The 60,948-nt window shown below is 42.7% G+C and overlaps 1 protein-coding gene across 1 annotated transcript; it reads right to left on the bottom strand.

The window, feature by feature from the left end:
- Positions 1–1,211: 1,211 nt before the first annotated feature.
- On the bottom strand, positions 1,212–33,993 carry LOC120850425 (monocarboxylate transporter 13-like). The gene is made up of 4 exons (XM_040222903.2): positions 33,753–33,993; positions 10,733–10,876; positions 8,705–9,550; positions 1,212–1,378 (listed from the first exon to the last, which is right to left on the bottom strand). The coding sequence occupies exons 1-4, from the start codon at positions 33,991–33,993 to the stop codon at positions 1,212–1,214; spliced, it is 1,398 nt and encodes a 465-aa protein (XP_040078837.2).
- Positions 33,994–60,948: the final 26,955 nt, after the last annotated feature.

Raw genomic sequence — 60,948 nt, 5'->3', positions numbered from 1 at the left:
AGGTGGTATTCATGGGTACCTCAAGGAAGTGGTTGCATAATGCCAGTCTTTTGTAGCTCGTTTTTCAATCGAATCTTTGAGTTCAGTGACGCGAAAACGACTGTATAAGGATGTTTGTGATGCTGTTTTTTTCTGTTCCTTTGTACAGAGCTTTGTTCTGTGCAGGGCCAGGACAGGACGTCTTGAAAAGCGTGAAGATAATGTTAGTGTCGCCCTGTGTGAAGACTTTTTTATTTAAACTACACACCGGTACCTTACCGGTTAAAACATGAATGAAGAAGAAGGGACTGTTCGTACCCTTGGTTGTAACACTGTTTCCTTTGTCAAAAACCGGAGACGATCGAACATGTCTTTCTGGAGTGCTGGGATGGCGTCTCTATGCGAAATGTCCTCCAGCGGACCTTGAAAAAATATTTTTTCCGCTAGACACGCATGAGACCAGGTACCTGCCCGTAAAGACCGAAGGTGACGCCCCGGTAAATTGCCTTATGTTACTGGGCCTGCACAGTATCTGGAGGTGTAAAATGGCTGTGCGACATGTAGAAAATGATACGCGTGAGGCTCGGGATTATTTCTGAAAAAGTATTATCTCACTCGTTAAAATCTATAAGGCCCAGCAGAGCGTGCCTGAATGACTTCCGTGTCTCTAAAGATTGATTTTAACAGATTTTATCTCCATCGTACTGGCCGAAGGCAGGCCTGCATCTTGTCATTGTCTTTCCTTTTTTGTGTGTTTTGATATGTTCGTGCGTTTTTTGACTTCCCTAAACTTGGCAATAAAAAAAAAAAAAAAGATAAAAGTAGAGGAATGGTTACCACGCTTCACTCTCGCGCGGAGGCCCAAGGTCCATTTCCGGAAGCGGATTTATTCTTTCAATTTACATTCTTGTAAGCTCGAGATCTTTGTTGTGTGATTGAGTTACGAATGTTCTATGCGCCGAAAGTTTTACGGCGAATGTTTCAGAAACCCACGCATATACATATGGGGCTCCGCGTGGAGAGCCGGAGTCAGTCTCGCCCCAGCGCTTGATCATGCTGTTTCGCCAACATCGACGCCTGCGACGCTAACCCTTTTTTTGGTTTTAGACAGGTTCGCCCCATTAAAGGTTTAAGTTCTCCAGTTATTTGCCGCCTCATCATTTGTCATCCGTGAGAATATTCTCAACTTTCAGTCACGTACCTAAGAAGAAAGGGATTTTGTCTTTTGATTTTTATTTCCACCAGTTCTTTTCCTGCGTATTCTCGCTGAGCGTCCAAATAGCCGAGTGTCTTCTTTCAATGCAGACGACGGCGAGGAAGAGAACGGAGACGAGCAGATGTATTCCACCGTAAAGTCTGTACAAACCGTCGTAACTTCCCCGGGCATCTCGAAAGAACCCTAAATAACAGCAACAAAAATAAAACACAACATTTGAAGCAAATATGTCCGAGCAATCACTTTCAATCTTAGTAACAGGCAGCTGACAATGACGATGTTTGTTTTGCATTCTGGCAGCAATTTCAGTGCGGCGTTGGACCTTTTAAGGCTAATTCCCGAGTTATTTATTAATTTTCTTCAGGATTATGAACCCCGTGGACTGCTATAGCCTTGTCACGTAACACGGTGTTTTAGTCGGGTCAGCATAAAAACGGGTCAAGTGTGAAAATATTCGGGGCCAAATGTGCAGCTACCCATAACGGGGATGCTCTGAAAGACAGTAGCGACATTCATGGTTAGGTCAGTGCTGGGTAAAAGTGCAATGTAAATGAGAGGTTTCTTACATCAAGTAGAGTGATAACTATAATGGTGCAATATACTTGAATTAAAGTACTATGAGTAAAACGCACTTTCAAAGTAAGAGCAAGTACGTTTTTACAAACTTTCATTATACCCTTTCATTTCCCTATACAGTGTTTTCTAACTGGTATCCATTGTCCCAGGAGTAATTGAGGGTTGTATTGGATATTTCTTGAAAATAATGCGAATAAAGTCAAGTGGCCACTGAAGATTCCAAGTCCAATATTTGACCTAGAATGTTCGGGAAAGAGCTATGGTGAGACTAACTAGGCAAGGTCATTTTTCCTCCTTATCTCTTACACTCGGGGTAAGAATAAATACGAAACTTCTAGATGCACGGCGAAACGTTCCTTCTCGGGTATGCACGCGGCAATAACGCCACGTGCGAATAGCTGAGTCAGCGGCCTGCTCGACTCCCATGACGCTGGCTGGGGTCTGATCCCCGCCTGCGCTTGTCCTTTTTATCTTCCTTTTGTAAGCGCGTGGGAATCTAGAAGTTTCCGAGCTACAACAAACAACACGATTCACAAGACATTTGGAATGTTCAGTGCGAATAGCTGAGTCAGCAGCCTGCCGACTCAGCTATTCGCTCGTGGCAATATTTCCAACTTGCAACTTACTTGTCGATTGTCTCCTGATGCAATTCAATTACTTTTCAGAGTATTTGTACTCGGCTCAAGAATTGTTCGTAATACAAGTAGCTTAAATACTACTCTAAATACATATTAAAATTAGTATTCAGTGTCTTAAATACTTTGTTGAGTAGTTGGCACAACACTGATTTCACTGAGCGCAAAAAGGCGCTACTCAGATCAACACACTCGTCCCCGTGCTTTTCTCAGCGCCTTACACAACACATGCTGGAGCATAAACTCCATTTCATGCTTAAGGTGCAACCCCACCGTTCATGACGTGTTGGTGTTTTTTTGACGGCTAATAACTTTTTTTCTATGTAGCTTACAATTATAAAGTTAATGTCAAATTAAAGAACTGTTTCTCAACGATCCTTTAATGTCTCGATATTACGATTATTTCTAGTTGTTAGTTAATTATTAATATTTTAATAGGCCACAGTCCCTAATATTGAAAAAAAATATTTCTCGAGTTATGACGTCCTATCGTACGCGATATTTTACGTGAGCGTTCGGTTGGATGTAATAAATTAAAAAAGTAAACAACGAACTGTAAAGATAATGTATATTTTGAAATAAAAAATAAACTTTAAAATGGTATTATTTTATGGCGCTATAAAAACGGAATCACGTCAACTAATCATAATAACGAGGCATTAAATTGTGAAGCATCCTTCAATACTACATTTTTCAGAACTTCCATATTGATATTTACACGTTAATAATGTTATAAGACCTCAAACTTTTCCCATTCAGTTACGGCAAACTGTAGTTTCTTAATATAAAGCAGAGATGGCGACACGTGTTCAAGAACAGCTCGATGTGCATTTTCCGTCGTGTACCGCTTGGAACACCACGTGAAAGACAGAAAAAGCGCCAGATGTCAGGGTGTCAGATGCCTGGACCTCGCAATGAGCGAGCCAGGGATGTCAGAACAACAAGCGCGAGGCTGCGGGTGCACAACAGCTACTTTTGCGCGCGTTCTACTGTGCATCGGTACACATGCCCGACGCGATTCAAATGAAATGGGCGCCATGACAAAGGGATTCCGCCATTTGGGATTCCACGATGTATGCAAAAGAAATTTAAATGTTTTTATCGATTGCAAAAATCATTTTTGCAATCAAACCATGCTTGCCGGAATGGTGTGGCTATAGTTTGTTTCATAAACCACCTCGGTGGCTCTTAAGTGACAATTAGTGCCACTAAATAAGCTACGCTTCAGAGTAACGACACTTGGCCATAATGTGGCTTAAAATCATGGTTGCTAATTATCTGAAGCTTTATTTGAAATCCCAAGAAACGCTTTTCTAGCCTCCACAAATCTTTAATCAGTTCGCGACAGAGCAAAGCAATATTACATGAGTTTCGTAACGCCTAATATAATGCTGAGGAAGTCGTATATTTTGAATCATGACGATCGGCAGTTGCGTCTGCTCTGCACAAGCACCAAAATGACGGCGCCCACAACAATGTCGGGGAACAGAGTGCCGATACTCTAAGCGCAGCTGATTTAGTGGCTCTAGTGGCAATGATATTAAAACAAAACATTAAATCGTCTCAGTGTCTCTGAGCCAACGCGCTGGCCCATGACTCCATATTTGCCGGGTTTAAATGTCGGCCGAGGTACCCACAATCCGACGGAGGCCAATCTGAGATTTCGGTTGCACGTCAAAAGATTTCCAGTTAGTCAAAATAAACCCGCAATTTTTTTATTGGGGCGTGTTAAGTGATTTTTGTTGGATTGGCTTGTGAAACCTTCAGGTCTGAATATTTGCTTTGCTTTACCTTAGTTCGGAGTACAGCCAACGATACGGGCTGATGAAGCCACTGAAGCAGCGCCAAGGGCCCGAGGTCAAGCTGTTCGTCCTCTTTCTGTGCCTATGAGGTCGGGCTAAACTAGAGCCACTGAATAAGCTACGCTTCATACACATCTTGGTGCTTAAAATGATGGTTGTCAGTTATCTGAAGCTTTATATAAAATCACAGGAAACACTTTTCCGTCCTCAACAAATGATTAAACAGTTCGCGACAAAGCAAAGCAATATTACATGAGCTTCCTAACACCGAAACTAATGCTGAGAAAGTCGCACTTTTGTATCATGACGATTGGCAGTTGCGTTTGTCATTTGGTTTAGCTCGCAGGCTGAACCAAGTGCGGTGGGGGATCGTTGGCCGAGTGTGTTGAGGCGCCGCAGATCAGAGCACGTGGAGAAATGCTCGAGCGCGAGCTCCGTTCAAAGCACGGAGCTCACGCTGCAGAACCTGGGGACTTAAGGTACGTTTATACTCCAACGTAACGTCGACGGGCGCGGCGTAGCGCAGCGCGCGCAGATACTGATTGGTCGCAGATATCGAGTTCCTGGTTGCCGGCCAATGAAAGGCGCGCGCTCTGCGCTTCGCTGCGTTCACTGCGCTCAACGCCGGAGTATAAACAGCCCTTAAATCTCCTCGATGTGTTTGCGTTGGTCTTTCAAGTACAGTGTTCTTTCAAGTAACGTCAATTGTGCCAATGCGCGAGGCCCGTGTTTCGAACGGCCTTTAGAGGCAAATGGCGGCGCAGCACTAAAATGAATGGCCCTTGAAAGCGAATGGCGGCGGAGCACCCGCTCGTGGCACGTGTCTTGCGCGTTTCGACAACAATGGTTGGCGGTACTTGTAAAAAACGCCTTTATCAAGGGGCTTTAGCAGAGACCCTGGGTTCAGTCGCCCATCTGCATCCTACCGTCGTGCGATCGTGTACCACATATGCTGCATAATGCACGTTAAAGACCCCGAGCTAACAGTTGTACTGCATTTTTTATAACATTCAACGAGTAACAGTGTCGCCCTACGAAAGTGCTGCTCTCTAAAAAACTAACGACTAATTTTGAATCCGGCGTTACATTGCATTTTAATGTGTGTTTGCCTGTTCGCGTTCTTTTTCTTTTTTTTTTTTGTCCACATATTTGATTATGCGGTTCTTATGATGAAACAGACTATAGCTGTCGGACTTCTATAGAAAAATATTATATAACTAAGAAAATGGCATGTGAAGGCAAAATACGAAACAACGACACATAGGCGCGCTTAATAAAAATAATTGAAATAATAGAATTGATTATAATTGGGTTTTCAAATCGGTCTGAGCGCACAAAAAGCTATAAAAGCGAGCTCGATGCTTTGGATGGTGCGCTTCTTTACTGGTAGAGTAGTTCACGCCAGCATGTTCGCTCTTGTATGTTCCGCTTCGCTCGCATGATAAAACGAAATACTTTACTGGTAATGTATTTAGTGAAACAAAACTACATTCTGCATATATGCAATGCCCTCAGTTTTTACGTGATTACTGTAAATATGTTAAACTTCACATGTGGCCGTTTGCGTAAATAAACAGTGTTGTTTGTCAAGAACAATTGCGATTGTATGAAATCACCTGGGAAAAACTTGTTCTAGGCACGCGACCGTTGGCATTCAGTGAATACTCACAATCGGCGCCGAGATTATTGGTAGCTGTTAGTAGGTGGAGTTTTTCTATTAACCCAGAGTTAGAATGTTTCCCCCTTTCTGTTGCAAGCATTCAGGAGACAGCTTACACGAAATATGAGGGTCATAAAGTATGCTAAAGTTAAGGCTTGGGCGAGTTGCTATATACTTCAAAGAATTACGGCCTGAGCATTATATCTGTACAAGGTTTAGCTTTAGATGCGCCTTTAACTTGCGATACGCTCAACGCAAGTGTAACATGTAGCGCTGTTTCAGTCTTAATCAGCGCACCACGTGCGTGCTTACACTATATTTTATACAACGTCGAACTATACCCGTTTGCATCTATTTCATTTTTGCACACCATTATTTTTGCGCATAAATCACCAAATTAAGACTGGTATATTGCTTATAAACTCTGTGCAAAAGCTATCCACAGACACAGAATCTTTGCCTGGGCAGTCATTGCAATTATCAATGAACTCGTATTAAAATTAATTCTTATCAATTATTGCTGCTGTTTAATTTTTAAACTTGTCCTTTTTTTATTATGACTCCCGCACCAGTCCTAAGGTGGGTTTACCAAACTCAATATCTAAAACTGAGTATCATTTTTTGTGTTTTCCAGTCTCGTGGTTTTCTTCAAAATGAATACCCAGCTACCTAAATGAGACACCTGACCGCCGAAAAAATAGTTCATTTGTTTTGATTTTTTATGTATTTAACTTCTCGAGCTAGAAGTTTGGAAACCCAAGTTTATCACGTCATCACGTTTTCCTGGAAATCCGCAAAGAGCCAAACGCACGCAAGAGAGTAGGCCCGGGCCGTCATATAAATTGCATCACATTGATATGTAATTGGCCTTCAAAATCACAGTGGAATGCTAACGACGCACTGGCAATTTTATATTTTTCAACGCATCGGTTGTTTTGTTGTGCATGTGTTTCGCCATTTGGATAAGGATGATTTTCGCATTTTGTTCTGACCATATTTAATTGGGAGGTGAGCTGGGAGCGTAGGCAACTGCGCCTCCTTGCACGAGAACTGGTGCAGCCGTGCGCGTTCCAAAGAAAGCTCGTGCAGAGAAAAACAAGCGAAGGACCAGGGATGTCAAATTCAAGATATAAAAAAATACCCCACTGTATCGAAGCGCCACCACCCACGATTTCTCTTATTGTTGTACAGGCCTGAAGGCAATCCCACCGCCATCTCTTGGTTCAGAATCACACTAACGAGGGGTGGGGTTGCACCTTAATACACAACGCTGTCAAAGCTACTGGCGCGAGCGCGCGGCTTTATCTGTGGGTTTGTTTGCGCGAGAACGTGTGCAAATGATCAACGAGATCAAGCCCCATGCTGGCGCCAGCAGCTTTGTCAGTGTTTCATATTAAAGGGGTCAAGAAACGAATTTTCTACTTTCGCTAAATACTACTTAGAATCACCCGCTAACGTCAATAACCGAATATATTTTCCATAGTTTTTCTTTCAAGTCCATGGCAGTTGTTAAAAAGATACGAGAACTATGAGCATCGTCCATCCCCTCTACTCGGAGCCAGAACAAGCGGCCACGTGGCCTGGTGCCTATCATATGCTTCCAACGTTAATCATAGCCACGTGCTGGGGTTGGCAAAGTAGAAGACGCGCGCTGAGCTTCAAGCTTCTCAAGCTTCTGAATCAGTGTCGGTCGGTGCGAGTATACTTGGGCCAGATTAGGACCAGTTCGTACCTAGAAATTAATGAACATCCTAATCCCATATAATTTCATGACCCCTACGAAGCGGAATATAGTTGCTGCCTTCTCAGAACGAGAAAGAAGGCGTGTTCTGTGAAAGCTTGTTCCTGCGGGAACAACAAACACAACTTGGAAGACGGGACCTGCCCTGTCATCAGAAAGTACGAGAAAAACAAATTCGCTAAAGAACAATTACATCAGAGAATGTACTTCTAGTGAAGTAGAAGTTTTCCAAACGAGCTCGATGGAGTACTTTGAGTACAATGTATCTCAGGCAATTTCCAAGACTGTTCTAGGTATACTTGTTTGAATATTGTGAAGAACACCAAATTGTGTTCAAATATGACAAGAGGAGCGTCCGAACATTAACCGGCATCCTTCTAAAAGGTGACTTTAGAAGACACCTCATTTACTTCACGTAAGCTATCTGCGATCATGCTTGTGAGCATTTTCCGTATTTTTTTCATTTAATTAGCATTCTTATAAATGTCAGCGACCAAACTCTTATATTCTGGTCGCCGACAAGCTGAACTCACGAGTTGCGGCCCTTGGTAACTCTAAATAATATACGGCATATGAGAAATTGAGTACCAGCCGATTATACTCTATGTCGCCAATTACTCCGGCTTGAGCAGTAGACCATAAAACAAGAAAATATTAAAGGATCTTCAAATCAACTCATACCGCACGTAACAAAACACAGAAAAGACACACGTGGAAATGGCTTATTAGTATAAAGCCTCAGAAGCTTTCGAGCTGAACGTACGTCTTATGAAACTGTTTTTTTTGTGAACGGTCCTGATTTCAGAGGTGCGACCATTGCTTTTCGCATTTCCAAGCAAAACCATAAGTGTAGTATATAAGCAGTTGAACAAAACATTCGAACGAATATCACCCCTAGGAGTTCAAACAGTGTTTTGCAAGATAGCTATATTCTAACTTTCGAAGCACCACGATTAAACTTATCAAGCTGACCTAGCTAGTACATGTATGCGAGCCCTAAACACAAAGGACGAGCAAGACAAAATTATGAGGGAAAAAATGCAGTCAATATACGTCACTTATGCGGATCTAGTAGAACAGTGCAGATAGACTTACCTATTATTGATGGGTTGCAAAAAATAAGAGGCAACAAGATAAAGCCCGAGAATGTGTAGCACGTTGAGAGCCACTGGACACCGATGTAGTCAGCTATGAGGACGCTCCTCATAGGCTGCAGGCACCCGGAGGCGAGGTATACGAACGAACACACGATAATGATGTGAACGTGAATTGTTGCATACGGCATCAGCATCATAGAACATCCCCATACAAAGAAGTTAACCGTTACTAAGGTACTGCGTCGTATGCATCCTGCGTCCGCCATAAGGGGAAGGAACAGACGCCCAACGAACTCGCTGCAGGATCCGTAGATGACAAGGGACTCTGCATCCTCGATTGACAGGCCTTTGTCTACCGCGTAGTCGACCAGGGTAGAAAGATATGCAGCTCCGGTAAAGTCTGTCACAACTGCCATCGTAAGAACGACGTAAAGCATAGGATTGAGTAATAACTTGAGCGTGGGATAACGTTCCTTGACCTCTGGTGTGTCACTGGTCGTTGATCCTTTTTCAGGTTTATTACGGTCAACCGATATTGTATGTATTACGGTTGAAAGCTCTTTTTTCGTATTTCCCGTAGCTTCTTGGCTCGTATTCAAGCGTATCCAGGATGGCTCTTTGAGCAGAAGACAAAGTGCAGACACGTGCATAGTGATGCCTCCGTATATGAGAAGTGTACCCCGGAAGCCGTACTCTTGCTGTAAGTAAGCAAACAACTTGGGAAAAATCAGTCCAGCGCACGATGCTCCAGCATACTTAATTCCCTGTGTTAAGCATCTGTACTTGTCAAAGTATAATGAAAGGAGGATGCTAAGCGCTATTGCAATGATGCCGATTCCGAGACCTGTAACAAAAGAGAAAATAAATATCCTGAAATCATTAAATCATACATAACTTTTTACTCCACATATTTTAGGTGGTGCTGCATGTAACACCAGCTAAGGAAAAACTTCGTGCAGTGCCAAAAGAGGCACTCGTAAAAACACAAATTGTTTACAAAAAAAAGAAAAAAAAAGTGGACGTTTGAGTTTAGAAAGTGTCAGGTCCGTCCGTCTTTGAGGTATGGCAACCGTACTGATTTACGCTCTAGAAATGTTTTCAGTTCAGTGTCTCCGCCATCCTGGGCTTATAACGGGCGTCACGCAGTTTTGATACACGAAACCGCATGCCGGTACGATGCTCCTCCAGGGGCCTGGGTTTCTCCCCGAAATCTTCCATTTTGCTGAAACCTCCTCTTTCCCCTCCCCCTCAAACAGCATTTTGTCACGGGCGCCTCCCCCCCCCCCCCCCCCCCCCCCTCCTACCCCGAAACGGAATCCTGGCTACGTGCCTGGGAGAGATAATGTATTGGTTCAAAGTTATATATATATATGATTAGTTTTCACAAATAAAAGCCAGTTGCGGGTGCGCTCTTGTTTGTCAACTTCCTCGTCCTTGTGTTTTTGTGGCCCTTTTTTGGCCTTTTAGGTGATAATGAACCAACTGGCCCAAACCGCTATTGAATGAATAATGAGACCTCCAACGATGCATCCAGCATTTATTATTGCGAGCAAATAGCGATGTAACGAAGCATTTTAAGTAAATAACTGATGGGACAAATATGCAGTCATAGTAAAAGATGGCTTGCATTTCTTTTTGTATTTACATTCTAGGCGAAAGTTATACTTCTAAATCTTGTTGTCGGGGATATATGATTTTATGTGTCCGTTTTCACTTAGTTAAACGCCCGATGTCATAGGCGGGCTTATTCGGTAATTGTAGTTTTAAACAGGTGCCAATATTGGCCCTACCTTTAAAGTTGACACTCTAGGTTCATTGGGGCAATTTAAAAGATAAAAAAAGACGAACCAGGAGTAGCTTCTAATACGTATATGAACGTTTCCAAACGCTGGCGCCTTTAAGCGACTTGGTTATTTTTCGCCTCGTCGCATTTTACTTAATGTAACGTAAATGAAAATTTAAGACGCAAGAAAAATATTTTAAGACGTATATCTTGTGGCAACAAAAGGATAAAAACGACCATTACCGTGAATCGCGCCCAGTGTCACCGCCATCCACGCCATGGTCGGTACAAACGCAGATGCTAAGACTCCCACCCAGGACAGCAGTCCTCCAAGGAGAAAAATCTTGTATAGGGATACTCTCCGCTGTAGTGCTGCCAAGGGTAAACCTAGGGAAAATGTTATGCATGAGATTTGTTGAAAACGCACAATAAATTTATGCTAGAAACCCCAGAAGAATATATATACCCGCGCTACAAAATCTAAGTAACATACTGAGGGACGCAGTGCATTCCACGAGTAATTCAATGGTGGCGTTGCTGAGACGTAGTTCTAATTGTAGATGAGGTGAACCAGAAAATGATAATAATAATAAAATTAAAGACAAATTAATTTTTGTTAGGTGTTCAGGAACAACCACAGGGTCTTGGTGCTGGCGCACCAAAACTTGCACACACAAGAAATTGCGCATAAACTGTAAAGCCAAAGCAAAAACCCAACAAATACATTGATAATACTAAACACATACAGTACTAAACACAAAGTAGAAAATGCAGTCCGGTGCGCACGGCATGCATATAAGGTTGCTTTAGTATAAAAAAAAGAAGATATTTCGTGCGCTATTATGGTTGAAATTGTTGACAACGAAAGTGTATCTTGTCAAATTGAACAGTGAGGATTCTCAGCTCTTGTGGGTCAGAATCTTCACTGGTCACTACCGTCCCCTCTCATCACCCGTGTCATTCCTAAAATACATTCAATCTTACATGCAGTAGAAATTTAAAAAAAAAAACCTAACCAAATGGTTATACCAGAGGGTGACTTCCAGCTTTCATTAATAAACCGGCAGACTTCAAATTTAGGTGCGAATGAATAAAAAAACGAAAGACGTTTGCAACTCCCTCTAACGCCGAATAAGAGCGCAGCTCTTGAGGAGGAAGTGGAACGGTACGGAGAGAAGTGTGTGCCCCTCCTCCTAACCCGTACCCTATCCTCCTTCTTTCCTCCTGATGTTCACCCCCCTCCACTCCTTCTCCTCCCTCCTCCTCGCCTTCTCCACCTTTTCTCATCCTCACTCTCCCTCTCCGCCATCCTCGTCCTCGCTGCTCCTCTCAGTCTCCTCCACTCCTCCACTCCCTCGTCCTCCCCCTCCGTGCCTTTCCCCCTCGTGACATTACTCGTAACCCTCGTGACGTCACTCGGGAAGGCCTCGTGAAGTGAAGGTCACGTGACCTTCACTGTGAAAGTTGGGACCTTCACGAGTGACCGTGACGTCACGCTTGACGCCACGTGTGAGGTAAATTTGGGAAACATCCCATGATGCAACGCGCGGGATTTTTTCCCCAGAGTTATCATTGGCGAACCGCTGTCACGTTTAAGTGAACTGAGGGACCTTGGTGTTGCTTTTGATTCAACCCTGAGATTTGGCACTCACGTCACCAGAGTGGTTCAATCGGCCTTGCGCACGAGCCGCGTCTTGCATAATAAAGAAATTCAAAAGCACGTCCGCCTTTTTCACGCTGTACTATTCCTTAGTAAGAACCCAGCTAGAGTACGACTAGGTTGCCTGGAACGGCATTTCCAAAACTAACAGTTCGTCTCTCGAGCGAGTTCAAAATTAATTTATTTCCATCTTTAAATATCGTTACATTGAGAAAGGTGCTCATTTTTTAAACGTTGGTGGTAAATCGCAAGTCGTCAAATTGTTGAGCCTGCAGCAGGTGAAGGCAGATATGTTGTTTTTGTTTAAGGCACTGTAGGGCTTGATTAACTCTCCCAGCCTTCTGTCCAAAATGAGCCCTAGAGTTTCACGTGTATATACACGGCTTCAATCGTATTTTTATATAGCTCGACATTTTAGTGACTTAAACTCGATCCAAAGATCGAATGAGCGTTATAACCGTTACTCTGATGAACTTGATATTTTTAAGTCATGAGGTAGCAAGTTCAGAAACGCTGTTCGAAACTTCGTCTTCCAAGAGCTGATCAGTTTAGTGGTTTACGTTTTGTCAGTACGATATCCGAGTGTTTGCTTTTTGCTCTGGCACCTGGTGGTGTCTCTGTTTTGTGATCTTTATTTCTCCTTGTTGATTTGAGTGTCTTTCGTACTTGTTAATATTCTTAGTCTCAGACTGTTGAACTACGTTCTCCCTTTGCTCTCCTGTACTGTACATATATAAGTGTGTTTTGTATGTGTGTTTTTTCCTGTTTTTTAAGTGTGCCAGCACTAAGACCAGCTGGTTGTTCCTGGACACTATAATAAACACTGAGTGGTTTATTATTAATATTACTATTATTGTGATTTTTGCGAGTTTGTAGCTTAAATGTGCCAGCACCCAGACGACGAGATTGTTCATGGACACTGTAATAAACACTGATTGGTTAATATTTATATCGTTATTGTTATTTTTAATTTTATATAAAAAACGTCGAATACTACTTTCGCTTATAGCATCTGCAGTGATTTGTTACCGCATATGTCTCAGATGAAGGACTTGGGGGCTACGTTTGATTCAAGCTTGAGGTTCGATGATCACATAACAACAGTTGTAAACTCGTCTCTCTGCACGTCAGGGTTTCCATGTCGCATAACAAAGGAATTTAACCCGTTTACGTTTCTGACACTATACAGTTCGTTAGTGAGGTCGCCATTTAGTACGCATCAGTTGTGTGTAACATCCTTTCTAAAACGAACTCCTTTACACTCGACAGAGTTTAAAATAAGTTCATTTCCGTGTTTACACATCACTACATTAGGAGTGGTGCACATCGCTTCGATTATGGAACTGATTCCGAACTTGTGAACTTGCTGAGCCTGCATCAACGTCGGGCTAAGGCGAATATGTCTATGTGTTTTTTTTAAATTCTTTATTATTTTATTAACTCTCCCAGCCCCTTGTTACAAGTGAGCCTTATAGTTGTATGTGAGCCTACACGGCCTCAGTCATCGTTTTACACCTCTCGGCATTTTAATCGATTAAGCCTTATTCTTAGATCGGCTGAGTTATACAACATGTACTAGACGCACTGAATACTTTTGGTTCGTGCTGCAGAACTTATGATCTTTCTGTTTGCAAGCAGTTAATGCTTGAAAAAGGTTGATAAGTTCTTTTGTGTGGTTACGATATCATGTTACTTTCCTTTGTTTAAAATATGCAAGCTTTGGTGCAGCTTCTACATTATTCTTTGGCTTGTTCCCCCTGCTTGAACTGTCTTCTACTTTTTGACTGTCCTAGTGTCAGACTTGTAAACTGCGTTCCTTGCTGCCCTGGTATTTCCGTTTTAATATTTCAGTTCAATGTCAGACTGTATATGTCAATACATGTCAGAATTGTGGACGTCGTTCCACTACTGCCCTGGTGTTTCCGTTTTAATATTTTTTTTGTCTCTCACAAGTATGCCAGCGCTAACACTCAAGGAGTTGTCCCTGGACTCTCAAATAAAAACTGATTGATAGATCGATTTCTTAATATTATGCACAATCTGCTGCTGTATCTTCTTCGGGAGACAAAAGTTCCTGCGATGTTCTGGAGGCAAACGTAGTTCGCACATGAAGTGTGTATGCTGGCCGGACAAGATCGACACATTTCTTGAGTCTGGGCTGAGCTCCTTTTCACTGCCAGAGTTCTGTGAATACTGGCGGTGCTGCGAGGCCTAAACGCAATGCCGTCGTCCGCTATCACGCCAGCAACGCTGCGGTCCTTCCCCGCACCCCTGTGGGTTTCTCTTTGGCTCGACAAGTTTCCAAGGGGCCACCCGCCTCCCTTCCCGTTGCCCTTGTCGCCGGCACGGAGACCCTGCGGGGCCTGCTCTTCGATGATATGGAGGGAATTTCGTTCCTGACTGAGAAGATCGGCGCCCCCAAGAGATGCAAGCGCACGCCTCCGTCACGAGCAAAAGCGCGATGTCGAGCTTCAGGCGGGTGCCATGGCCCTACTGCGGTCTGAGGTCCGGGGTCTGCGTGACGTGCTCGGTCAGCGACGACAGCCGGACGCGACCGATCACCGACGGCAGCCTGTGAATAATGCTACGGGCGGGCCTTTGGACAGCGTCCCAATAGACCGTTTTCTAAATTTTTCAAGCACCGAGGTGCAGGCTACGAGAGTTACACACGTTGCACATGCTGGCGTCTGCGGTAGTAATTGTTCTAAAGCAAAACGTCTACAAAAAGTCTAAAACAAATTTTGCCTTGCACGCGCGTTCGTCAAAGCCTTGTTATGATTATTTACTTCGAATCTTTTATAAGAGGAAGGCCAGCGCGCGCGGACAGTAGATTTACACTTCCAGCGTTCTCTTCGATGCTTGGGTAATTCAAACGCTGTCTGCTTTTGTGTGCTATCAATACGCGGCCGATTGAGTCAAGGCAATGCGCTTTCCAAAGACGTTGCCATGCCGACAATTATCGCGTTCATTTAGGCTTAGGAATGGCCAGAATCGAAAGACTATCTAAAAAATGCGGCGAGGTCGTTGCCCATGCTTATTATTTGAGTGAGGTAAGGCAAAGCGAAAGTCTCCTGCACCGCTCGTCGCTGACTAACGCGCCTGATATTGCAGCTACAACGACATATTAGTTTTGAAGCGAGCGGCGCTCACTCACCGGGGCACCGCCATGTTTCCCCGCATCCCTACCGAGCCAGTCTCGTGATTTCGAAATCCCTCTCCTAGGTACTGCGGCTAACTTTAGCCGCGGTTAGCGCTTCGATCAAACGGGCCCTGGAGTTCCTCAGGGATCTTTTTTTTGACCCTTCCTGTTCACAATTTTTGTAAATGATGTCTCTCTTGGTGTATTACATTCTTCATTTCTGAAATATGCTGATGATATATCTATATATCTACAGATAAATGTTTACTGCACATGATTTTGCCAAGCTACGGAAAGATGCATGTTATTTCTACCGTTGGTGCACTCACAAAGAACTTCTTCTGAAGCCATCCAAAACCAAGGTCTTGACACTCTCTCGGAGTACTCACAATATCTCATTTGCATATTATATTCATGGGGAGACTTTGGTTCGAGTAAGTGATATGAAATATCTCGGAGTCATGGTTGACTCTGGCTTGCGTTTCCCTGATCACGTTGGTAACCTGGTTAACTCGTCATAGCCACTGTTGGGTGTCAATTGTCTCCCGCTTAACCGAGGAGTTCATAAACCCGTCTGCTTTTATCACACTGTACTGTTCATTATCCAGGTCGCGTTTAGAATATGCTTCTGTTCTTTGGAAGCGAATCTCTAAAATTCAGTCCTTGGAAATCGAACGAGTGAAAAAAAGTTTGTTTCTATCTTTAAACATTGCTAAATTCAGGAGGATTTCCACTGTTTAACATATAAGGCTGCGTTAGAGCGTGTTGGTTTGCCTAGCTTGCACCGGCGTCGGAAGGACGCGGACTTACTATTTTTGTTTAAAACGCTGCATGGCCTCACCAATTCTCCGAGCCTGTAACCTGAACTGCGCCTTAGCGTTTTACGTAAGCCTACTCGCCTTCACTCATCTTTTTATGCTTCTGGAACTTTTAGTAAGGTAAACCCATTTGTTAGAATGGCGAAGCGTTTGAACCATTACTCTGACAAACTCGATATTTTCCACCCATGCTATAGGGCGTTGGTCCTTTCTATTAAACACTTGCCCATGAAAGTTCAGCCATTCTGAATGGCTCTGCCACGTCTGAATTTTGTCATCTACATGGCGTGCATTTTGGTGGTGCCTTCATTTGTCATACGGTCTGTTGTTCTGTATCTGCTGTTACTGCCTCGTATTTTTTTATTCTACTTTTTACACCTGTGGTGCTTAGTACTATGCTTACAAATTTATCTTATTTTTTTTATTCTCACGAGTGAGAGAGAGAATATACTTTATTGAGGTCATCAATGATGACTTTGGGTGTTCACCCTGGAGTGGTCCCTATGTCCGGGGTCCCATTGGCTTTGCTCGCCTCATCGATTAGAATAACCAGCTGGCGCTGATCTTCCGCGTCCGAGGCTCTGATTAGTGTCTCTCAGGAGAGTGGAAAGTTGGGCTAGTTGGTAGTTATTCATCTTGGTTTTAAAAGCGCAAAAAAGACGAGGACAGAGTAAGAAACAGAAACGAGCGTGAGCGCTCGTCCGTCGTTTGTGTTTCTTACCCAGGCAGCACACGATATTGGGCCAACATTGGAATTGATGGGACAAAGAATGGCCCAACAATGGCCCAACTGAGCCATGTGTTTACCAATATTGGAATTACCTGGGCCAATAATGGTCTATCATAGCCAATGTTTTTCCAATATTGGTGATGCACTGGAATAAGCTGTCCAATATTGGACTGTGAAAGCCAATGGCTTCCCAATATTGGATAAATGCTGGCATAACCTGTCCAATATTGGACTGTCAAAGCCAATGGTTTTCCAATATTGGATATATGCTGGCATAAGTTATCCAATATTGGACTGCCAAAGCCAATGGCTTTCCAATATTGGATATATACTGGCATAACCTGTCCAATATTGGACTGTCAAAGTCAATGGTTTTCCAATATTGGATATATGCCGGCATAAGTTATCCAATATTGGACTGTCAAAGCCGATAGGTTTCCGATATTGGATATATGCTGGCATAAACTGTACAATATTGGACTGTCAGAGTCAATGGCTTTCCAATATTGGATACATGCCAGCATTAGCTGTCCAATATTGGACTGTTAGAGCCAATGGCTTTCCAATATCGGATGCATGCTGGCGTAAGCTGGTCAATATTCAACTGTCAAAGCCAACAGCTTTCCAAGACCAACTCATGCTGGCATAAGCTGGTCCAATAGTGGACTGCAAAAGCCAATTTGGATTTCCAATTTTGGAAGTATGCTGACTTGTGCTGGTCATATTGCACTGCCAAGGCCAAGGGCTTTCTAATATTGAATGTATGCTGTCATATGCTGTTCAATATTGGAGTGTTAAAGCCACAATTTCCAGTATTGGAAATACAGGGATGAAACTGGGCAAAGCAGCTTTGGAGAAATTTTGGGAGCAGAAAAAAACTATTTTCATGCAGGCTAGCAGCAAAAACGAGGTCTTGGAGCAAGTTGGGACCAGCATTCGTCAGTTTTAAGAATTAAAATAGAGGCTAAATGTCACCTGGTTTTCAAAACTCAATGAAATATGGCATATCGATAACTTAATCAATGGGAACTCAACAGTGGTTTAATTAACCTTTTATTTGAAACATTTTTCACAAACTTACATGAAAATTAGACAAATCATATAAAGCAAAACTGCACGACAGTGCGACACGTGATGGAACCAACTTGCAAAGTGGTAAAAGTAAGCAAACAGATACATATATACTGCGCCTCGATCTGGCCGGCCGCGCTCGCTCTGCGGAAATGTGAGCGTGGGACTCTCGAGCCCTGTCACCTTACTGATGCTGCAAGACGCTACTTTGTTGTCGCGAATCATTTGCTCTTCGAACGGTCGCGAAGCCGTTGTGCCCGGCGTACCCTACGCAGCATATTTCAGAAACCGTTCGCGCAGCATCGCAACCTTCTTACTGCGAGCGTCGGTGATTCATTGTGTGTTGAAAGTCGGACGATGTGCTGTTCGAGGTGTCTTTTATGTGCAACTCTTTCGTAAAAAAATTTGAAGTTTAAAAACGCGAACCTAACAGTGTACAAACAGTTTTAAATTTATTGATAAAAAATATATTTATATATTTATAGATATATTTGTGTACATCGTGCGCAAAAAATAGTCGCGCTTAGTTCTTCATTCTAAATTATAATGTAAGTTATACGACGCAAAACATACTGTCGTCACACTTGCCCCGTTTAGAACCACTTTTGGACTGGACAGTTTCTTTAGAAGTTCGAAAGCTGACCTTCAAAGAGCTGTCCTGTTAAATCGGTAATGACAGCAAGGTAGACGCTATGCGTGTTTAAGGCCAATCCTGTCTCCGGTTAGGGTCACGTGACTACTGTCTCAAAGCTGGCGATAAGGCAGAGCACGGAACCTGCCTAAAGCACAAGGTCACGCATAACTTCTACTGCACTATCAACCTTGGGTAGAAGTGACACATTCTCTCGCTCCGTTCATTGTTGAGATGCCCCTGAAGATAAGCCTTTGTAAGCGCACCCCACCCCCGTTCTGGCCTGCTTGCTTTGTACTCCTTCTCTCTTTTTCTCTCTCTCCCTAAGCTGAAGGCGCGGTTGCTGTGCGTACTCGCCGGACTTGAATCCGCTCTCTGTGCGCGGGTAACGGCAGAAGTGTGATCATGTGGTTTGACGGATGACACATTAGGGAGTTTTAGCGAGTCGTTTTTCAAGCACACGGTTCCGAAATCACGAACGGTACAGCTGGTCCGTTCCGCGAAACCGTACGTCAAATTTGACATACTTTAGCGAATCGTGAAAGTGGCGCGACCGTGTAAACGATGATGATGATCGGGCTTAACGGTGGCGCCATCTTCTAGTAAACATGTGAAACATTCTGCAACGTGTAAATCCGTGGCGACGGTGGCCCTCCTTGACGGTGGCGGGCACCGTGGTGGCGGCTCGTGTTTCCGGCGTGCGACTGATGTAAACAAGACGGCCGACGTAACATTTGCCGGTCGGAATTTCAAGAACTGCGAAGCTAGATAGAGTAAAAAGTGTCTAAACGACCGTAAAGGTATGTGGTGTGTCTTCGTCATCGTGAACGATCGTTCACATTGTGTGCCGTCGAACCAAATCATTTCGTCTGCTCGCGGTCGGCACGGCAGAGTCTGCCCGCAGATCGCAAAAATTTACTAGCATGCGCAGTTTACAGCATTCACGATCGCTTACCATTGTGAGCAGTCCTCGAAATGATTTGGTTCAAGCTCTCAAATGAAGCAGACTAACAGGACGCCAAATCGCCTCCCGCTGTCCTAAGCCTAACGCTCGGCTGGGTCGGCAAAGGCGGTCGCCGAACCGACCGCCATCTTTTTTTTTTACCCGAGTCGTGAACGGTGCTGGCTGCGTTGCGGTGACGACTCCAGCGGCTGGAATGGGAGAAACGAACGAGAAGAGCCTCCCGACTCCCCGAACGACTCGCGCGCGCATGCGTAGTGGCGTCGCGGATGCGTTGGAGGGCGAACCGTTCGTGTGGAAACGACCTGCTAAAACTCCCTAATACCCGTTGACAAACTCGGAATGCCTGCGTCGCAAGGACCGGACCTAGTTTCGCGCGTGATGCGGCCTGCGGGGTGCAGGCCCGCTGTGGATTTCGCTTCTGTGGTAGATGGTATCTCGTTCGAAAAGTCCTACCCGTGTCGATTTCTTCAAAGAGGCCCAAGACATTTATGTGAACAGTTTAGTGTCCGGTTCGGCAAATGGCAGCGTGTGCTACATTGTGTTGAATCTTCACGGATCACTTCCTTGTAGTTTTTGTGTGTGAGTGGTTGTTCTGCAGTGCACCCCGTGTTGACATATAAGTCGGATTACATCTTTCAAGTCCAGTATTTTCAACGTAAGTGTGCTGCAACCTACTTGATGATCATTGTCCGTTCTTGTATGGGCAATCTTCCGGATAACCTCTAGAATTGGGGATTGCCTATCTCCTGGCAGCTGGGAGAATAATTTTCCCGCAATCTTACCGACAGTCGCCTGCCATTATCTGTCTGAAATAATATCACAACCGCAGGTAGAATACTGACTTTTTTATCCTACCTGCGTTTCGCAAAAACACGTTTCGTTGCCACCTTTCTGGTCGACATTTACGTTTCATCGACATTCGTTACGCGAATTGCGCGCTGTATGGGCATTTCGTCGCGCGTGTATTCCTGAGGCGCGTGCTCACCGAACCAGCCCACCCTTTCACGCCGCTTCATGCTAATCTGAAGCGGTTCATTGCAACAAAAAAAGAAGAAAAGAAAACATATTTTGAGTTTTTTTATGAAACATCGCGTGTTGATGAAACGATCTGTCTATGAAATGTAGTTCGATGAACTGCATTTCACTAGCCGCCAATGTGGGGCGACCAGTGGTAGTATTTTAGCGAAACAATTCTGTCAGCTGCCGGGAGACTGGACACTACCCAAGAATTACCCCGGTTGTTGCTTGCTTTGCAGTCTTTTTAATTGTATCACAGCTGAGTAGTACCTCTTCACATATTACGAATTGCTGTGATTGTGCTTGTCTACAGAATAAGCTGTGTGTAATAAACTGTTAGGAGATTTCAAAACAATCCCTTGTGTCTGTTTACCTTCCTTTTTGCAAACAACTTTGCGAGGGCACTTTCTAAGAGCTGGGCGAGTGCAACGATGGCCAAAAGTCAGCATGACGGCCAACATTGAATAGGGTCGCGCTTCCAGTGTTGTCCAATATTACGCCGGTCTTCGCCAATGTGGGAGCACCTTGGCTGGAACCATGGTTTAGCGATGGCCCAACATTGGCACCAATGATGGGGCCAACATCGGCTGGAACGATATCTGAACATTGGCCCAACATTGGCACCGATCACTGGGCCAGCATTGGAAAGGGTAGCGCTTCCAATATTGTCCAATATTGAGGCCGGTCTTTGCCAATGTTAGGCCAATGTCGGACCGACATTGGTGTGCTGCCTGGGTACTCTGTCCTCGTCTTTTGTGCGCTTTTAAAACCAAGATGTCTCTCAGGAGTTGAGGCGGTATTGAAGCCGTGCTGCGTCTTGTCGTTTTGAATGTTTCTGTCAGGCCAGGACCATGTTGTAGATCGTGCATCGGTCCTGTTGACAATTGGGGCATGTGGGTGAGGGGTAGGGCTGGGGGTAAAGCAGGTTGAGTCTGGATGGCGTTGGGTGAGTGTTGGTGTGGAGCAAGCGCCACTTGACCTGTTCCCTTTTGTCAAGCGTCTGAAAAGGTGGTGGTAGAGTGCGCCGTTGCACCCGATAGTAAGTGGTGATGTTCTTTTAGGTGGTGAGTGGTGTGGGGGGGTCCGGTTGTTGGTCTGGGTCTTCGTCCCCTGAAACCATGACACGGGCGTCAGCTTCTTCGCGTGCCAAGTGAAGAGCTCAGGCATTACCCCTCACTTCTGTCTCAGTATGGGACTGAGTCCAGATGATGCTGATGGTCCGGTTCCCTTCACGTGGTTTGTGGGTGTCGAGGATCTGGTGTGCGTCCGGGCAAATGAGACCACATAGGTATGCCCGGCAGGCGTCGTGAGAGTCTGTGATTATGTAACGGGGATGCTGGGTAATGGCCAGAGCAATAGCCAGCAGCTCCTTTATCGTGATGTCGTCTCCTATAGTTGTGTGTAGAACTGTAGCTTGTGGGATATCTTGATCATCGCATAGCTGGTTGTGGTGCTTGCCGAGAACGACGCAGTTTCTTGCAGCACTGAGCAGCCACAGTCTCGACATTGGATGCCTAAATGTGCGAAGTTTTTATTGGTGAGTGTGTTGTTATGTTCACGAAGGCGATTGTTGAGACACCTTCTGGTCTGAGCTATACATAATTTTCCACAAAAGAGTTGAAAGAAGTGCACCATCTTCTCTGTACAAGGGACAACGGTGTTTTTATGCTTCTCTTTGCTGCCGACAGTTTTAATTGTGGAGTATTTCCATTTTTGCACGAGCTGCGAAGTTTGTTAGGAGCTGAGACGATGATTCACAAGTTTACTCGGTTAGCCATTTTCTTCAGTCCGTGAGAAAAAATTGTGAATGTATGGCATAATGATTTTTGTTTTGTTCTGTCTCTTTGTTTTCGTCGAGTGTAAACGCCTTACCTGATTTCGCCTTGCCTGATTTCCCTGTGCGTTTTAGTCAAGAAACTTGACCGTCGAAGCTCGTTGGTATGGAATGCGAGCAGGATTTATAAAATATACAATAACGAGTTGGGTGAGACTAAACAAAAACTTGTACATTCTGCCACCTCCAGCGCTAAGCAATGTTAAACCACTTGAAAGACGTCAGGTTGTTTGCTCCAAAAAATAACTCATTTAAATACTCTCATTCTGTTCGAACTATCAGTGATGTGATGGCTGCGCCAATTGCGCCAAGGGGCTAACCCTGCTACATCCTGCTACATTTTGCCAAAATATGGGTAATCTGCGCCAAGCCTGAGCCAAAGGGCCAATTTTGGTCGCCTTTCAAAACTGAAACTTAGCTAAGTACCGTAACTGAGCATACATGGGCTAGGTGGTGCAAACGGCCGCCCGACACAAAATACCCTGCATCAATCGTCCATGTTTTTTTTGCATGGTTTTTTTCCGCCATGCCGTTTTTTCTTTCATGCTCTCGTCGTCTCGTAAGCGTTAGTCTCGTCTCTCGTTTTTTTAACGATAGATGGCGGTGTGTGTGTGTGCTGCGACGCTAGCGTGCTGGGTACCAGCCATGACGTGACGCTGTGAAACGAAACTATGTTTCGGCGCGGCGGGAGTTGCTTTTTGACTTGAAGCTCTCGCTCCTGAAATCAATGGCCACACGACATTGCAGATATGGTGCTTCCTAAACTGAAACATAAGGACCGCCGCATGTTCATCAACATTCATGTTCTTGTTTAAAACATACGCTGCTACAAAAATCCTTCTCTAACTCAAAGACTGCTGTGTCGAATTATTGATTACCTAGGTTTCTCTTGGTGGGCTTTCTTTCGAGAGGGACCCCGGTACGTGAAAAATGTGACGTGAAGAAAAGTTGAAGTGAGCTAAAGCAAAGAAGGGAATGTCTGCACGCTGAACCCTCAGAGCACGCTTGTTTGTCTCGAGTTCAGTCGTTGCACAAAGCGTCCCTGGCTCGCAATGTCTTGCATCAATGCGCTCAGGTTCTTTTTTTCTGTGTTTAGCTCGTGCCTCGCCTGCCGGCTTTGCAAGCATGCGGCGCTGGACTCTGTTTTGTCGCATGCTGGGCAGTTACAATTTGCATAGACTTTTGGCAACCAGTTGGCGACGGAGCGGAGAGGCATGGTTTTGGTTTCGATCGAACAGCCGTTTCGCTAGCGCGATGAATCACATGCACCTGCAAGCCTGCCGGAGTGGCCCTCACATGCATGCGAACCAACGATGCAAACATAATTGCATGACAGAGGCACCAGCCTGGATGCTTGCAATTCATTGTTTTACATTTAATTACTTTTGACGAAAATCTGGCACGTCGTTAATCAGTAAAACGGTAGCAAGCGGTTTTTCGGAATTGCTTGGCAACGCCTACAGCACTGTACACTTGTGGGATATCGCAATGTCTCTTTGGAGACATTGAAATTGGACATTCATTACTACCCTAAGCTAAAGCAAAGCTTGCTCCAGCCTTGCAGAATGTTTTGAAAAGCAAAAAGAAATGTGTCATGTCATTGGCAGTTCAGTTACATCTTGAAAGACTCCCAGGTGGCCAAACTTGACCATAATTGGTTTATTTCAGCGAGCAAGATTCCCTTCGCGTGTCCAGCATTTAAAACAAATATTTTTATTTTTATTAGAATATCTACTTTAAAAGCTACTTTTGCTGCTCCAAAACACTGTTTCGGCTGCTCCAAAGGCCACTTTTTCTGCTCCAAAACACTGTTTTGGCTGCTCCGAAAGGTGCTCCAAAACGGCTTAGGCCAATCACATCACTGAACTATTCATGATTGGAAGTCACTGCCTTCCGACTGTGCGCAAGCTTTAACATGCAACAGTTTTGACTCCTTCCTTAGAAGCAGGATGTAATTATCTCCTTCTAAGATGGTGAAAAATCGCTAGAAATGTTTCTTGAAGAAAAATGTAAGAAATAATTATCTATCACATAATGCCGCTAGTGAATTTAAGCCATTTCCAACGTAGTACAAACGTCTAAGGTTTTGAATAGGGGGCTTTAAAACAACGAAAAATAAAGTGGTGATTTCATTCCGTTTCAGCACCTTAAAGTAAATACGCCTCATATAGTATGTCGAAAGAGAAGCAACTGCATAGGAAAATATTTGAGGCCTTAAGTTTCCATCTTTCGTGTTACCTAGCTCCATGGCTACTCCACCATGAGTTCAATTTATTTAGCAAACTTCTGAAAGCAGGTGTTAAAATATCCAGTGGTTCGTTGTAACAGTTTTAGCGCTTGAACAATCTAAATATTGGGTTCAGCTGACTAAGATTTCTCGCAGTGTAAAATGTCGATGGGAGCCGTGCAGAGCTGCATATATACAGAATTTGGCCATCCATTGGGAAGTGACAGACGCAAACGAGAAAACGCCAGTGACCGAAAACATGCTGAGCATGTTCCAAGGCGTCTTCACAAATTCCAATGTGGCCAACCAGAAGCCGGAAATAATACCTTGGCGGTGGTCGCGAGGCGCAAACTTAATAAGTGCGTCGGAGTAACTCTCGGTGATTGAAAATATGGTGCATGGATGTTTCAATTGCGGTCATCTACAATCATGCTGGAAGAGAATGATCGACATAATTTGTACACCGGGAGCCGTGGCCATGAATCTGCAGTAAGAGTCCTTACACTCTGTCCGAGCAAAACAGAGTTGAGCACACATTCCTTTCTCACATCTAACTTCATGATCGTGATCAAAACATCACGTGCACCCTAGTTTCAGCCATGTTGGATTACTACATTTAACTTTTGCGCGTTTATTAAAACTATATACTATATTATTAAAACTATATTTCAACCTCCAACAGCTTATTAATCAACCAACAAGAATCGTTGCTCAGAGCAGCAACATACTGGACCTTTGTCTTTCTACAAATCCTGGTATTATTAATAACCTTTCATTACTTCCTGGGCTCAGTGATCACCTCATAGCACATTTTAATTTTTCCTTCCCTATTAAACGCAGATGCCCTCACCAGAAACAGATTAGAGATTATAATAAAGCTGACTACGCTTCAATTAACGCAGAATTAGAAATCTTTTATGATCAATTTCGTGAATCATTTCGCTTGCGCACAGTTGAACAAAATTGGATCCAATTTAAAAATAAGTTATCCTTTTTAGCCCGGAAATACGTACCCCTGGTTAATATTAAAACCGACGGACAAAATCCATGGTTTACTAAAGCAATTAGGAGAATAGGCAACAAAAAGAAGAGGTTATTTAAAAGAGCTAAGCTATCACCCGCCAATAAGGAAGCACAGAATAAATATGAAGAATGTGAAAAATTATACAGGCAAGAAATTACAAAAGCAAAATCGAAATTTTATGAAAAAGACCTATTAAAAGTATTGTCTGATAATCCTAAACAGTTCTGGAATATGATCAATCCTAAACCTCTCACCCCTCTCGCATTCACTGACAGCGAAGGACTGGCTTTAACTGACAAGCAGTGTGCTGATTGCCTAAATAAATATTTTTGTTCTGTATTTACCAACGAAAACCTTAACACTGTTCCGAAGCTTCATATTCCTAATCATCCACAAATGGAAGCGATTACTATTAACCCGTTCGGTGTCCTAAAAACTATCGAAAATCAGAAACTTACCTCAAGTACAGGGGATGAGCTCATCAATTCCAAGATACTATTTAACACCAAACACATATCATCTCTCTTCCTGTCTGACATTTTCCGTGAATCCCTTGCTTCTGGTTACATTCCCCTTGACTGGAAAATCTCCCGTGTCATCCCTATTCACAAGTCCGGAGACCGAAATTCACCTCTTAATTATCGCCCCATATCGCTCATTAGTATCGCATCCAAAATTATTGAAAACATCATATTTTCAAACGTCATAAAATACCTTGAGTCCAATAACCTTCTCAACGTTAATCAACATGGATTTAGGAAAGGACTATCATGTGAAACGCAACTCCTAGAATTCGTACATAACATTCACTCTAACCTTAACCATAAAAAACAAGTCGATGCCATCTTTCTTGACTTTGCAAAAGCCTTCGATAGAGTACCTCATAATCGTCTTTTGACCAAACTTCAGTATTTTAAAATTGATCCCCTTATCATCGCCTGGATATCACAATTTCTTTCTGGTCGCTCTCAATACACCGTCGCAAATAACTCCGACTCATCTCGAACTAACGTAACATCAGGCGTCCCTCAAGGAAGCGTACTCGGACCACTTCTTTTTCTAATCTACATTAATGATCTCCCTCTCTGTGTCTCTTCCACCATCCGCCTTTTTGCAGATGACTGCGTAATTTATCGCACAATCACGAATACTGACGATCATTCATCCCTGCAAACCAACTTATCATCCATTGCTCATTGGTGTGACACGTGGCAGATGTCGTTGAACTTAGATAAATGTAAAGTGCTAACCTTTTCTCGTATTTTGTCACTATCTTCTTACACCTACAATATTAACGACACTGTACTCAGTAGTGCTTCATCCTACAAATATCTTGGTCTTCATATAACCAGCGATTTAACATGGACCACTCATATTAATCAGATAATCGCTAAGGCAAATAGCACACTGGGTTTTCTACGAAGGAACTTAAGACTCGCCCCCCCTAAAGTGAAACAGATCGCATACCTAAATTTAGTCCGCCCCAAGCTAGAGTACGCTGCATCCGTATGGTCCCCGTGGCAGAACTACCTCAAACGAGAACTTGAAAGTGTGCAAAACAGAGGTTTGAGATTTATTTATTCTGATTATTCTTTTTACACTAGTGTTTCTGGTTTGCGAGAGCGAGCGAATCTTCCTGAGCTCGCTTTAAGAAGGAAGATATCTCGATAGACGCAGGTTTTCAAGATCTACCACCACAACCCTACGCTTAGAAAAATTTTACTCCCACGTCCCATTTCGTTTTTCCCAAGACTAGACAACAGCTGTAAAATAGAGCCTATATTTGTCTCCACCACCTCCTACGCCAATTCTTTTCTTCCTTTGACAATATTAGAATGGAATGCTTTACCTGATAACATAGTTACAACTAACAATGTGGATATATTTAAAAAGCTACTAGGTGAACATTTAGATCCCTGTGCAAATAATGCTGAGTCTTAACATGTTAATATCGTGCCCTTCATCTACTTTTTTATTATTTGTTGTGTTTATTTGTATTTTTATTGCTGCTCACCGGTTTGCATCCCTATGTTTTATATTAAAATGTTCAGTTTGTCATTCATTGTGTTCCTGCTCACGAGCTTGTATTACTGTTTTTATATTGAAACTATTAGTGACCCATCCCTTGTGTAATGCCCTGTAACGGGGCCTTCAAGGTATTATGAAATAAATAAATATATACCTATGATCAAAACTGTTTCTCGCAACCACCACTAGGGTATTCTATTTGGCTTTTGGTTGGTCAAGAGCGCATGCCGAGCCCTCTTTCTGCGCCTGGTGGACGCCCTGGTTCTAGCCGCGCCTTCAATTGGTAAAACACTCTTTATACATGACTTTGGAGCCGTGTAGCTACTCGCGGGACACTTATGCACACTTCAGCATCAATCAAACAATGCAGAGTTTTAAAAAAGAATAACAAGTCTGCTTTCTCCCACCTTTGCTGAAGGGCAAGTAAGTTTGCGCGTCCCAGCACTGCCTCATAGTTCAGATGCTCATTCTAATTCAAGTACAAAGATTTTAATATGGAGATGCATTTTTTGCACCCGTCATATTCTTAACGAGTTAGTTTTCGAGATGCCCTTTCACACAACTGATGCGTATTCTAACTTGGAACAACTCAATGAACAATAGAGTGTCAGGCAGATGAGTTGTCCGTCTCCCTTGTTAAGTGACATGCCATTCCCAGGGCTTCTGAAAACGCTCCAACTATTTTGTTTACGTGGTCATCAAAACGTAGGCTTGAATCAAGTCTAAAGCCGATGTCTCACGGAAGGCAGTAAATCTCCCCGGATACGACAAGCGAAAGAGCCGTTCTGGGTCTTTTGAGTAATTGTTATCACTTTTTTAAGGGTTTAGAAAAAACTTGTTTTGCAGTACACCAATCATTGACTCAATACATGTCGTCCGACTGATGCATTTTAATATCGGGAGCATAATAAAAAAAGTTGAATCCGAGATTATTACGAACAAATACCAATATTAATAATATTATTTTTTGCGTATATTGCCCAAACACAACCACAGTGGTCATTATATTGGACACCTCCACGAGAACACTATAAGAAAGAAGCAAAAATATACATGATCATACCCAAGATACTAATGTAAAAATAATATAGAACATAAAAATGAAAATTAGTTGGTAAAAAACGAATTTCTCGACAGGTGGCAGAAAACAGAGGCCGACTTACATAGGTCAAGATTCCGAGTGGCGTCAGCAAATACTTTACTAGGGAGAGTACATTCTACTCCCCGATGACACAATGGCCTCGGCTCGGACAGTTTTGGTGGAATTTGAATGACTAGATGATCAGCAACCTTGGGCTTTTCCGCATCGAATTGGGAGTGGTGGGAGGCGCCACCTATCGAAATGGAGGTCGCGGTTCTTAGGCATTCGCCGTTGGCAAAGGGCGAGCAACAGGTCGTTCGACCGATGCAAGTATTTGGTCAACATGTGTCGTAACTTGTTCCCTAAACACTTTTAGAGCGAAAGGATATTTGGGAAATGATATCATTTAAAGCGTCTTAATACACAACTGTTTAAATAAAATAGCAAAAGTTGATGAGATATTATAAAACTTAGAAATTTGTGGACACATTAAACCCCAAAATGTAATGTAACCTACGGGGCCTTTATGAACACGCAAAGTAACCCGTAGACAATGATGAGTTTTGCAACTTTAAAAATGTAATAGTCCAATAGTATTTTTTTTTTCGCAGTACAAGCATCTTCAGAAAGACGTGATAGGTGTCAGAAATCATTTCACCAGTGTCCCCAAAATAGATTGAATTAAAATGGACAAAGTATAATCAGTGACTTCGCGTTTAAAACGCATATTTCTTCAACTACGTCCCGGACTGGTCACGTTAGCGCATTAACGTTTTAAGTCTCAACTCGAAAAACGATAAAAAAACGAGTTGCAAGAATGTCTTGTGACATAGTATTTTTATTTAGTATTCTAATCAGAGTCGAGACTTAGAATTTGATTACGCGAATGTGACCAGTAAATCACGTATTCGAGAAACAGTCATGCTTTATATCTCAGGTCGCTTATGTTTGCAGACCATTTTATTACGTATCTCCAGCTTTATTTTGGGACACCCGCTAAATAAAAATGGACAGTATCATACAAACACTGACAATGCATTATTCCTCAGCCAACTCAATCTTCACATGCTTAATTCTTTGCTAACTTCTTTGACGACAGGCGGCGTTCTTGTGATTCCTGCTTATAGTGGTGCCCTGTTTTTCAGATGCGTTGGCCGAGCTCCTTGATGGCATGATTTTTTGCTTCAACCTGTGGTGTACAATACACTATTTTTAAATATCATGGTATCGTAAGGTACTGGTTGTGAGAGAGTTCCCACCACCAATGCCAACACAAGCATCCTGCTTGAAAACGTGTTATTTTGTTTCCTAATGGGTTCGTCGAGCTCCAAGCATGTTTTCATACCGAGAGCTCTGCATCTATAAACTTTTAAGACGTGAAAAGCTGCTCGCCAGCAGAAAGAACTATTTTGAAAAACTGGACACTTTGAACTAGTCCGAACGATTCTATTAGTAGAGCCCTGCGCGAATAACAGTTTGATCATCCAAATCTGATCCGTATCCGCAGTCTTCCTATCCGTATCCGAACCACATCCGCCATGTTCTTTAATAATTGTATCCGCATCCGATCCGCACATGCAGACTTTGTATCCGCATTCATAAAATTCGGAACCCTATCCGACCCTTAATCGGCACATTCATTTTTGATTATAAAATCAAGCATAAATTAAAAATAATAAAAAAAAACACATGGATGGTATACTATAAACCGTCTGCTTACCTTTGTAAAAAAAAGGAGCCCTGTGTCAGAATACGCCCTAGTAAAAAAAATCATCTGTATGAGAAATTTTTTCTGTACAATAAACGCATATGAATCATACAAGATATATAAGAACATATAAGAACATATAAGAACCATATAAGAATTATATGAGAACTATATAAGAATTATATAAGATATATAAGAACCCCATAAGAAACTTATAAGAAACTTCCCACTATTTTCTTATATGGTGCTTGTATGTTCTCATATATCTTATATTGTTCTTATATAGTTCTTATATGGTTCTTATACGGTTCTTATATGTTCTTATATATCTTGTATGATCCATATGAGTTTATTGGACATAGACATTTCTCATACAAATGAGAATTTTCAATAGGGCGGTTAAATACATTTGATCGTACTCTGTTCTATCGTATTTATAAAATAAGCGGTCATCCTTTCAGAGACACTTCGCATCGCTGGAAAGATGATCGCAGTTATAAGATCGTCTTGTGGGTCAGTTACAGTTACACGCAAATATGCGTCTTGGGGGTACAGAAGAATATAGTTATTTTCCTGTTTGCTTTGTAGAACGCAATTCAAGCAGATGAATATTTTATAAGCATGAAAATTAACAGAGGACAAATTAATAACATTCTATGATTTTATTTAGGCCAAACAATAAAGAGATGGGCCGGGGGGGGGGGGGGGGGGGCAGGCGCTCACTCATCGCAGCAAATTACTCGTGTATGCCTAATAAGGCGCGAGTACACCACTAAGAAAATATTACAATATTCAATATTGATGACACCTCCCATCGGTTTCAGTTTTAAACACGAATCCTGAACTGCATGCTCGGAACCATATACCTAAAAAAACAACCCAGTGCCAACTATATCGAGAAAAAAGCAAAAGCAAAGAAAACACGCTCACGCAACGTTTCATTTGTCGAGGTTGCTGCGTAGAAGAAACAGAATATCGTCAACATGAATAGATTCGGACAAGTTTGCCTCTCTTAAATTAATACCCTATAATGAGAAGCCTCTCTTGTCCAGCTCGCTTGCGCCTTCGCATTTAATTGCATTATAAGTCTCTTCGTTAGTGCAGATGATGGGGTGCAATGCACAAACTGCGCTACAAGAATGCGGTGCTGAAACTTGTGTTGGCTCAAGTTGCACCACTCCTGAGGATTGAATTCAGACTTCTCGATATACTTGTAAACGAAGAAGCCATTTGCAGGCTTCTAATATCTTGTGTCTTGTACTTTTTCTTTCTATAAAGAACGCTTTTCGTTCTTCTCCTGCCCAATAAGAATAGGCTTTCCCTGGACGACGGATGCTACTGCACGTTTTACATTTTCTAGGGACAGCATTTTTAGCGAGATAGAAAGTTTTAAAACGATGTTTGGTGATAATGGAATATTTCTGGATGTAAAAAACGATTGTTTCTCCGACTGGCCCCTTTTATCTACTAGCTTGCTCCTGCAATACATTCGATGGTGCACATAATAGTGCCACTCGCTTATTCACTCTACACTCTGCGGTCGCACACGTTTATGGGCCGTCTCGGCAAAAATGTGTAAATTCGCATCCACTGATAACCATATCTGATCTGCATCCGCAGCCCCTGGCATCTGCATCTGATCGCAATTCGCCAAACATTTCTCTATTTTTATCCGCATCCGCCAGTTCACTGCGGATATCCGCGGATGATCCGCGGGTATTCCGTGGACATGTAGGGCTCTAGTTGTATTAGCGATATTGTAGGAACATAGCCTATGGAGAACGAGGAAGTACTAAGCCATCTAAAGAAAGAGAGCTCGCGCTTTAGATTCTTTCAATCTCTGATAGTCTCCCTAGATATACGTGACAAAAAAAAATGTTTGAGCACACATACACTTCAATATTATCTCGAAATTACTCACTCCTGACTCTTCAAATAGGAGTTGCTGAAGTCGTCCTCTTGAAAGTGATCGGAGCACACACGTTTGTTTATCAAAAAATGCGGCTCAGTTTGATCCAGCCCACGCTTTTTGGAAACGGCGTAAAATCTGCACGCCTGCAGCGAACTGCACAGTCCAAGCGGCTGAAACGATATACAACATCCTTTAGTTGAAAGACATCAATTGAGCACAGGAACGGGATATCATAAATGGCGTCTACTCACATGCGTGGGACCCGAGGAAAACGAAGCAAGGACTTTTCCTTTTCCTACGATCCGCGGTTCTTGCAACCGTCCAACCTACTGGCACATCGGCGATCGGCTCCTTGTTACGATCGCCCGAGCAGAGCGACTCGGAAGGCGCGCATTCGTACACCAATGTCCGACTTGGCTCGACTTTCAAACCACGAGGGGGAATATTGGCGTAGCAGGCACGCCCTCTAATGCAAATGAGCGGAGTAGGATGCATTCCCCCTAGTGAGGTATTTGGCGTCACTGTAATATAGGCTCCTTGCACAGGACGTCACTTCCGTTGCCCTCCAAAGAAGAGGGGAAGAAGGAGCTCCCCTCGTATCAGGACCCTCCTTTGTACCTCCCGGATTTGTACAGGCGTCGCTATTCTCCCCCCAGAAGATTATAGAAGATTAACCTGTCACTCAAAATTCTTACAAAAGCAGCTTCCCTCTCCTCCTCTTACTTGGTGTTCAAAAGTGTGCGATGTGACGTCAGTGCAAGAAGCCTATAGCGACTGGAGCAGAAAGGTTGAAATGTTGCATGGTGGACGAATGCGTGGGGAACTGAAGATAATAAAGGGGGCTTAAAGGGGGGCACGCGAGGTCTGTGCGACACGCACAACAGTTCGAGCCTAGACACCGCCGCAGTCGGTTGTCTTATTCTAAATCTCCACAATCTGGTGGAGATTTAGAATAAGGTCTTGTAAGGTCTTGTAACGTCAGGCCACGTGACATCAATTTCCCCGCCATATTGAGTGGAAACTTGAGTTGGTGTATAGATGACGCTAGGGAAACTAACGTGACGTCAATTTTCCAGCTATCTTGAACGGGAAACTTTAGTTGATTTATGTGTCATGTAATGTCAGATCAAATGACACCAATTTTCGAACTAAATTTAGCAAGTAAACGGAATCAGGAATTAGGTCGGGCGACATCAATTTCCCCGCTAAATATAGCGAAAGATGCACGGACGGACAGACGTATAAAATTTTGGCATTGAGGTTCCCTTAATATAGATTTATTGCTTTATAAAAACGCCATATTAAATTTACAGTCAGGCGGCTTTAAAATATTCCGGTGAAATCGCATTTACCTCATACGTCTGCACGGTCATTTTTCTTTGCTTAGTGACCTGAAAAAGTCCTCGGCAGCCAACGTACCGGACAAGTGAGACAACACCCATATGACGCTGCTGGGCCACGTAGCGGCCTCTCGGGTGACGCCGTACTCTTGTATGAAACCCAGGTAGAAGAAAGACGAGTTGGAGACGGTGATCGTGATGAAGAACGTTGTCAGGAATCCCAGTGCGGCTACGTGCCAGCAGGAGTCGACTCCCGGTTTCTTTTTTACCTTGCTCTTTAACTTCAAAGACGTACGCGGACTTGCTTTTGCGCAGCCCATTATTAATCTGAAAGAAGAGGAAAAATGCAGTACGTTTAACGAACAAAGAAGGTCTGTTCGTTTCGCCTGAACTGGCTGAACTAGTTCAGCAGCGCAAGAACTGGCGCATCCGATTCAACCGGAAGTTGCACGGCCGTTGCTCTGGCGCGTTCGATTCATCCCAATCCCGAACTAATTCAGACCCAGTTCCTCAAAGCTCTTCACCGGCACCGCAGTTTTCACCGGCACGAGAGCAGATGGCGCTTCCGGTACCATTTCTCGAAGCTCTTGTTTAAATGTCTGCCATGTTTAACATTAACGCCAAGACGGAGGTTACTTTTCCTCTCATTGATGTAAACAATATACCCCTCTGGACGTAGAAGCGAGATACTAACTAAAGGCATAATTGTTCGCTCGAATACGACATTTTTAAAGCGTCTTTCGCACGTGCCCGGGCATGTTTGGCTTCCTGTGGTAAATGTTGAAAGATTGGATCACGTAAATTGCTTCATTTTGATGATACGTGGTGCTATGTTGATATTCTTATTAAAAGACGCAGAACAAGTATTTCTCTTGATAGCCCCCACCTGCAGTAGCTCGTGGATGCAGACTGACGACTACGATACATTGCACAGGTCTGCGATTTAGTACATTGGCAGTCGCATTTACCCGTAGCTGAGAATAATAGTACTACGAGCTTTGTCCACTGGTATTTGTGTCCGCGCACTAACAAACCTAAAAATAAAATAAAAAACGATAATTGGCATTGGCTTTGTAGTTCCACACGTATCTTTTTTGCGAATAAGAATGAACGCTTCAGCTTGACTTCCAAGCGAAGGTAGATAACTGTTTTGGCTAATGCGAAGCTTTTGTGAGGCCATTCGTTCTTGAAGGGAGCGCTACCGCGCTCTGACGCCAGTAACACCCGACGTGGAATCATCTTGATGCCGCGTATCAATTCTAATGATAAACTCGAGAGACTTAAAATTAGTATACTATATTGCTATAGGAATTTTAATTCTAGCGTGGCGCAGTTGAACGACACGAACGGTTATGGAAACGATATGAAATAGACGGTAACCGTTAAAAATGTAGACAAGAACACATTTCGTGCTGAAAACGTGCTGAATAAAGAAACGTTGACAGAAAATATTTCATCTATATACTTTAAAACTAAACAAAGCGCGAAGGAGCTCATTAAACTGCGAAGAATTTAATATAGCATGCGACGTGGCGTGGAGAAACAAGCGCGACCAGATGCAGACCTCACCGTGCGCTTCCGCTCCGGAAGCCAATCACAGCGCCAGTCCTAACGCGGTGGCTGCACACGTTCTTCGCCGCCGCTGTGTGACTCCGGCAGTCCCCTGACCTCAGACAGAACTAGTTTAAAATTTTCTAGCCGAATTAAACAGACCTATAAAGAATAAAATCTTTGGCGTTCAATAGATTTCGAGCTTCCAATATCGGTGCCGTACATTCCGGCGTTTTAAAATTGCGTTTCATTCCCAAGTGATATATGATATTCGTAAAATATATGATGTTCCGAAGGGTCGTTGCCGGCGCAAAAAAGTAATGAGAAATTTAATAAAACGTACAAAGCATGACGCTCAAACTAGTAAAGGATGAAAACCGATAACGCCAAGCCTTAGTTATGATCCGTCCCATGACGTCATGAGATCCCGTGAGCCACACCGCACGCTCCTGTGAGCCACCGTTACTCCAGCTGCTTGCACTTGTTTCATATCCTTCCTGTGGGCTCAAAACATATTTGACACATTTAAAAAAAAAACCTCCTGCTATCACAACTTTTGTAACCCTCCCCTGTTTGGGCAGCGCTGCTGCCTACAGTATTTGTAAAGGCATGCAAATTAAATACATAAATCGATAAAACACGTCGTACTGCGAAGAGCACGATCCGCTGTTCGTTTTCATCTAAGTCGCTTAATAAATCAGGCTTGTTACAATTAATCGTACCCAATTATGATCACGAATGAATAATTATGTTTAAGTATACCTTTGAAGCGCTCTAGATGTTTACGCATTGCATGCTATGGGCTCTGTATGCTTTATGTTATACATGTCTGCGTCTCTTTTGTCACACTCCAGCGGAACGGCTTTCTCGTGAAATCTAACCCATGAAGACATTCTGCGTTAAAATGTTGGATTATAGAAATTAACTGAAAACTTCTACTTTATTGCAGCGTTACAAAGGTAGTTTTGTGTAGAGGCGCGAGCCCAGTAGCCACTACCTTTGTTCTGAACTACACAGGAATGAACAATGTCCTTCTAGAATAAAAGCCGAAGAATTGCGGGAGCTGCAGCATTCGTTCTTAAGTTTACATCGGCTAAAACGTGCGACCGACGCATATTTGTTTTGCTCATTACGTTGGTAGATCGTTGATCAGGAAAATGAGGTTGCTTATAGAATGTTCGCTTCTCTTTGGTTTCTGTAATAAAGCCTTGCTTACGGTACAGACATCGAATATTAGATTATTATCTAAAGGTTACGTATCAGAACCCCAATATGACTGAGCGTATACTTTCCTACAGAACAAGCGAAGGGAGCCATCTATCGAGAGCATTCAGCGAATGACAGTTTGACTTAACGTCATCTGCACAATAACAATCGGAATGACATTTAACTTGATCATGCTTCCTACGCTCAATGAGTGACTCAGTGAACTCGGTGGTTGAATAACGCGCAACACACACACGCACACACTCAAGCGCCCAGAATGGATGTACGACATTCATCACACAAGGAGGTAAATATGTGTTGGTATCTATGACCTAACCCTTTGTAACACATTACCATTTTTGTTATTTGAAGGTAGAACGGTTACAGATGTGACTCACCATTAATGGTCTGCTACAAAATGAGAAACTGAGTTTTGACGCTGCGTTGCTTGCAGTCGCGCAGCGCTGTTAAGAAGTAACTAGGCGGGAAATAACAAACTCTATCGTTATCTGCGCAATAATAAGAGGGCAAAGAACGAGTGTAGCAATTGAGTGGGTGAGCACCTGGTAGAACAGTTTACTGTCGACCCTACCAGAGGTCGCTATCCCGCAAATCACTTGTTTTTTCCTTGATAACATAGCTACGCACAGAAACGAAAAGTATACTATGTTAGGTTTTTGTTGTTTTACTTATTTCGTCGTGAAAATTGCTATATATATATGTATATATATTTTTTTTTTTTTTTTTTTACTGAGCTGTTTATAAATGGCTTACAAATTGCAGCTGAGCCGCTATTTAAAACTAGATGTTTGGCCATAAACCAGGGCTGCACCTGCGACGCTACATCGCGAAGCGAAAGGTAACGAGAATTCGCCTGCACCAAAATGCCGAAAAGCTTTTGGCATGTAGAAATTTGTCCGTACAGCTAGGAGCTCCTTTTATGTGGATAGACTCTGAAAGAGAGGAGGAGACGCGAGCCAGCGAAATCTTTTTTTCTGAACCCCTCGAGTACTGCTATGTTAAGCTTAGTTGCAGGGTCCCAAACAACATCTGCATACTCTAAAACAGGTCGTATGACTGTCGTGTAATTTGCAAGCTTCGTTGTAGGGGTACGGTGTTTCATCCTCCTTTTCAGTGACCTGGGGCCCTAAACTCGACAAACACAAGGTTTGAGCTGGAAGTTCGCGGAGCTCACCGATTGGGCGTCAGCGACAAAAGCGCGAAGTCATCGTCGGGATAGTTTAATTGGTGCGCACCGTCAACTTCAGCTTCAACTTTGTGTTTGACGAGTTTAGATACCCAGAGCTTTGCTGGTGGCTTCTGAACAATCCAGGATATCTGGCTCTTCCAACTAAGATCAGAAGAGATTACGGGGCCCAAGAACTTCAATTCATGGACCTTTTGTAAAGGGGAGTTTTGTAAACAGTAGGTGAATTCTTAGCGTGAACTTTTACGGGTTACTCTCATTTGTACACATTTCGAGCCGATTAGCAAAATTTGCCACTCACTACACCTTCGAAGAAATTGAACACAAACACTTGTTTAGCTTAAGCAATTCATTATGTCCTTTCAGTGAAAAGCACCATAGTTATCTACAAAAAACGAGCCACGTATGCTCTCGTCAACCGTCAAATCGTTTATAAAAACAAGAAAGAGTAGTGGACCCAACACTGATCCATGTTGAACGCTTGAGATAACTGGTTCAGTTGGGGAACAAGCCCCATCTACTTCGACGAAATTATGGCGGTTGATCAAGCAAGAGTTCAACCATAGCAGAAGCTGTTCGTTTCTTAGTATAACTCTTTGTTTGATAAGCAGTCTGTTTTGTGACAGGCGGTCAAGGGCCTTCGCGAGGTTCGGGGGCTCTAAACTCGTCAAGCACAAAGTTGGGGCTAGAGTTTACGGAGCGCACTGGTAGGATTATCTCGACGATGACTTCGCGCTTTTTTCGCCGGCGTCCAATCGGCGCGCTACGTGAACTTTCGGCTCCAACTTTGTGTTTGACGAGTTTAGAGGCCCAGGAATACTACATCTGAAGACCCATACTTATCAATGACTTTAATAAGTTCATGTGCAGTATAAAGGAGCTGAGTTGCCGTTGAGTTACCACGCCGAAAATTATGCTGGCTCTCTGATAAAAAGTTATCAGTTTCAAAATATGACATGAGGTGACTAAATAAAAATTCTGTAACACCTTGCTACACCAGCAAAGCAATGATACTGGTCAATAATTCGATACATCATGTTTATTCCCATCTTATGGATGGATAAATTTACAAGTCCACTCTTCCTGCCTTTAATATGTATATATATATGAATGTTATCTGGACCACAATACTTTTTGTATCTAAATTTAGTAACGCGGCAAAAATCCATTCCTCCGCTGATTGTATGTCTGCAGTGGTACCTTGAGCGAATTTAACGACATCTTGGGAAGGAGGCTGTCATTTGGGGTGTACACAGAGGCAAAGTGGTCGTTGCATACCTTCGCAATTGAACTACTGTCAACAAATTATCTCTTACAGTAAATGATTTTACTGAGTTTCTTGAATTTTATATATGCCTCCAAAACTTATGGGGATTGTTACAAAGAAAGTGGGACGATTTAACATTATAGTACTCATACTTAGCTATTTTAATAATGTTCTTAATTTATAACGTATGAAAGTCAATTATGTTTTGCTTCCGCGTTTTCCACTTAGTCTATCAACTTTTCTTTTGATCTGTAAAATCTCTCTTGCAATTCATAGGCTATTCCTTTTTTATTCGCTTCTTACGTAATGAGACACACGTTTTTAGCTGTACACGTGTGCACCGCAGCTTAAAGAGTGAGCCATAGCTCATCTTCATCGCAAATTTGTCCAAAGTTAGTTCAAGATAATCTATTAAGCTTTCGTCTTGAGCACTATTGTACTCCTTAAATTTCCCTTTTTTATCACGAGAACGATTGAGAGAAAGCCTCGGGAAATGAAGAATGACAATACAATGGCCAGATAAGCCTTCCGTACCACACAATGCTCCTCGGCAACATAACGACTCTGAGAAAGAAAAATAAGACCAAGAATGGAACAAGTAGATTCAGCTATGCGAGTGGGACTTGACATTATTTGTGTTAGGTTATAGGCGAATGCATTTTCTATTTCGACATCGGAGTGTTTAGGGGAGTGAATCTTTGAAAGGTTGAAGTCACCTCTCGCAAATATTTTCGTGATCCTTAGATTGTTCCTGGAGGAAGTCTTCCAACTCGCACATCACCTTTCTGTCAGAACTTGGTGGCCTATAAAGAGCTCCGACAAGAATAACAGAAAAAGAGGTTCACCTACACTCCCGAACGCGTATTTTTTCAATAGGATTCATCTAGAGGGGTAACATAAATATATGAGGAATATACGTCAGACTAATTGGTGCAGAAAAAGTGGCATTGCACCGATAACTTCTTAAACGCTTTTGTTGTGTTTTGACTTCTATAATCTACCCCACATCATCGGCCAACGAAAGGGTATTTATTATACGGCCCACACCCTCGCCACCAGAACCCCCCCCCCCCCCCCCCCCCCAACAAACAGTCAATGGAAGGGGAACGTTTGGTTGCAAACCCTGTATAATTGCACGTATGAACTATAATCGAGATCAAGAAATGTTTCATAGACAGTGCACTGATCAGGAGGTCTCGAAACAGTGAATAATCTGGAGAATACGTTTGCAGCGAACGACTTTTTTAAGTTTTCCGCTGGCCTCTCCGAACTAAGATATTCAAATCTAAAAAATCTTGCAGCGGCATTCATGGAAGCGTTCGGTAAAGCTCGTGCATATACATGGTGTTTTTCTTTAAGCTTAACAGATTTGTTTAAAATAAGCCGTGAAAGTTACACTTAGGATGCTTGTGGAGGTGAGTTATACGGTCAAGGGGACATATTATAGTTAACTAATCGTAACAATCAGTTGACTAATTAACTAAAATTCGTTAATTAACTTTTAATTAATAAAAATAGACATATGGTTTTAATTAGAAACTTGCTCAGCGTCATCGAAAACCCCTAAATCAGCAATTTTCAGAAAGGCTTTGAGCGCGTGAGAAGCGTAGTAGTGCACTAAAATTACCACTCGTGGAGCAGGTACAAAGCTAGCGGTTGCGATAATGGCGCCCGTGCGATTTTTCCGTCTCTTATCTAGCCCCAGCCTTGTACCTGCTCCACGAGTGTTAACTTTAGTACAATATTACTTTTCTCACGCCCCGAATGTCTTTCTGAAAATGACTGATTTAGTGGTTTTCGATGACGCTGGGCAAGCTTCTAATTGGAACCATGTGTCTATTTCCATTAATTAAAAGTTAATTAACGAATTATAACTAATTAGACGACTAATCGTTACGATTAGCCACCTATATTATGTCCCCTTGGCCGTATAACTCACCTCCACAAGCGGCATAAGTGTAACTTTCACGGCTTTTTTTAAACAAATCTGTTAAGCTTAAAAAAAAAACACCCTGTATAGTACACCTGAGAACATATTTTTTCAAGATGAACACCGGGGAGCCAAAGGTAGGTTTTGGAAAGGACAGATATTGTACGTGACACTTTCTTTAATCTTTAACATCTAACCCCCCCCCCCCCCCCCCCCCCCCCCCAATCTCCGTTTCTCCATCTGGCCCGCTCCACCTCCGCATTGCGCTGACCAGGCCCGATGCAGCAAAAGGTTTCCGACCCCTGCTTTACAATATAAAGGACGGATATAGTCCACCTGAGCGGATATGTTTAGGTAGATATAGGCCATCACCCTGTTTTTTACGTGCTACACTATGGCGCTTGACTATGGGTACTGCGACACCAGCTGTGCCTCAATGCCGGAAGCTTGTTGATGCGTAAGAGTTATATTCCACAGCCGAGAGCTGATTTCGGGGTTTGCGTTGTTCGGTTGGAAACGGCTACGGTCATTTCAAGATGGAACAATTTTAGTTTTCATTTTTTTCTTTGCTATATTTGGCTTGATCCGACCAGTAAAATTCGAGCAATGTCTGAATGGCCTCTAATGTGTATTCACACGGCGTTCTTGTCCCCGCACAAGTTCTTAAGAAATCGGTGACGCCACCTCTCTTGGGATTCGAAATCAGCCATGATCCAGGCGAAGAAAACTAGCAAAACTCAAGAGCTTGTCCGCGGACTAGAAGCATGTTGTGTATCACGTGTGAAAACGTCACAAAATAAGTCCGCGGACCTGTCGTACCCCGGTAAACGAGATTTTAAACACGTTCTATTCTCGCTTTCTCCTGCTTAGGTGAGGTCTGTGCCAGGTCCACGGACTCAGACTTGTGCCCGTTACTTGAAAAATGTGATGGATTACCGTTCACTGAAAATAGTATAAGATAAAATATATTCTGTGAAATAAAGGAGGTCGTGATATCTAAGCTTTTTGTGATGAAAAAACAAACAAACTGGGTTTAATATATTCGGAAGTACAAATTGAGGTTACTCGGAAAATATGGCGGTCGCGTACCACTGTCGCGTCTTCATCGCGTCTTCGCGTCTCGCCTGGCCGTAAACAGATGCCGCATCCGGTCTGACGCCAACCAGTCGCGTCTTCATGACACGGGAATCTACGTGTGAGACACACACACTTGATGCCGAGGAGTCGGTGTAAACACAAGCTCCCCCCCTTCCTTCCCCGAGAACGCCACGTTCGTGCCCTCCGAGCTTCGTAGGCGATTTCAGGAATGCGCCCGGCGAAATAAAATAAAAGGACCAAAACACAAGGGCACTCCCTCACATTCGGGCATCCCGGCATTGTTAACGTCCTCGTTAACGACAGCAAGAAGCAACGCTTGTGCAATTTAAGAAATATTAAACTCTCATGTTACTTAATAATAACAAAAATATTAATGCACAGGAATCGACAATATATATACGTGAACAGCACAATGAACGCCTAATGCTTCAATGAACGTCATGTAATATACAAACATCAATAATATCAATACAAGCGAAAAATAATATTTGTTGCAAACATGCTCACTTCGGAATCGTACACCTACGTGCAGAGCGCCACGGGAGCTGAACAGTGACCTCCTTCCTCGCAAATTCTACTTCTTCTGACGATGACGTGTCGTCTTCCAAGCGTGTTTTCTTTGTTGTCGATGTCCATCCATTCAAATGGGAAACATGCGGTGTATTTTTGTATCTAGAAGCTTTGGTCTTGTGAAGCTCAGTGACGCGAATGTGTCGGATGAAAGAACCTGCGTCACAACTTAAGGCCCTCTGTACTTCGGTTGAGCCTTCGTTGGCTTGCCTCTTGGTTCAGCGCTTTTCTCATAAAGACGGTGTACGACATCATAGAGTCGCGCAGGGAAGTGCCTTCGGTCGTATGCGGTTTTCAATTTTTATTGTTCCTCAATGAGGTGCTGTCGCACCTGTGTCCGCACTTCCTTGGGGTCTTACTACGCCAGTTCCTCAGCTCTGACTTGCCGTTTTAACCCGGTGTTGTGAAAGTCTGGTTGACATATCTTGGTTGATGTTGGTTATTGTCCTGTGAAAGTCTGGTTGATGTTGATTATTATTATTCAATATCTATATAAGTCACATAGTAAATATAAGTTCAACAAATTTGTTTTACTTGCACTAATGATGTTTGTTTATTTTTTAGTGGAAAACACGCCACAGCTATACTTCGTTTCAACTTAGGTCCGAGCGCGGCCAATGTTATTAGCCGAAGGGCCAATCCAACAACGAAAGAAGCATAGCGTCTTGGCGTGCTCTCTGCAGTTGATAGGGCCAGCCGGTATTCGCCGTTTTTCTGTGCGTGCTCCTCCGCCGGCTAGTCATATCAAGCGCAGAGAGCACGCCATGACGCTGCGTTTTTTGCGCTGTTTGATTGGCCCTTCGGCTCATAACATCGGCCGCGCTCAGACCGAAGCTGAAACAAAGCATAGAGCTTATATGTGAAGCCAATGAAATATTAGAAAATCTTGATAGTTGGAGGAAATATAACGCTCTAAAAAGCAAATGCGAACAACAAAAAAACCAGTCTAATTTCCACCTAGAAATGGATGTGTCTACATTACCGAAGATAATTGTTTTTTAATTCTTCGAAGATTGAAATTGTATTTACGTTTAAAACTTTAGGTATTTTTTTTTCTTCGTGAAGACATGTCAAGCATCGCTGGTATTTTATATCATCATAAACTCTTTTTACCTCTTCATATAAAGGTACTAATATATAATTCCTTATTTTACTCGCATATAAATTATGGTCATCTTATATGGGCAACCAGTACATAAACCATCGTCCAAAATAATTATATTACAAAAAAAACCATCAAGAAATATTTTTCATACTACACTGGATTATCCATGAACATTGTATTAATCAACTTAAAGTAGTGAAAATTTTTGATTTATACAAATATCGTTTCTGTTCGAAATGTATGTTAGAACAAGATCCATCTTAATATTATCTCGAAGACTTAGCAAACCTAACAAAAATGGTATATACAAATCCTACACGAAATGTAGAACCATGTGAACTACCATTTTTTAGAACTTATTTATTGCGGACAATACACTACATCATACACCCTTCCAAGTAAATTGAATCAGTTCAGTAGGAAAAATACTCAACAATGTGTCGGTGAGTAGCTTGCGGGAATTAATCATACTGATCTCAAACCAAACCTAATAGAAGATAAGTGTTAATTATACTAAACTCAAACCAAAAGTGTTAATTTGTGGTAGTTGAAGTTGTTTTTGTCACATTTTGCATGCTAATGCTCAGTCTGTTCAAGTTGACTTTGCATTAAAAATGATACTAATGATTTTTTTCTCGTGTAAATGATCTCTTCATGTTTTAATTTGTATGCTTAATATGTGTAAATAATTTTGGTGCCCGCATCTCAATTGCTATTTAGGTGACTCGGGACCTGCATACTGTTAGAAAAAAGACATTTATTATTATTATTATTATTATAACCGTGTATCATCTCGAAGGGAGTCCTTCCCGATGGTTTCTTCAAGGAGCTGTTCAAATTTCACTCAGCTAAAGTCCGCTTTTCTTCCAAGTCGCGCTGCTCTCCTGGGGGTTGTAATGACAGGCAGTACTGTCCTACTCACCCTCTCGACTTGACCGTTCGCTTGTGGGTGTCTTGTAGAGTTAAGCACGTGGCGTATGGCTTGCACACCGCAAAACTCTTCAAATGCTCGAGACGTAAAGGAACTGCCCCTATCTGTGATTAGGTCACTCGGTAGGCCTCTTTTCAGGATAAACTCCAGCAGAGCCTTCAGTAAGTGGCTGGTTGATATGCTGCGCACTGGGAAGGGTCTCAAATTTTGTTAGGTTGTCAATGATGACGAGGAGGTACTGGTTTTGCTTCTTAATTTGAATGAATGGACCCATGTGATTTATGTGCATCACCTCAAATGGTCGCGTGCCTAGTAATATGGAGTTTAAGGAGGCGTTTTTGTCTGTCAGCAGGTATCTTGTTGGAAGTGCACTCGAAACACCGTGAAATGCGTTTTCGAAGGTAGTTCCACATTCGAGGGAATTAGAAACTTCCTTGGATCTTGGCGACTGTTCTGTGAAGTGCGAAGTGACCAATTCAGTCATGGTACTGCAGCACTACAGCCCTCCACATACACTTGGGGGCAGCACAAATTTGTACTTTCTCTTGCCGTCCTGTTCGATTACTCTCACGAGCCCACCATCCTTCAGAAGGCAGTCGCTTACATTCCTTTTTTCCTACCCGGTGCGGCAAAGTTCCGGCTTTTGTATCACCAACTCTCGTGGCTCTTCATCTCGTCGTTCTAACGCCACCACTTAGTCTTCAAGGTCATAGGTGAGGCAGACCGAGTCCATCGTATTCTGAGGCTTTGCCACTGGACCTCGGCTAAGTGAGTCGACATGAAGCATCCGTAATCCGGGACGGTGCCTGATTGAGAAATCAAACTCCTGGATGAAATCATGCCATCTTGCAGTCTGGGTTTTCTGTGTTCGTTGTGCATTAAGGAAGACCAGACCCTGGCAGTCAGTCGCAATAGTAAAGGGGATGCAAAGTAACAACGGTCTAAGCTGATCCATCGCCCAAACTGTCGACATCAACTCAAGTTTCAATGAGTGGTAGTTGCTCTCGGCGTCGGTCGTTCTTTTTCTTACGCACTAGACTAGATGTTTGCTGCTAATCACTTCGCACAGTCGTCTGTATGCAACTGCGTCTCCGGATTCCGGTCTTACTATGGAATGACAGGTTCACATGCGAGTTTTCACTTCAAAACTTCGAAGCTTTCCTTTTGCTCAGGGTTCCACTCAAACTTTTCATCCTTCTTGTTGAGCCTTTTGAGGGGTTCAGCGATTAACGCCTTCGGGACGAATGATCGAAAGAAGATCGTCAGCCTCCAAAATCCTCTTACATCGTGAGGGTTCTCTGGTACCGGGAATTCCGCGATTGCCCTTACTTTAACTGCTCCGGGTTGCACCGCTCCGTTCTTCTTTGGAAAGTCCAAAAAATCCACGCTAATCCTTCCGAAATGGCATTTGCTCAGGCGAAAAGTTAATTTCGCCTTTCTGAAGGCTTCGAGAATTTGGCGCCGTCGCTTGATGGTATCACCCCAGTTTTTCGCCGGAATCACCACATGACCCAGGTAACACATATCGATCGTTCCCCTTCTCTCAAATTGCCTTGTCTCGTCTGGAGTAATGTAAGCTGTTGTCTTCGCATAGTCACTCAAGGGCATCTGAAGGTAACCACGAGCGAGGTCTAAAACTGTGTTCATCCCTGCACCGGATACTCTCTAGTTAATCATAACTGCTTGGTAGTGGGTATTTTTCTTTTGCGGTCTGGGCGTTCAATCGTCGATAGGCCATCAGTAGACGCTTCTCTGCGTTCTTCTGATCACGGAACCTGCATAAGTGGAATGCGTCTCGATCATAATCTCCGCTCGTTTCCATTCACTCACAATCTCGCGAATCGTTTCTCTTTCTGTCACGTCTGTTTGGTACGGCCGAGCTGCAACTGTTGAGCTTCCCGGTACCTCTGGGATGTTAATTTCAAGGTCGTTGTGAACCCAAGCTCGCTCAAATTCGTACTGAAACACTCCCGATACTCCTTCAGGAGGTCAAGAAGATCATTACTTTGTCCTTCGGTCACCGACGAACCTAATTCGACCTCATTCTTGTCTATCGGCTTTCAAACTGCCGAAGGCGACGGGTTCTTGACATAATAAAGCTGACGTTCTTTTCGTGCTCCATTTGACTGGCGATTTTGGTTTCGAGTCCCTCCTCGTCAATTAGCGCGGCGATTTCCCTATCTAGATATTTCAAATGTGCTTGCCTTTGCTAAAGATAATCTGCGTGGTTCTGCAATTTGTCCTTGGCTGGATCGGGGCTGACCAGAATCTCCTCCATTTGAGAGGTTGTCCGGGTGACTTCTGCTCGAGCGACGGCGCGAATTCTCTTGGCTCTTTCCATCGCAGATCGTTACAGAGTCAGGTTTTCTGGGTTTTCGGCACCAGTATGATGAAGATAAAACCGGGAGAACCGTTCCGCTCGAGCCCTTTTATTTGTCTGCCTTCATCGTCACGTGTAACGGGCACCCTTCTTCTTCCTCTTCTTTCTCCAACACCGCCTACGAGGGCGTCAGTGGAACCGCTCTTCAGAGTTGCCGGAGATGCGTTCTCAATGAAACGGGGAAACATAACCGATGAACACTTTGAAAGGCAGCTACGGCTTAAATGAAACGACTACCAAAAATAAAACAATGAGCCATGAAATTACAAGCAGTTGCGTATTTGGTCGACGAAGTTTATGAGAAAAGTGACTCTTTACATTTTAGGGAAATTAACTCGTTCGTTTTGAGAATCAGTAAGGAGTAACGTATTTAGTTACTTTTTGAGCGAGTAACGTGTAGCATTATTTGGTTACATTTTGGGGGTAACATAGACATGTCTGCGGAGTAGGATACCTAGGTATTTATGCTCAAAGGTTCTCGGGGACGTTCAATTAGCTCCATACTTCTAGGTGACACCGAATGAAATGTCTCTCGTTTATTTTCCGATGTGGGCTGTCACTATTCTTCCAAATTATTACCCAAACTATTAAAACTCTTTGCCGCGAAGCATTCGGTAATTTCCATTGAACGCGTCTTTGTGCGATTTCCGCCCGCAGCCCGAATATTCTCCTCATGTTGCAGCTTAACCCTACACTGGGATATAAAATAGAAACTTAAATGTAGAAGAGACAGAAACAGGGAAGAAGAGACGTCTCAAACACAGGTAAATTATTTATTCAGTCCCACCAGCTTATATACACTCAGCCACAAAGTCACACAACACAACTTGCCCTTTGCTAGGACACAATACACCAAAAAGACACACACAGGTACAACTGGAACAGGACGTAGGGAAAATGTAAAAGCCAGGACAAACCTTCCCAACTTGGGCTAACCCTTCCCCTGTACAAAAAAAGCTTTATGATTTGTGGAATATTTGATGCTACCCTTAGCGAAAAGTCGTTCAAAATCAGTACACTCGAAGTGTACTGAAGTATACTAAAAGTATACTTTCAGTGCGGTCTTTGTACTGATTGTATACTTTAAGTGTACTTAAAGTATACTTCCAGTAAAAATGGCGGTGGACTGAAAGTATACTCGTCCGTACAAAACTAGTACATGTAGCAGAATCGTAGTGCCCGTGGTAAAAAGTAGTTCAAAATCAGTATACCGAAAGTGCACTTACGTATACTAAAGGTCTACTTTCAGTGCTTGCAGTCGGTGTACTCAAATTATAATAACGGGTATATATATATATGGTGCGATCTTTAACATTAACACACTAAATATGCGATAGATAGGCCGATGCCGTTTTCACAGAATATTTGTGGGGCTCGGTGTACATTAGATGAGTAAATAAACGTCACAGTACGTTGCCTAATTAGCTTTTTTTAATTGACAGTGTAATTGACCATGTTGAATTTTCAATTTTAAAGGGGCTATGAATAAACACTAGCCCAACTGAATCAATTTGCGAAAAGGTGACGAGTTTTGGGTTATTCATAGCTATGAATAACCTTAAATAATCCGGTGTTCTTGTAATGCAGGTCTCAGCGTACTATACGCTGTTTGAGATATCTGCATCCCCAGCAATCAAAAGGACAGGAGGAAAAAGAAACCACGGCTAATAATGGGGACATAAGATCCTCCACCTTGCATGGTCGCATGCAGCGCAAATCAACTTCCGAACCGCGTAAGCGAAGTGATGTTATGAATGGAAGCTCGCTCTGAAATTGGCTGGAGAAATCCGCGCCTTTATGCAACAACCTCAAGCTTTCACCGAAAGTGTTTCATGGTGTAGATTTATCTTGCAAAACTCTAAGGACATCTCAATTCACGTGAAAAGAGATTGACAATTGCAACAACGAACAACACCGTCGATCGAGATTTCCATACTGTAAAAAATCGACGTAAATTTAACGTGTCTTTGCCTCGTCAAAAAAGACGGGCACGCTCATTGTTTCAAAACACGAGGTTGCCCTCACTATTTATGTGCCGCGAGAGCCGATCCTTCCAGAAAAGCCGAAATACCAGCGGTGCAAGCATGCGCTGATAAATCAAAATAGCCTTGGCGACAAGGGAGAAATTGCTTGAGATAGTTTCGGTTTTACACTGAAAAAGAAAACCGAAAGTTTAGATAAAACCTAAGATAGACTAAACGTTTTGTTAATTTTTTACGAATATAATAAAGCAACATTAATATTATTAATATATTTATTTGCTTAGTTTTGTCTTAAAAAAAAAAAGAACAAAAAGGAGAGACTTTTGAAAACTGCGCAAGACCATCGCTATTGCAATCAGCTTCCGTTCGGCCGCCGTTGTAGTTCAGGAGGGTTCGAGCATCGCTTCCTTTTTACGTTTTAGCCGTTTTTGCGGATATTTTAGATATCTTAATTACGAATACCGTGTTCAATAATAGCAAGCGATTACTGAGAGCTGGGAGACACAGCGTCGCAAGTGGCGGACAGTCATGGCCGAGTGGTGCAAGCGAAGGTGAGGAAGTTCCTTTTGTTTCTGCGAAGTGCGGCGCTGTTTCAAACTTTGTCTTGTACCGTGTGCTTGCTAAGCTATGCTTGACTCTCACTATGCTCTACCCGGTTTTATTTCGTTATTTGAAAAGAGCGTATCTTCAAAATTTATGGCTCTCTCCGCAGAGTGAGAAAGATTCGCGTGCGGCGGAACCGAGGGCCAGCCGAGGGCCTGTCCTGGGCGCCGTCCCTACGACGGTCGCCCGACGACGCTTTTGCGGAGCGTTCAAGTACAGTCTGACGGCAGTTCAAGCAATCACAGGTCATGCTAGTTCTGACGTGTGGTTCCAACAGTCTCTCGTCAACGATTTGTTTCATAAAGCGGGAGCGTGAAAAACGTTACAAGAGCGAGCAGCATGATTTCTTGCCCGTTCTGATGCCTGTGCCGTAGAGACGGACGATCTCTTTGCGTATGCCGAAGCGGCACGCTTTCCAAGTTTGCGATTTTTTGTTGTGAATAAAGTGAGTTTGGATGTCACGTTTTTTAGTGGCGGCGAAAGCCGCTACAAAAGGCAGAGCAGTTAGAAAAAGCAAAAAGCATGAAAAAAAATGTTAAAAGGATCTGAATATTCGATGGAGTTGAAAGACTACCAACGTACCAACTCGTCCAGTTATTCTTTGTCAAAGAATAATAGCCAATACTAATAAATTAAATAAATGCCAACTTTTAATTGGTTAGAAATTTATAACTGATGCAGTACAGCCCTACCCCGCTCTAGTGCTTTTATGATATCAGATAATATGTAAATATATAGGATAGTTCATAGCAACCATTTATGTCCGACCCATTATATTGAATGTTTTCTCTAAAATCTCGAAGTTACATAAAAAAGTGCTTATCATAAATTAAGCCGCACCACTGAATGTGTAATAGCGTATGACTTGTATGTGTGTTCACAGCAAAATAAAAGGAGGCATTAAGAAAATGCCAATCATTTTGTTACCACTGTGTTAGAGCTTCTTTCAGGTATCAGGTTTTCAGAAACGATATTGTCCGATTTTCCTCGCCCTTTTGTCAGGATGAAGTTGTTACTATCTTGCCTTCCTCACATAGTGGTCCTTTGAGCGAATTATGTGATGTTATATCATAGAGTGGCATAGGGTAATTTTCTCTTCTCTTTTTACGCAGGATGTAATGTCATACCATCATCACAAAGGAGAGTGTACAGTGAGGCAGGCTCGGAAACTTGAATAAAGTGATAAGTAGGATTTCAATTTCTGTCTTATCAATTACGCGAAGAACACTGACCAAAATTATTATTTGCTACACATACATACTTTCAGCTAAAAATGCAGTGCACCTCTTCTTTATGGCTTTTCTCACACAGTTTCAGAAGACGCCGGTACGTCATTCTCACGAGGAATAGAGCTGCCAAAGATTTCCTCGTTAATTTCCTGACTCATTTTTAAGAGTGCATCTCCCGATGGTGGCGCCTCTGCATTATCATCATCAATTGAGTTGTCAACGGCGTTTCTTAACATTTCACGAGAATGGAGCTGTATGAGATGAAATTTCACAGGTTGGAATACAGCCGTTCAAAGAAACACCTTTGAAAAGTCAGCTTTTTAAATGCAGGCGCCGATTTGTCTGGTCAATTTGAGACCGTTCTTTCCATTCAGAACGCCTGACATACACGGCGTCCCAGATAACTTGCACCATACTTAAAAAAAACACCGGAGGGCTCTGCAGGAGTGAAATCAACTGTCGTTAGCAAGTGTCTTGAGAAAGTGCACAGATTTTTTTAATGCGCCTGGTTATGTAAATAACTAAGATTATTGAGCTAACCTTTCAAATATTCTTTTAAGGGCCAAGATATCAATTGTAAAGTTGCAGGGCGCATTGAGAAACACCCAATTAAAGTGTTTGAAACATAATACGTTTTCGTGCTTTTTTCCGGCCTTCAAAGAACGCACATTCGCGGCGCGCTCGCACGCCGCGATTGGGGAAGCGAGTTGTCACGCGATATTTTTTTGTATTTCGCGGGCGTTTTTTTTTGAAGGCTAGGGAAAAGGAGCATGCAAAGTGCACCGTGTTGAAAATGGTTTAATTGGGTGTTAATGCGCTCTACAACTTTCCATTTCACACCTCGGCTTTTAAACGAAGATTTCAAAAGTTAGCTTGTTACTCTTAATTAAATAAATAGGCACACTAAAACAATTTCGTGCACTTTCGCAAGAGACTTTCTAACAGTGTACAGTTGGTTTCACTCCCGGAGAACGCTCCGTTTTTTTTTTTTTTTTTAACGTTTGGTGGAAGTTATCTGGGACACTCCGCATATATGTACTGGTAGTGTACATTTAGTACACTAAAAGCATACATGAAGTGTACTAAACGTGCACTTATAGTATGCTAAAAGTACACTCGAGGTGCACTTATGGTATACTACATATGTACTTGGGGTGTACTAAAGGTATACTATTTTGTTTCATAAAAGTGTGAAACTAGTACGATTTCAGTACATACCCTAAGTTCACTATTAGTATACTTTCAGTATACTTTCAGTATACTGATTTTGAACGACTTTTCGCTAAGGGTACACTCCCCAACAACATTGACCTAAAAACATAAATACTACGATCAACACCCACACACAAAAAACAGGAAAGAAACTTTTTCAACTCCACTAATCTGGTAGCAACATAAGAAATAGACCCTTCTGGACTCACTCTAACAAAGTGCAGTCGCGCTTTCCCTTCAAAACTAAAAAAACTCGGGCACAGACATACAAAATTGCTTAGTCTCAAAAGTGCTTTGCCATTGTTTCCGAACTGCAACGACTCCTGCCTAATAGAGTAACCAATTGATTTTATTTGAACGGTTTTCCTTACCAGTATTCTACTGTCATTTACTTCTCTATGTATTTTTCCCATTCCTGACCACAAAGCAGTGCAACTTTTGTACAAAATTATGTGGTTTGCTATTTCGGAATTGGAGGTGGGACTGAATGAATCGTATAGCTGCTTTTGAGACTCTCTTCTTCCCTGTTTGCAGCAATCTGTTGTATGCTAGGATTTGGAAAAAATGCGTCCATGAATGTTAACAAAAAAAAAAAAAGTTTATACGGCGCTCCTTCCTTCCGATTGGTCGTGGCAAGTATTAAAAAAAAAATATAGGGGGCAACCCGCGTGAGTCAGACTTCCTTGGCATTATTAGATAGTGAGATCCTGATCCCTTGTTATCATCTACGGCCACCGACTTATCTCAGCTATGAGTGAGCTGTGACGAGGCTGAGGGGAGAACGCGCTGATCTAACCTTCTTTTCTTTCGCTTCAGCGATACTGATAAAGAGACATGGGCTCTTCATTAGCATCGCTGATAAAGAGCCCACGCTGTAAAACCTGAAATAGTCGTGTACCAACATGTATACGTATACCATCGGCCAACAGCAGAATGTTTATAGACCTCTAGTTTAGCAAGAACGTATCCGAAGTCAATATACAACCAATGTCGGTTTACCATAGTGATCATAAGGCACTGATCACTTTAGCGACTAAGAATTAAATGAAGACAATTATACAAGGAAGTCGTGTACGTGTCTTCAATGCCATCATATGCGAATAGTACAGGTGTCGTATAGTTTTCGTAAAGTTGTCGTAATGATAACAGCGTCGCTGGTTCTTCATCTTCACGTGAAGTGGATGGGCTTTACAACTTTCTTTCCCTTCAACAATTTTTATTTCATACCCCGGTCTCGGGCTAATTTCCAACATAGTAAACATCCACCAGCTCGCCTGTCTTTAAACCAATTTTTCATTATTCCTCTCAATTCCTATTTTTATTGTCGCGTTTTGTGCACTCCCCACACTCATGAAGAAAGGTGGCAAAAAGTTGTCATAAATATAACAAACCCTAGGGTAAAAATCACGACCCCACACGTAGTCACAAAACAGTAGTCAAATTTGACTACCCCTTTAAAATAACATGGCGGCCGGTTACCGAGGCCCGAATTCCCCGGTAAGGCCTAGTGAAGAGTACGGCTTTTCGGCCGAATGACAGAATAGAGAGCATAACCCTATTCCACGTCTTCCAAGCGCCATCAGACACCCTAAACGTCCGTCCCCAGACACCGGTACCGTATACCTATATCCTGTCAGGACGGCAGTGTGTGTGCCGGAATCGCCGCGATTGCCTCCGACGGCATCTCGCTAGACTGACTGTATTTTTGCCGCCGGCGGAGTACGTTAAAAAAAAAATCGTTACGCAAGGGATGGGCATGCTGACTTTATTGAACACAACGTATGCTTGTCGTAAAAGCTTGATCTGCCGGGTAAGTCGGTAATGGACATTCATATTAAAAATAGCGAAAAAAAGACGGGACAAAAAGACGATGAAGCACAGAGGACAAGCGCTAACTGGCAACTAAAGTTTATTGAATGCTTCCAACTTTGCTATCGGCGTGCACGTGCGTAGTCTCGTGTCAACAAAAACAAAAACAGGGCGTATCGCCAAATCAGCAGATACAGGCCGCCCACCGCCTGTTTAAAAAGCCAGGAAAACAGCTACACCACCCCGCCGCACAATCCGAACGAGGAAAGGAAAAAGCGCCGCGTATATGCAGCCGAAAGAGTACAATTTCATTAACACTATCTAACTTGTAAATGTGAACGCAGCGCTTTTTCCTTTCCTCGTTCGGATTGTGCGGCGGGGTGATGCAGCTGTTTTGCTGGCTTTCTGAACAGGCGGTGGGCAGGCTGTATCTGCTGATTTGGCGGTATACGCCGTGGTTTTGGTTTTTGTTGAGACGAGACTACGCGCGTGCACGGCGATAGCAAAGTTGGAAGCTTTTAATAAACTTTAGTTGCCGGTTAGCGCTTGTCCTGTGTGCTATTTCGTCTCTTTGTCCCGTCTTTTTTACGCTATTTTTAATACGTTTGTCGTATGCGGTGATGATTCGCTGGGCACACCGTCGACAGCGACGAGGCGTTCAAGTCGCACAAATGCTACCGCTACTTTTTTTGGTTCTATCTCTTTTTGTTTGGGCCTTTTCCTCCTTTCGTGCGCGTGTGTGCCTGCACTTCGCAGCTCTTCGACACAAAAAGAGCATTTAGGTGGCTGAGTGGCACAATTATAATGATTGTTATCGAACTGAGAGGCAGGTACGTAGGGAAGCCAGTGGACCGCAGGCCAGCCAGGCCAGCTGTTTTGGAAATCAATAGCTACAAGACTGCTCAACATTTAGGTTATTTAATCAAGCGGCAGCCTGCGCCACCTAGGAAGTGTAGTAATAACCGCTAGATGGCGCAAAGAAAAAGGTATGGGAATTCGTATTTATTTCACGGGACAACTCACTGGGACTGTTACTCATACACCAACATGTCCGTTATCCCTCTTGTTCCCCTTCTCCAGGGATTATTTACGTCATTCTTGTCCCGCTCGCTGGCACCTTTGTATTTATTTGCATTATAATCGTAACCTTAAAATGCAAGTTTCACCCTTTTTGGTGTTAGACTGGTGGCAGCTGATAAAACCCGTGTGCTCTACTGACGTCCAACCCCTTGTTAGCTCATTTGCTAGAGAGCCCCAATGGAAATGGAGAGGCTCCGGGTTTGATACCCGGACCAGGCGGATTTTTTCGGTCGCGCACCAATCACCTAACTGTGTTTGGAGATTTGTGTTTGTCCTTTGTCCCTCTTGTTCCCCTTCTCCGGGGATTATTTACGACCAACATACACACAGCGCAAACACCAACCAAGATACTGAACACTGTTTCAGGCACATACGTATCAACAGTACAACAAGGTACTAACAACTCCAACACCACACCTCCGTGACTCTCTACTGTAACCACCCTACAAGCCCGATTCATATATATGCCCTGCTATATTCTGACAAGGAGTAGACAAGTGAAAGCCACTGTTTACCAGATGAACACAAAGAGTATTTGCAAGTATTATTGGTATGCAAGTGCTCTGTGTATTTAAATGCTAGACACCTCTCTTCATCTAGCGCTTTGAAGGGAAACATGACATGAAAGTAATCGGTTAAAGTAACACTACACGGCATGCTCCCGATCCCCCGTTTCGGTTTCAGATTCACGCAGTGATAAGCTTACTTAAGCCATTTTGCCCCATGCTCGCTCCGCGCGTGTAATAGCAGCAAAAGTTTCAACAACATCTGCATTCCTAGTCAGTAATCGGCTAAATGTAACATAATTCTTAGTATTGTGTTGTTCAATTTGTTCTTTCTTCTCTGAAGTTCAGTGCTTGAGAATAGGTGACTTAATTGTAGCGGGAAAACGCTGGTGGCTTGCTTTCCGGTGTTGATCGAGTGATCGACTAGTGGCTCTACTCGCTCCACTTCAAAAAAACCCTAAATTAAAAAGAAAGTATTGTGGTACAATTCTCTCTCTCTCTCTCTCTCTCTCTCTCTCTATATATATATATATATATATATATATATATAGCTTCATTGGAACTTTGCGGCGGTGTAGAGATCTTAAAATATGTTGAACAGGTCACACAGCCCAGCTTGCTGAACTTCGTCAAAAATCGTTGCAGAGAGGCGGTTTGACAAATCAACAAAAATACATTAATGATCTTACGACCTAGACGCTTAATTATCGTAAAAATTCATATCTCGAGAGTGTTCCCAAAACGTTATATTGATGTAGCGTAAAAAGTAGAAACAAGGAATGGAGTGAAATATGGCACCCCCGATAAGCATGAAAAACGTCAGTTTTCACCTTGGCCGCTTCAACGGGTCATAACTTGAGAACAAAAATCCGACGAACACGCCATTTGCGTCTTCTTTTATTATAGGAATTGCCCGAGAAGAGGTATTTTTTCGACAAATATTTAAAATTCAAACCGAAATTCGTGACTGAGTTGAGATTAAATCACCCATATATATATATATATATATATATATATATATATATATATATATATATATATGGGTGTTTTCGCCTCAAATCGTGTAGCCAAAAAGGGTCGAATTCTTTGTTTTGCTGAAAAAAAAATATGTTTTGGCGTCGTCTCTAAAAACGCAGTAGCCACAAACCCCAAGTTCGTCGGATTTTTGGTTCTCGACTTACGAATTTTAAAAGACGCCGTGGCGGAAAGCAGTGTTTTTCACATCCGTCGTGGGTTGGATGCTTCGTTCGATCTCCCGCCGTGGATTATCAGTCCACATTATAGTAAACATTTTTTCAAGCACTCGTAGAGCACAGGTAAAAGGCTCTAATACCATAAAATAATTTTAGGCTTTTTGCTTTTGTCCTGCAAGAATGCCAAAAACGCCCCCTCGGTTAATTGTTGACGAACTTTGACTATTAAATACTGGCGATCTACTTGGGTTACCTCGATACTTTTTCTGTCTATGGAGAGCTCAAAACACGCTATTTATATATATATATTATAAAATCACTCAGCTGTATAAAATTTTATTTGCGGTACGTTTACGTTACGCGAAAACCAAAAAGTACCAATTTTGAAAGCGATTTTCTCAAAAAAACATATTTTTTTTTATTTTTTTCATTTTTTGTTTAGATGTAGATATGATAGTTAGTTGTCTACTCAAAAAGCAAGTCTAGAAAGTGTGTATTTTTCTTGTATGTTCTTTATTTAAGCCTCGATATTGGAAAAAGACGTCTTCCTTTTGCAAGACCCAAGTCAGACATAGCGACCCGTGCGTTTCTATGAATTGTGAAAAAAAGTTTTCTTGAATTTTGTCTGCGTTTTGTAACCAATTATAAACGCATTTTGTGGTATTGAATAGTTATTTATGTTTTGATAAGAGCGGGAAACCACGAGAAACATATCTAATCAAATCAGCAGGCCGAGTAGACCTCCAATATCGAAGAGGCACAGACGTTGTATTGTTTCGATTTATAAAACTTTCACTGCAAACTAGAATGACTAGCTATTAGCTGTCATATTACTCAAACATAGAAAGTCACCACATCATCGAGATATTATACACAATTATTGCCGAAACCAAACGCTAGGGTTTGTTCACCGCACATCGCACAGATCAGTAGGGAATGGCCTTTCACTTCCGTAATACACAAAAGTGAAGACACAGAAACGGTCGGAAACACACGGAGAGATTGTCACGGAGAGGGGTAGGGAATAAAAATAAATAAATAAAAATATCATTTCCCACCTCCGATCTTAACGCAAATTGCGTTAAAAAAATGAAAGATTTAGGTTCGACCGGTGGCAAGGCGATAGGTCCACACCTGGTGGAGAGTCAGACAAAGAAGTCGACAACACGTAAAGGTAAAAAAAATAAAAATAATAAAATAAAAAATTTAACGACGGAAAATTTCAACCGCACACGTAAGAACAAAAACCAACTTTCCTGGGCATTCCCTAAACGGGGCACGACCAAATGCGTCCGAACACGCTCTCTACAGCAACGTCAGGCCGCTACGCCACGACCAAATAAACCCAGAAACTAAACAGTGCTAAGTAACAGTCAGTAAAAAAACATTAAAAAAAAAAAAAAAACGTTCAGCAGAACCGCATCTGAGAAACAAAGTTCAGCGGGGTGAAAAAACACACACGAAAAAAAAAAAAAAAGTCTTAACTGACCGACGTTGAGTCCACTCCCACGACACTGAAGCCTGGCAGGATGACGGCGTCCAGATGATGCTCGAATCTATTCTTCACTCCATTACGCACATCCATGACGGCTGTGCAGAACAGTGTCTGTGCGGAACAAAGTGAAGTATAGATTCGAGCAGCGATGCGCGAGAAAGTAATCGAGACGTAAGATGCCTCGAGCTTCATATCGGGAGAAGAGCTTTCTAGGTAGATACTGGAGTTACTCAAAATTTCTCTCTCCCCTTCCCTTTTTCAAAAAAAAAAAAAAAACACGTCAGCCGGCGCTAACTTTTCATCTCGGGAGAAGACCACTCTTCACAAACGGTTATAGTTGACAAGGAGGCTGACTTCGACCCAACTAGTCTCCGGGCAGAACACAAATATATTTACCAACACGCTTGCTTTTAATGTTACTCTCCGGACTTTGCTGTTTCCAAAAGAGATAACCTTTCGGTGCTCTCAGATCTCCGCGGAGAGAGACCACGGTCGTTTCAAGGATAGGGCGCTCGAAGCTTGGGCGAATACGCGGTATCGTTTCACGCGTGCACGAATGGCTGGTTTCAAAATTTCCCCACATCCCTAACGAAACCGGCCCATCTTCGTGTGTGCGTCTGCGGGATATTTTGTCCCGCGCCGCCGGTTTTAGCGCCCACGCGGCGTTGTTTTGGCCGGCAAAACTGTTGTTGACCGTCGATATTGTAAGACCGTGGTGTCCTCATCCTCTCAGGCAACAGTTCCTTTGCTTTCGACTTACTGACTCCTCCAGGGTGGCCGTCACTGTTCGCCATGCCAACGACACATTCGTTCCATTTCACTCCTCGTTACACAGGGTGCGCTGCTCGCTTTACTGTCACGGACCGTCCTATCTAACAGAACGAGCGCGAAAGGTCGTGGTCATCTGCTGGTTCCGAAAGGGCGGGACGTTCATATAGGCCGATGAAGTCCCCGAATCAATACGACGTCTGCCGATTTCTATACATTAAAAATTTACAACGCCTGCTGGTCTGTTAAGAAGTGTTGCTTTCTCTTTTGAACTCCTCCAATATAGCTTGCCGCCCATAATAGAATTTAAATTATCAATAAATAAAACAGATTGGAACTACTGTATTTCATTTTTATGTGGGAACGTTAAAAAAAGTCAAAAATATATTTCCAAGTTTGTGAAGACGCGGAATTCGCAAGTCCGTTTCGAGCCGTAAAAACACGTTTTTGTAGGATATTGATGCTTAAATATAGAACTTACAAACGAAATAACACTTTCTCCACTTGCTTTTTGAGTAGACAACTATTATATCTACATTTTAACAAAAAATAAATAAAAAACTGTTTTTTTTTTTAGAAAATCGCTTTCAAAATTGGTAATTTTTGGTTTTTGCATAACATTAACGTAAACGTACCGCAAATGGAATTTTATGCAGCTGAGTGATTTTATAATATATATAAAGAGCGTGCTTTGGGCTCTTCATATACCTAAAAAGTATCGACGTAACCCAAGTAGATCGCCAGTATTTAATTGTCAAAGTTCGTCAACAATTAACCGAGGGGGCGTTTTTGAAGTTTACCGAAAAAAAGCAAAACGCTTAAAATTATTTTTGGTATTAAAGCCTTTTACCTGTGCTCATAGAGTACTTGAAAAAAGTTAATATAATGTGGACTGAATATCCACGGTGGGAGATTGAGCGAAACATCCGACCCACGACGGATGTGAAAAACACTGCTTTCCGCCGCGGTGTCTTTTTAAATTCGTAAGTCGAGAACCGAAAATCCGACGAACTTATGGCTTGTGGCTACTGCGTTTTAGAGAAGTCGCTATAACATATATTTTTTTCAGCGAAATTAAATATTCGACCCTTTTTGCCTGCACGATTTGAGATGAAAACCCCCATATATAGGGTGTTTCAGAGAACTCAGGCCAAATCGCTCCAGCGAAAACTACTCATCGCAAAAAAAAAAAAAAAAGAAGGCTTGGGTCGTTTTGGCTCTGGGCCAGGGGCCCATTGAGCAAAATTATTAATGTCCGAGATAATTCAGTTGTTAATTATTTTTCGTAATTAACTTCTTTAATATTGTGTTGGCATGCTCTCAATTAGAAAATTGCTCAGCATCGTCGAAAAACACTAAATCAACAAATAGCAGAACGATAGAAGGCACGCGAAGCATTTTACGGCTTTCTGAGAAACCGCACAAATTCGACGGGTTTTTAAGTTTCGGTTCGCTATCGGAGCGCATCTGGGCCTCGGCGGTACCGCGCCGGTGGAAAGATAGTGCAACCAGCCTCTGCTGCGTCGCACGATGACAGCGCAGCAGAGGTTGGTGGCACTATCTCTTCACGGGGCGCGGTGCCGCCGGGGCTCAGATGCGCTTCGATAGCGAACCGAAACTTAAAAACCCGTCGAATTTGTGCGGTTTCTCAGAAAGCCGTAAAATGCTTCGCGTGCCTTCTATCGTTCTGCAATTTGTCGATTTAATGTTTTTCGATGATGCTGAGCAATTTTCTAACTGAAACCATGCCCTTAAACACAATATTAAAAAAGTTAATTACTCAAAAATATTTAACAACTTAATTATCTCGGACTTTAATAATTTTCCTAAATGGGCCCCTGGCCCAGGACCAAAACGACACAAGCCTTTTTTCGTTGCGATGAGTACTTTTTGCAGGAGCGATCTGGCCTGAGTTCTCTGAAACACCCTGTATATAACTGAGAAGAAAAGAAAACCCTTGGTGGAAAACAGCAACGGACGGTTTATTCTTAATTTTTTTTTTCTTCTCAATGTAGCACATAACAAAAACCTCGGCTGTGTTAGTTATATATATATATATAATAGGAACGAGTGAAGATTGACAAGTGCAGCCGTAGTAATATTGTGAACGAAGAGGGGAGAAGGTGATTATTGAATTTTTAGCATTAAAGTTA

Source organism: Ixodes scapularis, unplaced genomic scaffold, assembly GCF_016920785.2.
Source record: "Ixodes scapularis isolate PalLabHiFi unplaced genomic scaffold, ASM1692078v2 PGA_scaffold1__304_contigs__length_218370807, whole genome shotgun sequence".
Taxonomy (NCBI): Eukaryota; Metazoa; Arthropoda; class Arachnida; order Ixodida; family Ixodidae; genus Ixodes; species Ixodes scapularis.
Note: the sequence above shows the minus strand (reverse complement) of the source record. Positions and strands in the feature narration are given on the sequence as shown.

Bases quoted from the DNA above. Each gene is read 5' to 3' on its own strand.
- LOC120850425 (XM_040222903.2), bottom strand. From the start codon at position 33,993: ATGGGCTGCGCAAAAGCAAGTCCGCGTACGTCTTTGAAGTTAAAGAGC. The intron at 9,551-10,732 runs GTAATGGTCGTT...CTTTTGTTACAG, and splicing joins GACACTGGGCGCGATTCACG to GTCTCGGAATCGGCATCATT. The intron at 1,379-8,704 runs GTAAGTCTATCT...GCTGTTATTTAG, and splicing joins TTGCAACCCATCAATAATAG to GGTTCTTTCGAGATGCCCGG.